General features: G+C 41.7%; 4 protein-coding genes across 5 annotated transcripts; 2 read left to right on the top strand and 2 right to left on the bottom strand.

Annotated features, from left to right (window-relative positions):
- Positions 1–17101: 17101 nt before the first annotated feature.
- On the top strand, positions 17102–21728 carry LOC127326905 (uncharacterized). Of its 2 annotated transcripts, none has more exons than XM_051353674.2 (3): positions 17102–18313; positions 19585–21243; positions 21330–21728. In XM_051353674.2, exons 2-3 carry the CDS (start codon positions 19666–19668, stop codon positions 21486–21488), a joined length of 1737 nt encoding a protein of 578 aa, XP_051209634.1. In that variant the 5' UTR covers positions 17102–18313; positions 19585–19665; the 3' UTR covers positions 21489–21728. The 2 variants fall into 2 exon arrangements, with proteins under 2 accessions (XP_051209634.1, XP_051209635.1); XM_051353675.2 differs by lacking the exon at positions 17102–18313 and adding an exon at positions 18710–19212.
- Positions 21729–22638: 910 nt separating this feature from the next.
- LOC139830316 (uncharacterized) lies at positions 22639–23460 on the bottom strand. Its single transcript, XM_071818325.1, has 2 exons — positions 23438–23460; positions 22639–23366 (listed from the first exon to the last, which is right to left on the bottom strand). The coding sequence occupies exon 2, from the start codon at positions 23362–23364 to the stop codon at positions 22639–22641; it is 726 nt and encodes a 241-aa protein (XP_071674426.1). The 5' UTR covers positions 23365–23366; positions 23438–23460.
- Positions 23461–37477: 14017 nt separating this feature from the next.
- LOC127326870 (protein FAR1-RELATED SEQUENCE 5-like) lies at positions 37478–38929 on the top strand. The gene is made up of 2 exons (XM_051353649.1): positions 37478–38771; positions 38871–38929. The coding sequence occupies exons 1-2, from the start codon at positions 37478–37480 to the stop codon at positions 38927–38929; spliced, it is 1353 nt and encodes a 450-aa protein (XP_051209609.1).
- Positions 38930–54626: 15697 nt separating this feature from the next.
- LOC127326914 (large ribosomal subunit protein uL14) lies at positions 54627–57013 on the bottom strand. The gene is made up of 3 exons (XM_051353700.2): positions 56872–57013; positions 56483–56767; positions 54627–54971 (listed from the first exon to the last, which is right to left on the bottom strand). The coding sequence occupies exons 1-3, from the start codon at positions 56882–56884 to the stop codon at positions 54847–54849; spliced, it is 423 nt and encodes a 140-aa protein (XP_051209660.1). The 5' UTR covers positions 56885–57013; the 3' UTR covers positions 54627–54846.
- Positions 57014–72089: the final 15076 nt, after the last annotated feature.

The following is a 72089-nucleotide window of genomic DNA, read 5'->3' on the forward strand; positions in this document are numbered from 1 at the left end:
AACACGACGGATTATTGCAAATGTTGTGGCACAAGTGTACGACCTCTGCAGAGTGTAGATCTATTCGAATAGCCGCGTCCACGGTTATGGACGGTTGGAAAGGCCATACTGTTCCGTCATCAGACCATTTTCAAAATGTGACATGTGAAGGGTGACTTGTGACTTGAACTTGAAAAGGGTGAATGGTGAATTTGACTTGAATCACAACTGAGTTGTGGGAATGACACTAATGTTCCCACTTGAGTTAGTTAGCGAATGAAGAGGCTTTTTACTAAATGTTTTGTGAACTAAAATTGGCTTTATGCAAATGAAACTAGAGCTTAGCATCCCCTTCTATAGTTGATAGTGTTTACCTTAGTATTAGTTTGCGAGTACTTTAAAGTACTCATGGCTTTGTCCCTGGCTATTCAAATGGCCAGGACTATGAAGAGGAGTACGAGAACCGGAAGAAGGACAGCGGGACGTCTACGACAACTAGGATCACTCTGACGTCAACGGTTACTGTGAAATAGATGGACTACTACTACGCTACTTCGCTTCCGCTATGTGTTTTGTAATTGATCAATAGATCATCTACTATTGTAATGAGACTGGATCATGTGATCCCTTGTTGTAAGACAATTATGCGTTGTAATGAATGATGTGTTGTGATATTAATCTATTATGTCTCGCAAAAACGATATTCCTGGGATTGCGATGAATGGCATAATAGGCATCTGGACTTAAAAATCCGGGTGTTGACAAGTTGGTATCAGAGCCATTGTTGACCTTAGGAGACCCTAGTTAGAATGGACGTACAGCAGAAACTTAGTTTCAAAACCAAAGAAGTGAATATTTGTGAAAAACTTATTCTCCCTCTTAACCTTGAAATCTTTTTCAAAATGAGAAATTCATGCTCTACTTTTTCTTGGTAGCACTACATAAAATTTTGCACCCTTGATCACTTCTTTAACTTACTTATCCTACTTGCTCACAGATGAAGTACCAATGGGAGTCCTATAAGCTTGGATCCGGAGACGACAAAAGTTTCGAAAAGGAGTTGAAGCAACTGGTGGACTATCTAGGACACCCGTATCCCGAGTTCTTCGGAATACCCCTCCAAGCTCAGTTAGGAGAACCACCTCGGTGGGACGTTTCTACTGATCTACGAAGGAAGCTTGATGACCAAGTATGGGAAACCATATGGTTTTACGTAACGGGAAACACTTGGAAGGAAGGACTAGACAAAGCTATGCAAGAAGCAATTTCCCGTCTGTGTGGACAAAATGAGGACAAGATCAAGAACACTCGCTTCATCTACTACCCAAGACATGACTCCATGGGAAGACCGATGACCATGCCCCCACCACAACCAAAGATGAACCCCTCTGAAGCACCTCAGGACTTCAGGCAGTACAAAACCCGCAGGGATTTGGACAACGCCCTCGCCTCTCGCCAAGCACCTCACCCGTGAAGAAGAAGAATTCACCCTGAAGAGTAGTATCACCCCAGCACTTAAGTAGGTGTGAGTTGTATCAGGATCCCCCTTGTATCGTAGAACGATGAATGGTTCTTCAAACCAACGGTGTGTTAGATTTGTAATATGTGATGCTTGGTATGAATGAAAAAGTGTTGTTGGTTTTTACCCCCACAACACTACTCAAATTTTCAAATTGTGAACTTTTAAAATTTTTAACAAAACAAACCATAGAAATTTCCCTCTTATCTTATCATCTACCTCAATGTTCAGATGGCCCCACCAACCCGCAACACCACCCAGGATGCCATGATGCAACTGCTGCAGACAATGATGGCAGACCGAGAAGTCGAGAGAGCTGAACGCCAAGCCAACATTACCGCACTGCAACAGATAGCTCAGAACAACCAAGGCCATGGAAACCACGATCAGCCGGGGTCAAAGCTGAAGAACTTTCAGCACACCAACCCTCCGATGTTCAACAAAACTGAAGAACCCCTAGACGCTGATGACTGGCTCCAGACAATGGAGAACAACCTCGAAGTTGCGCAAGTTGAAGCCGCTGAAAAAGTACTGTTTGCCACGCACTACTTAGCAGGACCAGCCAGAGCTTGGTGGACCAGCACCCGTGCCATGAATGCAGGACAAATGATGACTTGGGAAGACTTCAAGCTGAAGTTTAGCAAATACCATGTGCCCCAAGGACTGATTAAGAAGATGAGAGACGAGTTCCGTGAACTCAAGCAAGGAAGAATGTCCGTGGTGGAATACCGCGACAGGTTTCTTACTCTGTCAAGGTACGCCCCGGATGAGACCGACACCAATGAGAAGCGGAAGGAAAGATTTCTGAACGGACTGCACGACGAGATGCAGACTGTGTTAGTGAACGTTCCGTTCGCTGACTTAGAAGCCCTCGTGGACTCAGCCATACAGATGGAAGGAAAGCTGCATCAGGCCAGCGAGAACCGCAAGCGCAGAATGATGAACCAGAGTGGACCCCACCATAACCAGAAGTATCGCAACAACTCCTCTGGAGGATTCACCCCAAGATACAACAAGCCCCCTGCCCAGAATTATCGCCCCAACTACACCAACCACAACGGAGGACCCCCGAAGCCCGGAGGGAACAACAACAACAACAACAACCGCCCCAACAACAGCAACAACAATGGAAACAACAACAACCCCAATACTGCCCCAAGGACTGGAAGCAATGCTACCCCCGTCAACCCCAAAGACAAGTCCACCGTCAACTGCTATGAATGTGGAGTTGTGGGTCACTTCTCCAAGGAGTGCCCCAAGAAGCTTGCCAGGATTGCCGCCAATACCGCTGCACCTGCTCAGCAACAGCGTCGCTTTGCCGGAAGAAGGAACCAGAACAACAACAACGGCCGTCTCTACCACATGATCGCCATGAAGCTCGGGAAGCACCCAGAGACCATGCCAAGTATGTCCTCCTACTAAGAAAATACTCAATCTCTCTTAGGAACCTAACTTTTCTTAAAATCTCGGGACGAGATTTGTTTAAGGGGGAAGGGTTTGTAACAACCCAAAAATTTCAAAACAAACAAAATGAATTTCCCTAGTTCCAAATTTTGGAACCAACAAAAACTTTTGTTAAAATAAGATTGATACATATAGATCTTGTTCAAATCTTGTGTCTTGCCATGATGAGTGTTATTATGCTTATGTGCTAAACCCTAAAACCCCAAAGTGATCAAGTGAAGATCACCAACCCAATAAAACAAAGGAGAAAGAAATCAAATAAGAAAAAAAACCTTAAACCCTAACCTTCTCCAAAAATCCTTTGGATCCTTTTTGAGAAACCAAAATAAAATAAAAGACCTATGGGAACATATAAACCCCAATAGGAAATTCTTGAACCCTACCTTTATTAATTTTGCTAAATGGTGGTGAACCTTTGTGAACCCCACTAAACCCTAGACCTCACCCCTCTTTTCACCACTACTAGATAAAATGAAATAAAAAGAAATTAAATAAGAAAAAGGTATATGTGCCTATGGCTATATTTATAAAACTTTACCCTAAGCCTTTCTACTTTGCTTAGAGGTTTGGAAAAAAACCTTCACACACCTTACCTAGTACTTATCAAACCAAACCCAAGTGGTTTCCAAAGAATTTAAAAAGAAACTAAAAATGCCATAGAGGCATATGAGAGAAAAATGCAAATTTGTGAATTTGAGAAGTTTGACCCTAGGACTTGTTGTGAATGGTTGGATCACTTCCAAATACCATTTCAATACTCAACAACATCAATTGGGCCAAGAACACTCAAATCAAAAATCAGTACAACATATGCATAGAGGCATATGAGAACCATAGCCCTTTTCACCAAATCTTGACCTATGCTTTTCTACCTTGACCAAATGGTGTGAAACCTTCTCCAAACCTAATATAACACCAAATTGACCCTAACCCATGTCCAAGTGAAGCAAGGTGAACCCTTTTCAAAAATAATAAAACTTAACACCTCACCTCTTATGTGTTATGGCCAATTTGGCATTTCTTTGATCAAGACCTTTTTGAATGGATTCAATGGTTTGGAAATGTTTCTAAACTCATAAGAATCACGTTAGAGTCAACAAAAGTCAAAACAAATGGAGAGAAATCAATTGGTGAGAAAATCCCATCTTCACTCAATTACACATAGAGCCAAATTTGCAAATCTTCAACCAAGGCCACCATGGCTTGATCTATTGGTTGTAAAACTCTTATATATGATAAACAAACACAATTGCATCAAAGAAACAAGAATCAAATCAAAGGAATTCTCAAATCCAATTCACATATGATAATGGTCATATGTCACTTCTATTTTATCTTCACCACTTTGCACCCTTTTATCTTCTGATTTCTCAACCAAACTTAGTCAACTATGACCATGTCATCCAAGACCATGTCAAGGTCAACAACTTCCATGTTGACCATCCCTGCAGAGGTTGACTAGGTTGACCAGAATAGAGGAGACAAGTGAAGACATTGAAATAAAGAGAAGATCATCCCACTTTTGCCATTTTGCAATTCTTCACCAAATTGAACCCCACCACCACCTTTCCACTTCTATGAATATATGATTGAGATCCACCAAGAGAATTTCCAAAATTTGACAAAAACTTTCTTGCGGGCATTACCTCGAACACCTTGCGGGCAGGGTGTGGAATGTTGCCCATACCTCCATTTTACCTTGGACCAAGTCCAAGCACGAGCCCTCTCTCGCACCCCTGGACCTCCCTCTCACTTCACTACATCTTTTCACCACTTGCCTGCCCTTGCCTTGGTCACCATGACCCAAGAACCCAACCATGCCGGCCTCTTGTCACCTCACCATGCTCACCCCTCTCCTCTCCCATCCAGGCCACATCAACATGTCCCCTAGCTTCCCCTGACCCTCCTGATGTTGACCCTGCACGCCCCTGACCAAGACGCCGTCGGCATTGACCGGCCCGAGCCGTGCCCAGACGCGCCCGGCAACGTCCACGCGCGCCGGGACGCGCACGCTGGCCACCCTGGACGCGACAGGACGCCGCTGTGCCCCGTCGTGCTGACCTCCTCCCGTCCTCTCCCTCTCTCTTACGCACTCACCCGGTCACCTGCTCCCTCACGGACAACCCCACTGGCCCGCGCACGCCCTGTAGCCGACGCCATGATCGACGACCACCCGCCACTGCCGCCAGAGTGCGAGGACGATGACGATCGCCTCAGACCGCCATTTTCTGCGCCGTCAAGTCCCACACACTCACCAGGACGTCGCCTACACGCTGCGTCATCGCCGGTGCCCAGTAACCCACCGTAACGCCATCGTCATCGACGACCGGCTCCGCAACCCTCGGCCACTCCCGCAGCTATAAAAGGAGACCTGCCCGTGCTCACTCTCCACACCAATCTTGCTCTCCTCCCTCTTCTTAAGCTCCTCGCTCACTCCCCTTGCTCGATTAGCCGCCGACGCCGTCCAATTGCCATGTCGGAGCCGCGGAGGTGCTGAGCGACTCGCCGTCGATTGCGTCCTCCTCAAGCTCTCCCTCGACCACCGTTCGACTCGCCGTCCTCGACAACGTCTTCTCCGCGCCTCGCCGACCCTCGCCGCGCCGCCGGTGAGCCTCCCACCCCCCACCGTCGCCGCGCCAGTGAGCTCTCTCGTCGCCGTCGACGATGAACTCCAGCCGTGCGATTCGCTTCTAATCCTACGGTGTAGACAGACTCGTACCGCTTCGGCTGGTTAAGTGGCGCTGACAGTGGAGCCCACTGTCAGGCGGCCCGCTCGCATCGCCAGCGTAGCTGGGCCGGCCCATTAAATTTCCCGCCCTCGTTTGAAATTCAAACTAGTTTATTTCTTTTTCATTTATTTTACAATCTGATGCTAGATTCAAAATTTAATAGATCCAAATCTACTGAGCCAATTTCAACAAATTTTATATATTTGGAAAGCTCATCAAAAACTCTATCCAATGCCACTGGATTCAAATCAAAATATGTTGTAGAATTTGAATAGTAAAAATAACAAATCAGTAACTTTTCAAACTTCAAATAAATCTTAAAAATCAACCATAAACTATTTTGAGGTGGTTCCACCTCTCAAAAATCACATTTGATGTTGTCTAATTTATTATGTAATAAAATACTATAGTTGTTTCATATGATCTTGGGCTAAACTCAAATAATGGCTATCTGGCCATTTCTAGCTCATTTAAACTTTTTCAAAAATAGTATTTAAATAGTATGAGGTGTAGCACCTCATGTAAATCATCCTCTCAAGTTGTATGAAGTAGTGTGATAACCCTGGTTGCTTGGCCTCACATTTGTTCACTTAATATTAAATGTTTGCCTTAGTAGCTTTTTTAAATTGTTCCAACAAATTATTTAAAACTTATGGGAGTGTTCCTCTCATTTAAATATTGTCTTGAACAATTCAAATTGAGGTTGAGACTCTGGTCATTTAGGTCTCACCTGAATTGTTGATGATATTAACTCTTTACCTTGTTAGGATTAAAAGGTATGAGGTGTTCACCTCATTTAAATCCTTTTTCTCAAATGATAAGTATGAAGAGGTTGACTTTGGTCAACCTAGGTCATATATTGTCCATGAGAGAAATTAAATCTTAATAAGATGATGAGAGGAAATTATTTCTCTAAATAATTAAAAGTAACACCTTAATTAATATGAGAGGAAATTATTTTCCTAAATAAGAAAACAACACTTTTACCCACTTAATAGTAATAAGTGATGTTAGTTTACTTGTGTAAATTATATGAGGTGTTTTACTTCATTTAAATCTTGTCCCAAGTACTTTCATATGAAGTTTGAACCCCGGGTCAAAAACTCTCACATGAAATACTTGGAGATTTAAATCATAATAGTCACTATTAAATGGTATGAGGTATCCCTACCTCATTTAAATCATTTTCTCAAGTGATGATGATGAATGGTTGACCTAGGTCAACATAAATTCATGTGTGATGATTTGAGAAATTAAATCTTAAAGAAGATTCAATGAGAGGAAATTATTCTTCCTCAAAACAATACCACCAATGCACCAAATTGTATTAATTATGTAAATAGAATAGTTTGTGTGAATATATGTGATGTTGGGAAGAGCCAATGAATTGTTTGGTGATTGTATCCTCGTATTCGTATTTTAGACGCTAGTACCGAGGAGTATCAAGAGGAGGAGGAAGTCTACTTCCAGGAAGAGGAAGACCACTTTGATCAGTACACCACTCAAGGCAAGCTAGTATTCTTGCATGCTATTACCAATGCAAGCTATGTTATTTTGAAAGCTATTACCAATGCAAGCTAACACCCTTGCAAGCTAATAGTCTTGCAAAGTGCAAAAGCTCTACTAGAGCAAGGCACACTCACCACTACTTTTTACTTTATGCTTATGATCCTATTTCCCGGTTTATTCTTACAAGCTTTGGTTTTTGATTATTTATAACTTGCTTTTATAGTTAACTTTGGTCTAGAAATAGAGTACTACAAGAGTATCAAAATTAGCCTAGCAAGCTCCAAGATATTTAGCATCCCTCAGGACTAGTTGCTAGCGCTCAATATCAAAATTGACTACTCTAGATGGGAACTTGTGAAATGAAAAGACTTTGAAAACCTTGGAATGATGAGTCATTCTATTGAAAGATTTTGAAGATGAATATGACTGGTGAATGACTTGGTGAATTTTACAAAAACTGATGGTTGGGTTTGGATGCGATACCATTCCAATTTTGCAAGTACCCCCACAATACCTGATATGGGTAGGGCTTAACTAGAAGTTTATGTATCTTAGTATGGGTTCCCTCTAAACAAGCGTCATCGGGGTTATCTTGGAGGCTGCCTCTACAAAAGTGAAGTGATGTGATATGACGTGAAATGAGGTGAATGTCCGGCCCAAGCCCTGTGCGGTTCCCAGTGACAGGTTTGTCTTCACCGGGAGGCCAAGCTCATGGGGAGAGATGCCTATACTAGGATATGTAAGTGAAAGGTTATGGTTGGTAGTCCGCACACGGAGTGTGGTAAATCAGGGCCGATTAACACGACGGATTATTGCAAATGTTGTGGCACAAGTGTACGACCTCTGCAGAGTGTAGATCTATTCGAATAGCCGCGTCCACGGTTATGGACGGTTGGAAAGGCCATACTGTTCCGTCATCAGACCATTTTCAAAATGTGACATGTGAAGGGTGACTTGTGACTTGAACTTGAAAAGGGTGAATGGTGAATTTGACTTGAATCACAACTGAGTTGTGGGAATGACACTAATGTTCCCACTTGAGTTAGTTAGCGAATGAAGAGGCTTTTTACTAAATGTTTTGTGAACTAAAATTGGCTTTATGCAAATGAAACTAGAGCTTAGCATCCCCTTCTATAGTTGATAGTGTTTACCTTAGTATTAGTTTGCGAGTACTTTAAAGTACTCATGGCTTTGTCCCTGGCTATTCAAATGGCCAGACTATGAAGAGGAGTACCAGAACCCGGAAGAAGGACAGCAGGACGTCTACGACAACTAGGATCACTCCTGACGTCAACAGTTGCCTGTGAAATAGATGGACTACTACTACGCTACTTCGCTTCCGCTATGTGTTTTGTAATTGATCAATAGATCATCTACTATTGTAATGAGACTGGATCATGTGATCCCTTGTTGTAAGACAATTATGCGTTGTAATGAATGATGTGTTGTGATATTAATCTATTATGTCTCGCAAAAACGATATTCCTGGGATTGCGATGAATGGCATAATAGGCATCTGGACTTAAAAATCCGGGTGTTGACACTACCCCTGGACTATGGGTCCATAGCAGTAGCTAGATGGTTGTCTTCTCCCCATTGTGCTTAATTGTCGGATCTTGTGAGCTGCCTAACATGATCAAGATCATCTATCTGTAATTCTATATGTTGCGTTTGTTGGGATCCGATGAATAGAGAATACTATGTTATGTTGATTATCAATTTATGTCTATGTGTTGTTTATGATCTTGCATGCTCTCCGTTACTAGTAGATGCTCTGGCCAAGTAGATGCTTGTAACTCCAAGAGGGAGTATTTATGCTCGATAGTGGGTTCATGTCTCCGTGAATCTGGGGAAGTGACAGAAATCTCTAAGATTATGGATGTGCTGTTGCCACTAGGGATAAAACATTGGTGCTATGTTCGAGGATGTAGTCACTGATTACATTACGCGCAATACTTAATGCAATTGTCTGTTGTTAGCAACTTAATACTGGAGGGGGTTCGGATGATAACCTGAAGGTGGACTTTTTAGGCATAGATGCATGCTGGATAGCGGTCTATGTACTTTGTCGTAATGCCCAATTAAATCTCACAATACTCATCATAATATGTATGTGCATGGTCATGCCCTCTCTATTTGTCAATTGCCCAACTGTAATTTGTTCACCCAACATGCTGTTTATCTTATGGGAGAGACACCTCTAGTGAACTGTGGACCCCGGTCCAATTCTCTATACTGAAATACAATCTCTGCAATCTTGTTCTCTTGTTTTCTGCAAACAATCATCATCCACACTATACATCTAATCCTTTGTTACAGCAAGCCGGTGAGATTGACAACCTCGCTGTTTCGTTGGGGCAAAGTACTTGGTTTGTGTTGTGCAGGTTCCACGTTGGCGCCGGAATCTCTGGTGTTGCGCCGCACTACATCCCGCCGCCATCAACCTTCAACGTGCTTCTTGACTCCTACTGGTTCGATTAAACCTTGGTTTCTTACTGAGGGAAACTTGCCGCTGTGCGCATCACACCTTCCTCTTGGGGTTCCCAACGGACGTGTCAACTACACGCATCAAGCAAATTTTTGGCGCCGTTGCCGGGGAGATCAAGACACGCTGCAAGGGGAGTCTCCACTTCCCAATCTCTTTACTTTGTTTTTGTCTTGCTTAGTTTTATTTACTATTTTGTTTGCTGCACTAAATCAAAATACAAAAAAAAATTAGTTGCTAGTTTTACTTTACTTGCTATCTTGTTTGCTATATCAAAAACACAAAAAAAAATTAGTTACTTGCATTTACTTTATCTAGTTTGCTTTATTTACTGTTGCTAAAATGAGTAATCCTGAAGTTGAAGTTCGTACGTTTAAGCAACGAGGGGGAGAATGTTTAAGAGATGCTTGGTATAGAATTAGTGATGCTCATAATAGGTGCATTAAGAAACACTCCACCACTATCCTACTCAGGAATTTTTATGTTGGTATCTCTAGCTGGAATAGGTATGTTCTTGATAGTCTCGCGAAAGGTAACTTCCTAAGTACTCCTGCATTAGAAGCTAGCTGCATTATTGAGAGTCTATTTGGAATACCCCTTGTCGATGAAGTTAAAACTGAAATCTCTCTTGAAGATGTTATGAAAAAACTGGAAACCATAGAGAAAAACTTTCCAAGTATTGAAGCTAAATTGGAAATGTTACTTGATAAAACTGATGAACTTGATAAATCCTTAGGAGGAATTGATGAAAGAATTAGTGTCCTAGGAACTTGTGTTGTCCATGATGATCAAAGCAATAGGATTGACGAACTTGAAAAAGCTATGGGAACCTTGGGTTCAACATTTTCTTCTCTTAAATATAAGGAGAAAGCTTATGTGGGTAAGGAGCAAAAGTTTATGTATGTCTCTAAAGTGCCTAAACCAAAGAAGTATTATTATAGGCCTAAAATTGACAAAGCCCTTAGTACCACTACGGATGGGGGAGCTCGTGATAACGATGCTCCATCTCTTGATAACACTTGATACACACTTTCTGCGCCTAGCTGAAAGGCGTTAAAGAAAAGCGCTTATGGGAGACAACCCATGTTTTTACTACAGTATTTTTGTTTTTATTTTGTTTCTTGGAAGTTGTTTACTACTATAGCAACCTCTCCTTATCTTAGTTTAGTGTTTTGTTGTGCCAAGTAAAGTCGTTGATAGTAAAGTTCATACTAGATTTGGATTACTGCGCAGAAACAGATTTCTTTGCTGTCACGAATCTGGGCTGTTTTCTCTGTAGGTAGCTCAGAAAATTATGCCAATTTACGTGAGTGATCCTCAGATATGTACGCAACTTTCATTCAATTTGAGCATTTTCATTTGAGCAAGTCTGGTGCCCAATAAAATTCGTCAATACGAACTGTTCTGTTTTTGACAGATTCTGCCTTTTATTTCGCATTCCCAGTTTTGTTATGTTCGATGGATATTTCGATTCCATTGACTTTCAGTAGCTTTGTGCAATGTCCAGAAGTGTTAAGAATGATTATGTCACCTCTGAACATGTATATTTTGATTGTGCACTAACCCTCTAATGAGTTGTTCTAAGTTTGGTGTGGAGGAAGTTTTCAAGGATCAAGAGAGGGAGATGATACAACATGATCAAGGAGAGTGAAAGCTCTAAGCTTGGGGATGCCCCGGTGGTTCACCCCTGCATATTCTAAGAAGACTCAAGCGTCTAAGCTTGGGGATGCCTTGGGCATCCCCTTCTTCATCGACAACATTATCAGGTTCCTCCCCTGAAACTATATTTTTATTCCATCACATCTTATGTGCTTTTCTTGGAGCGTCGGTTTGTTTTTGTTTTGTTTGAATAAAATGGATCCTAGCATTCATTGTATGGGAGAGAGACACGCTCCGCTGTAGCATATGGACAAGTATGTCCTTAGGCTTTACTCATAGTATTCATGGCGAAGTTTCTTCTTCGTTAAATTGTTATATGGTTGGAATTGGAAAATGCTACATGTAGTAATTCTAAAATGTCTTGGATAATGTGATACTTGGCAATTGTTGTGCTCATGTTTAAGCTCTTGCATCATATGCTTTGCACCCATTAATGAAGAAATACATATAGCATGCTAAAATTTGGTTTGCATATTTGGTCTCTCTAAAGTCTAGATAATTTCTAGTATTGAGTTTGAACAACAAGGAAGACGGTGTAGAGTCTTATAATGTTTACAATATGTCTTTTATGTGAGTTTTGCTGCGCCGTTCATCCTTGTGGTTGTTTCAAATAGCCTTGCTAGCCTAAACCTTGTATCGAGAGGGAATACTTCTCATGCATCCAAAATCATTGAGCCAACCACTATGCCATTTGTGTCCACCATACCTACCTACTACATGGTATTTCTCCGCCATTCCAAAGTATATTGCTTGAGTGCTACCTTTAAAATTCCATCATTCACCTTTACAATATATAGCTCATGGGACAAATAGCTTAAAAACTATTGTGGTATTGAATATGTACTTATGCACTTTATCTCTTATTAAGTTGCTCGTTGTGCGATAACCATGTTCACTGGGGACGCCATCAATTACTCTTTGTTGAATATCATGTGAGTTGCTATGCATGTTCGTCTTGTCTGAAGTAAGAGCGATCTACCACCTTATGGTTAGAGCATGCATATTGTTAGAGAAGAACATTGGGCCGCTAACTAAAGCCATGATCCATGGTGGAAGTTTCAGTTTTGGACAATATCCTCAATCACAAATGAGAAAATTAATTGTTGTCACATGCTTATGCATTAAAGAGGAGTCCATTATCTGTTGTCCATGTTGTCCCGGTATGGATGTCTAAGTTGAGAATAATCAAAAGCGAGAAATCCAAAATGCGAGCTTTCTCCTTAGACCTTTGTACAGGTGGCATGGAGGTACCCCATTGTGACACTTGGTTAAAACATGTGTATTGCGATGATCCGGTAGTCCAAGCTAATTAGGACAAGGTGCGGGCACTATTAGTATACTATGCATGAGGCTTGCAACTTGTAAGATATATTTTACATAACTCATATGCTTTATTACTACCGTTGACAAAATTGTTTCATGTTTTCAAAATAAAAGCTCTAGCAGAAATATAGCAATCGATGCTTTCCTCTTTGAAGGACCATTCTTTTTTACTTTTATTGTTGAGTCAGTTCACCTATTTCTCTCCACCTCAAGAAGCAAACACTTGTGTGAACTGTGCATTGATTCCTACATACTTGCATATTGCACTTATTATATTACTCTATGTTGACAATTATCCATGAGATATACATGTTATAAGTTGAAAGCAACCGCTGAAACTTAATCTTCCTTTGTGTTGTTTCAATACCTTTACTTTGATTTATTGCTTTATGAGTTAACTCTTATGCAAGACTTATTGATGCTTGTCTTGAAGTACTATTCATGAAAAGTCTTTGCTATATGATTCACTTGTTTACTCATGTCATTACCATTGTTTTGATCGCTGCATTCATTACATATGTTTACAAATAGTATGATCAAGGTTATGATGGCATGTCACTCCAGAAATTATCTTTGTTATCGTTTTACCTGCTCGGGACGAGCAGAACTAAGCTTGGGGATGCTGATACGTCTCCGACGTATCGATAATTTCTTGTGTTCCATGCCACATTATTGATGATATCTACATGTTTTATGCACACTTTATGTCATATTCGTGCATTTTCTGGAACTAACCTATTAACAAGATGCCGAAGAGCCAGTTGTTGTTTTCTCATTTTTGGTTTCAGAAATCCTAGTAACGAAATATTCTCGGAATTGGACGAAATCAACGCCTGTGGTCCTATTTTGCCACGAAGCTTCCGAGAAGACCGAAGAGGAGACGAAGTGGGGCCACGAGGCGGCCAAACCCTAGGCGGCGCGGCCTGGCCCTTGGCTGCGCCGACTGTGGTGTGGGGCCCTCGTGTGGCCCCCGACCTGCCCTTCCGCCTACTTAAAGCCTCCGTCGCGAAACCCCCGGTGCGAGAGCCACGATACGGAAAACCTTCCAGAGACGCCGCCGCCGCTAATCCCATCTCGGGGGATTCAGGAGATCGCCTCCGGCACCCTGCCGGAGAGGGGAATCATCTCCCGGAGGACTCTACGCTGCCATGGTCGCCTCCGGAGTGATGTGTGAGTAGTCTACCCCTGGACTATGGGTCCATAGCAGTAGCTAGATGGTTATCTTCTCCCCATTGTGCTTAATTGTCGGATCTTGTGAGCTGCCTAACATGATCAAGATCATCTATCTGTAATTCTATATGTTGCGTTTGTTGGGATCCGATGAATAGAGAATACTATGTTATGTTGATTATCAATTTATGTCTATGTGTTGTTTATGATCTTGCATGCTCTCCGTTACTAGTAGATGCTCTGGCCAAGTAGATGCTTGTAACTCCAAGAGGGAGTATTTATGCTCGACAGTGGGTTCATGTCTCCGTGAATCTGGGAAGTGACAGAAATCTCTAAGATTATGGATGTCTTGTTGCCACTAGGGATAAAACATTGGTGCTATGTTCGAGGATGTAGTCACCGATTACATTACGCGCAATACTTAATGCAATTGTCTCGTTGTTAGCAACTTAATACGGGAGGGGTTGAGATGATAACCTGAAGGTGGACTTTTTAGGCATAGATGCATGCTGGATAGCGGTCTATGTACTTTGTCGTAATGCCCAATTAAATCTCACAATACTCATCATAATATGTATGTGCATGGTCATGCCCTCTCTATTTGTCAATTGCCCAACTGTAATTTGTTCACCCAACATGCTGTTTATCTTATGGGAGAGACACCTCTAGTGAACTGTGGACCCCGGTCCAATTCTCTATACTGAAATACAATCTACTACAATACTTTGTTCTCTTGTTTTCGCAAACAATCATCATCCACACTATACATCTAATCCTTTGTTACAGCAAGCCGGTGAGATTGACAACCTCGCTGTTTCGTTGGGGCAAAGTACTTGGTTTGTGTTGTGCAGGTTCCACGTTGGCGCCGGAATCTCTGGTGTTGCGCCGCACTACATCCCGCCGCCATCAACCTTCAACGTGCTTCTTGACTCCTACTGGTTCGATTAAACCTTGGTTTCTTACTGAGGGAAACTTGCCGCTGTGCGCATCACACCTTCCTCTTGGGGTTCCCAACGGACGTGTCAACTACACGCATCAGCTATCTTTGGACAAGGGGGCCTCTCCACGCCTCGGAAGCTGCTCCGGGGGAAATCAACTTCCTCCAGGCCTTAGTGCTGAGGGGGAAGATCTACAATCTCGGCATGGTGAACCAAGTGGCGTAGTCCCGGGCGTCCTCGCCGGCGACCGTGGCCCGAGATTTAGTTATCGACGCGGTGGAGAAGAAGGACCTGATTGCTTTTTTCTTTATCTTTCTGGGATCCTTCTTGTAAATTTACAAGGCTCTTGCGCTAATGTTACTCAAGCCAAGGTCCTTTTTGTAATTGTTCCCACCGACTAATAGAGCTTCTCGGTCCTTCGGGGCCTTATCTGTTAAGAAAACCACAATCAAAGACACACCATGTTCCTGTAGGATTCAACTTGCCATGACATTCCAATCCTACACCTTTCCTATTCCTACACTCTCCATATTCCTTTGAATCAAAGGAGCCCTAGGATTGCAAGTAGCGAACAAGCAAATCAATTGCATTTCTCCTTTAAACAGTTTTTCTTCACGCAGCAACCGCACCGATACAGGAGGGAATTCGAAACCAAGAAAATATTATGGCAACAACACAAACATGTTCAAAATGAAAAAAAATGAAATCAATGGCGAAGCGGCGAAACGAGAATGACACGCAACCTTTGCACCCTCCGTCTTTGGCACACCATGCTCCAAGCATTCTGAAGCACCCCGTACCAAGCAGCACCTTCAAGAAGGGCAACTCCGTTGATAGGGCATTCACCAGACCGGTCCTAGGGTTCCCCCCTCGGTACGTAGAGTACAGGAATTTCCAGACGCCCTTCAAGAAGGAATGGTGCCACTCGAAGACAGCACCGCGTTAGGGTTAGACAAGCTCACAAATATTTCCCCCCGTCCCCGTACACAAAAAACCATCGCAACCACGATCTTGTAGTCGCCATCATTAGTCGCTTAATGGCACTGGCTTGCGGCCTGAACAACGGAGCACGCGACATCGTTAGGGCGACGAACAATAACCACGCGGGAGGAACCCACTTCCACCACTGAGATACAGTCATTGACCTGACAATGCAGCGGGAGCACACCAGGCCCCGCCGGGCACGGCCGGGCCCATAATAGATTGTCATGTGAAGCTCTGGTCACCATGACGCAATAGGCAGGACGCAGAGCCGCCGTCCCGAGACCCTGCCTAGTCGCCGCCTCCACCTCCAGGGAGCCCAGCCACTTCAGCTCATTGGTCCACTTGAGCCCATCTTGGCCAGCCCAAGCCCATTTGGGGTTGAGGCGCCTAGACCAGGGACCAGCCGCCGCCCACCGCAATCGAAGCTCACCATCGCGAGTCGGCATCCCGCCAGAACCACCCGATCGCCCCGGACCAAGGCCGCCCGAGGTGCACCGCCGCCGGGAAGGGGAGGGCCCCGACCCCTCTTCATGACGCGGGAAAGAAGGGTCGACGATGCCGCTGCCGAGGTCACCCGGGCTTCGCCCAGCGACCCCTGCAGGCGGAGATGATGGGGGAGGGTGTGTGGAGGAAGAGGGCGACGACGAGGGAAGGCCATTTTCTGGTCAACATGTTTTTCCTTGCCGAAGAGGTAACTACCTCACACGAAAAAGGAAAGAAAGGGTGCGGAGAGAGAGAAGTAGGCAAGATATATGGTCATTGGTACTTAGCTGACCTCATCACATGCGAAAAATAGTTGTTGCTTCCGGGTGTAAAATAATTAGCTGTAGCTCCATAAATCCAAATTTAGCTGGTTGTACTGAGGCAACCATAACTTACTGCTTCCTTTAATCGTGCCCCAAGTATACTCATTTAAACCGTATAGGTTTGGTCAAAAGTACATCCACAATGTAAAGTAAGATTTGTAAGACACATGGACCATTGAATTTTCATAATATTACTATAAACTTGATCAAATTTTACTCTGTTTGTCATTTGGGAAAAAAAAAACCTTGTTCTATGAGGAGGTAGTCGTAAAGAATTAGAAATCAAAAATGGAGGTAAGAATATCACGAGAGAAAGGACTGTGTTCAGTCAACAGGATTTTCCAAGGATCCAGCACGAAAAGCGGGACCCCACTCTCTGGTTTCGCCTGCTAGCCGTCGCTCGTGACGCCGTCTCCTTGTCCCTGTCCTGTTCCTGTCCACCACTGCACTGCACTGCACTGCACCGAGCCGGAGTCCCAGGCGCAACGTTCGGCCACGAGCACGATGGTGGAGCCCCGACCGGAGTGGGGAATAAAACGATAGATAGATCCCCGTGGAAAACCTTGGCAAACTCCATGGAATTTAGAACCCTGTCCTCTAGATAGAGAATCAGCCACCCCAAGCACACGCGCGCGCCTCAAGAACCCAACAACCCAGAAGAAGAAGAAATCGAGGCCAGAGCGCCAGAAATTTCTCAATTCTTGGGTGCTGCGATCGATCCCCTCTGCTACGTAATCCTACTCCTCCCTACCATCAGTGCTTAGTTTAGTCTTCGCCTCCACAGTCCACAGGTTCACATGTGCTCTGCGCGTTAACGGCAGCAGCTAGCCAAAATCTCCTTCCCCACCGTGGCTGGCAGTTCATCCTCTACTCCGGGCCCCGGCTGCCGTTCCTCCTCTTCCTCCGGCCGTTTCGCCTTTTCCACCGAGCTCGCAATCAACTCTTCTCCCCAGTTCCGCAGCTTTTCTTGCACAACCTTTCTTCCGCTGCTTCCATCACACTCATCAGTAACTCCTTGCTCTTCTTGACGCGCCATTAAAACTGGAGGGGAGTTACGCCGCGCGCCGCGTTGTTACCCCATTGATTGATTCCTATCCCGTACTCGGCACAGCCGTTTCCATCCTTTCGCCTCCTCCCACCGGGAGCTGGAAACCGTCCGCGTTACAGAGAAGAAGAAGAAGCCATGTGCGCCACCACAGAGCAATTGACAGGGAGATCGGCGTGAGGAGTAAAAGGGAACAGCTATCTCCTCGACGCCTCCCCCTCTGCGCCCCTCCGTTCCGGTAAACAGGTCCCGTCGCCATCTTCCTCTTAATTCCTCCTGGCCTCTCTCTCCATCTCTCTGGTTGCCAGTTCAGGAAGACAGGAACGTTGCGGATGCATAAAAGCCGGCTCCTCTTGTCTCATCTTCTCCATCCTAGCAGCTGGTAGCCTTCTGCCTTGGCTTTGATTCTTTCTCTCTCGTTTGGCCCATCTGATAGCCTTGGTGTAGGTCCGAAGTCCTCCTCACCTAATCTTGTTTCTACCCCCGGTTGGTAGCCCGCCTGTTGCTCCAGCTGATCTCCTACATAAAACCTCCAGGCTTTCTTGCTGCCTTCAGAACCTGTTCTGACCAGTCCATCTCACTGCTCTTTCCAAGCCTCCTTTTGATCTCTCTCTCTCTCCGTGTGCTCGGAGGGTAGGAGGCAGGGGGCTTGCTTCAGGGGAGGAGGCTCTGGATGCTGCGCCCGCGGTGATCGATCTCTGAGGTGAGAAATCTGAATATCTGATGCATGTTACAGTTCTACTACTTCTTGTGATCAAATGATGATTCGCATCTTCAGTGAAAGAAACTCTGTTTTCTAGCTTTAATCTGACTACGAAAACGTGCCTGTATTTTTCTCATCCTGCTTTTGCGTTCCTGTCATCACAGCTTCTGTTGCTGCTGTAAAGGGTGTTGTTTCTCTTTGCTTGCGGAAAACATGGATAGCTTCAGCTTTCTAGTTCCCTTTGTGTTATGGCGCATGCATGGGCTTCATTTCATTCCTTTAACTGCCGTGTCAAAAGGCTCTTTAAGCCGGTGATGAATGCAATTAAGGTCTTCTTCTTTTTCGGTTGGGCCATAGGTGTGGTGCTTTTGTGTAGGCTGCTGCTTTCGTTTTTATGCCTAACTAGCGGCTCCTCTTTTTCCTCCGGTTGACTCCTCTTGGTGAGCAAATTGGAGAGGATAAGAGCTTGTTCTGATCATAAGTTTGTACTACTTGCTTGTACACCTGGTTTCCAAGTACTGCATTTACTTTCCTAATTCATACAAGCTTATGTGGTAGCAGTGTATTCTAAGCAAGGGAGTACACTTAGCAGTACAGTTAGTACCAGCATGTTCTATTGCTTCTACGGAGAAGGAAAGACTTCAGAATTTTGAAAGTACTATTTTCGTGGGTAGAGTGTACGCCATGATCTTACGGAGGAAGCATTGATTCTGGTCCTATTGCTGCCGCTGAGACAGTACTTGCGGGGAATTTATAATCTTGGTCGCTGGTCAAGTTGTTTATATTGGGAGGAGAAGAAGAGAGGATTAGAGCTTGTTCTGATCAGCTCATACCTGGATGGTTGGTTCATACTGATTTCAGAGCCGTTGGTGTGTGTCAGCAATCGTGCAACGCTATAGGTACAGGTTTCTCTAGTAGCCTTATTTTAGACACATAGGATGTTCTGCAAGGCATTTCCATCACAGAGACTTCTCTTCCCTCTCTCTTTCGGATAAGTCAACTGTAGAATATATTCGTGTTTAGTCCATGATCTCCGCGCGTAACGTTTTATATTCATGGTACAGGCGACGATGTTATTTTAGGATAAATTTATATGGCTGCTACTTAGGGAAAGTCATTGCTTCTCTTATCAATACTTTCTTATGATATTCGGGAACTGCTTGTCTGTCAAAAGAGATAACGTTGCAAGATTTCACTGTACTGATTTTTTTTGTCAACCGCAATTCGATTTCCACTGAACTGAACATACATGCGATGTTTCTGCTGTGCAGGTCAGGTGATCAAGGTGTGTTTCGCTAAAAAAAAGGGTGTGTTTTGCAGCATTCACTAGCTCTTCAGTTCTTGGGTGAAAGATGGCACTTGTCTACTTGGAAAGGAGAAATGGATTACACGACGACAGCGTCGCTCCAGAGTTCAGTGGAAGGTCTGAAAACAACCATAAACACCTGACCGTTGCTGCACCTGAGGTTCAGTCTGATTTGGATCTGGTAAACTACAGGCGGCCATTGCAAGCAGATGAGAAGAAAAGCAGGAGCTGCCAGTCATGTCACAGTTCACAGTGTTCTTGTCCGGAGTTGTGCACGACGCTTCCTGCCAAGATGATGGTTTTGGAGTTTCTAATAAGAAGCCTGAGGCACCCAACAAGAACCCACAATGTGAGTGATCTTGACGACTTGATTAGCGACGGGACTGGCACCGGGGATGTAACTCTTTGTCCTTCAGAGAAGATGATGCTGGACTCTTTACATGCACTGGTGAATGCGAAGACGAGACCTAAGAGCCCGTCCTTCTTCCTTCCTGGAGCTAAAATGAGGAAGACGCGGTCACGATCCCATAACATAACACAGTCAGAGATACTGAAGCTGATATCACCAGAGACATGGGAGATGTCATCCCCCGCAGCATCGCCCTTGAAGAAAAGCACAGCTGAGCTTCGGGTGCACGAGAAAATGGTGCCATCTTACTCGGATGCAGCATGTATGATCTCAGATCAGACTGCTCTGCCTTCACACTCAAACCCACCATCATCATCTCTTAGTGCAGGTCTCCTGCAGTGCATATGGAAAGATGGACTCCCTCACTTTGAACTGTCACTGGACGATCCTATGGCAGTGTACACTGCAAGCCTTATCAGGTCACCGGGCAATGACAAAGCCGTCGACTACGTTTACTTGTTCCGCTCAGGGGAGCAAGGGAAAAGGGATTGGATGGGGAACTCGAGCAATGTGTCGAAACTTGTCGGCAAGATGAAGGTCTCAAGTTCTCTACTCTTGAGCTTGGACAGTTCAACTTCTGTAGAAACTGAGTTTATCTTGTATGGTTCCCCTGATGACTACCTGAGGCAGGTGCATAGCACCTACAGTGCCACAAAAGGCAAGGGGCTAGTCAAGAGAGTGGCAGAGATCATGAGATCGCCCAATGCTTCCGCTAGTCCAAAACATGTCTGGGCAAGGTCTGGCAAATCTCCCCTGCAACAGTTCGACGATTTGCGCAGCGATATGATCGAAGGCGAACCTGGCAGTGCTGGGGAGTCAGGATTGGTCAGCCTGACCGCCGATGATCTGCCGACCAATCAGGAGATAGCGGCGATCGTGGTGAGGGAACAGCGGCGTGGACGCCGAGAAGAACCTGCAGTTGGTGGCTGGGGCCTGAAGTTCCTTGAGAAGGCTGGAATTGCTCATCCAGAGGAGAGTAACGACACCAGCATTCAGAATAAGAATGCAAGGTGCATAAGTGTCATTGTTCCGCGAGGCTACCACGGTGGCGTGGCTTCAAGGAACGGTGGCCCGTCGGGGCTCGTGGAGAGGTGGAGGTTTGGTGGTAGCTGCGACTGCGGCGGATGGGATTACGGTTGCCCCATCAGAGTGCTGAACAACGACGGTGGCTCTTCATCACCACAGGACAGCAAATCAGTAGAGTTGTCACTAACGGTAAGGACAATTACTGTATTTGACAGTTCTAACTAGAATTGGCCAATGATTTGTATTTTGATCATCTCTCTCTGATCTATGTTCAGGGCGTGAGGAGTAAGGAGCCAGTGTTGAGGCTGGTGAACGTCACAGAGGGTTTGTACATCATCTACTTCGACCCGAGCCTTGTCTCACCGTTGCAGTGCTTCTCGGCTGGGGTAGCTGTAGTCCACAGCCGGGCGCCCCAGCTGTACCCGAAACTGTGAAGCATTGCCAAGATTTGAAGAAGTTATGTATTCCCTCCGACCCATAAATCTGCGACAAGTAGTATGGGTTGGAGGGAGTAAAAAAATAGATAGGTGAGGTGACAGGAAAAATGCCCCGCTCGAGCTGCTAACTTCCATTTAATCTGATGAAATGAGGCCGGGCAGAAGGGTGGAGCTATGGAAGAAGTCATGTAAAAAATGCTTTATAGATTGTTTAATCTAATTGCTGCCTAACGATGATATTCTGGGTCTGAAAAGGCTTATAGCTGCTTGTAGCAAGAGCTTAGAGCATCTCCAGCCGCGTCCCCCAAAGCGTCCCCCAAACCGCGCCGAATTGAGCGTTTGGGGGACGTGTTTTGTTCGTGCCGCGTTTGGGGGACGTCGCTCCCCAGCCGCGTCCCCCAAACGCCGCCCCCAAACATTTAAAATAATTTTTTTAACACATAAACTATTTATATCAAATGTAGCATATGAATAAAAATGTTTGCGAGGATTGTTTTCAAATTAAATTACAACAAACAATAAAACAAGTAATCAAATATAAATAGGGCTAGATGCTACATCAAGGTGCCACGGTATTTCCTTTGATCCTCCACAAATGCTCAACGAGATCAGCTTGAAGTTGCTCATGCACATTGCTGTCACGGATCTCTGCGTGCATGGCGAGAAAATCAGCAAAATCTGCAGGCAACTCATGATCAACCTCCGCGAGAGGGCCTTGACACTCATAGGGACCAACATGTGACCTAACATGATTCTTGCGGTCATCCTCGATGATCATGTTGTGCATGATCACACAAGCCTGCATCACCTCCCACATTTGGTCGTGAGACCAGCTTAGAGCAGGGTACCGGACAATGGCAAATTGTGCTTGAAGCACACCAAATGCCCGCTCGACATCCTTCCTGCAAGCCTCCTGTCGTGTAGCAAAGTGAGAATTCTTCAGACCTGATGGATTCGAGATTGTTTTGACAAAAGTGACCCATTTTGGATATATACCATCGACTAGATAATAGCCTTTGGTATATTGGTGGCCATTGATCTCATAGTTGCATGGTGGAGCATGCCCTTCCACTAGTCTGCTGAACACCGGAGACCGCTGCAACACGTTGATGTCATTGTGTGATCCCGCCATGCCAAAAAAAGAATGTCAAATCCACAGGTCATAATCTGCCACAGCTTCAAGCACCACACTGCAATATCCATGACGCCCTTTGTATATACCTTGCCAAGCAAACGGGCAGTTCTTCCATGCCCAGTGCATGCAATCGATGCTTCCAAGCATTTCAGGAAATCCTCTGGCAGCATTTTGTGCCATGATCCTTGCAGTCTCTTCCTCAGTTGGCCCTCTCAAGTAGTATTTGCCAAACTTTCCCACCACAGCTCGGCAAAACTTGTACATGCACTCAATGGCAGTAGACTCACTCATGCGAAGGTAGTCGTCCTGTGTATCGGCAGGTGCTCCGTATGCAAGCATCCTCATGGCGGCGGTGCACTTCTGAATGGACGAGAACCCGAGAACGCCTACAGCGTCGACCTTGAGCTTGAAGTAGGGGTCGAACTCTCGAACGCCGTGGAGGATATTCATGAACAGGCCCTTGCTCATCCTGTACCGGCGCCGAAAATTGTCGGCATGTGTTGCCCCGTCGGCGAAGTAGTCGTTGTGCAGCATGGCATGCCCCTCCATCCTCTGCCGGGGCTTCGACTTCCTTCTTCCCGGCCTTGATCCTCCGCGGCGCGGCCTCTTCCTCTTCTCCGCCTCAGCGTCAAGCATGTCCTGGAGGGACGCGATGATCAGCAAATGCTCCCGCAGGTCGTCGTCGAACGCTTGCTCGTCCTCCAGCAGCAGGGCAACCATCTCATCGTCGCTGTCCATGGCTAAAGCAAAATCAATGGTTAAAATTGCGCCGAGGCAGACGACGCAACAAACAGCGGCCAATCACGCCTACCTGGCAAGTCGTCGAGCACCTTCTGTGCGCAGAGGTGGGGCGGATTTGACGGCGCGTTCTGGGACGCGCTGGCGACGCGGCGGCGGCGGCACGACCGGCGGGAGCCCCAGCCGCGACAACGGTGCCGACTCTCAGCAGAGATCAGACGCCCAAACGGCCGGGAAATCCAGTGGCGGCGGTGGGGTGGGAGGCGCGGGAAGGAAGGAGCGTCGAGAAAAGAGGCGCGAACCAACGGTTTATGCAAATAGTCGCCGACATGTGGGAGCCCGCCTCGCTTTTCGTTGTGTCCGGCGTCCCCGGAGCGTCCCCTGTGGGACGGGGACGGGCTCGGGGCGCCGGACACCGTATCGGGCCGCGTCGGACAAAAATGGGCTTTGGGGGACGCGACTGGAACGTTTTTTTTGTCCGGCGCGCCCCAAATCCCTTTGGGGGACGCTTTGGGGACGCAACTGGAGATTCTCTTAGGGCCTGTAGATACTTATGTGTACCTTTTGTCCACATCCAAGGCACTTTCTACACCTTCATCGTCTGAAACTGCTCTTCTTGCGTGTCTTAAGCATCTAGTGGTAATAGTTTGCTGCTCCAGAAACCAGTCTTGTACCATGCATCTAGTGTTATGGTTCATTGTATGCCTGGGAATCCAATCGGCTTCCAGGTTTGTTAAGTTCAGTTCAAGTCCGAATCATTTCAGTAGCAGGCATGGTGATTTAAGCTTCAGTAGCAGCTCATCTCTGCCATCCAACTCTGAGACTGCAGTATCACCCTCCACCAGCTCAGTGTTGTAAGGCCATCTCCATGGGCGGATCTAGAGTGTTAGCCATGGGGGGCAGATGCCCCCACCCAATTTTTTTGCCCATTTGAAATAGTAAGCTTAAAACAACAATCATTTGTCCCCACTTAGCATGAGATTTTTCCCTTATTAGCACATTTTCGCCCCTCTTGATTTTGATCCTGGGTCCGCCCCATCTCTAATGGATCAACGGATAACCGACCACTTTTCGGTTTAGTTGGGTCCAAATCCGACGGCTCGCGGACACCAAATTAGCCTCGGTCCGTTTGCGGAGCGGCCCCAACGGAGTCAAAACCGCAAAAATAAAATAGAACGCCAGATACAATTAACATAATTTACATATAATTGGGCCCGAAAGCCCAAGGTTTATCACCCTATGCCATGAAAACAAATAATATAAAATAATAATAAAATTACGGATCGCAACATATATCTGTGTATATCCTAAGTTACAATATTGATTTATTATACATCACAACAGAAGAGAAAAAGATGTGTTGGTACGGAACCAGCTGTATACCTGGGGATGGTGTGGAAAAGGCAAGGTTGCCAGTCTCAACACCCTACTCTGGCCGGGAAGGCACATCTCACCAAGATTTGTCTCCTCAACTGAATCCTTTGCGTCGTCGCAGCAGCAACTCCTACCCATAAACCCCATCATCAACACTAAAACTACAAAACTGCTTGTTCTCAATACAGACAGGGTGTTGCAAACAGATTCGGACATAGTTATGTGAGAATTGAAGAAATGGAAGTGCAATTCTCAGTCATGGTTTGTGCAATGAAGTTTGCTAGTGGACTGCTGAGAAAGCTATCTGCCACCAAGTGATCAAGGGAATGTAAGCTTCTCTCTAATAACGCTTAGAAACTTAGTGTAGAATCTTACTTCCTGACTTAGTCTACTGGTGCTAATTTAGGTTGATCGTTAAACAGGGGCTGCTTTCAGGAGGGAGGAAACAACCAAAATCTCGTTAAGGTATGTCTGAGAAGTAAGAAGCCAATAAGGAAAAACGTAAGTTCCACAGCTAAATCCAGTGTACAAATGATAATCTTTACTATTAAATGGGAGTTGGTCGTTTGCCACTCAACGCACTTAGGTGTTCGTCATTAAAAGCATCCGAACCGTTCGCCCTTTCAAACATCTATCCCACCGTCCACCAAAACAAAATCGAGATACAATCTACTCTTTCCTTTTAACACAAGGTCCCTTAAAAAAATCAGTCACGAGCATTTATTAATTATCAATCACACATCAATGCTGATATCAATCATTGTAATCAAGCACCAAAAATTACCACACGACCCCAAAAATCTGGGTAACTAATCCTACCACATCCACATGCTACAAAAAAATGTGGCTTTTCTTTGTAATAACTCTTTTCTCCTCGCGTGTGATTTCAGCGCTGACTTGTGGATTTTCCCTGTGTCATTGATTTTTTTTGCACTGGGATCCGATTCAATCTTCTTTACTATTATATTCGAGTTGGTCGTAAGTCATACAACGTCTTTGGTGAAGAAAATTGGGAGTATCTGGTCCGTCCGATCTTTCCATTGTCTATCCTACCGTCCGCTGGAAACAAAATCAGGATGCCATTGGCTCTTCCCATCACGTCCATCAATTTAAGGAAACAAATATGTCCACGACCATCAATTCAAGGAAACAAATATGTCTAGAAGGAAACAAATATGTCCAGCAATCAAGAAAACAATCACGCACAATATCTGTAAACAATCACGCCCAATCTCACGCCCAATACGATATCTTCTTGTCGAGTTTGTCACTCCCGAAATATGGAAAGCAATCACGTGATTACCCCGCCTCCCATTCAACTCCCTCACCCTGAAAAGCCTCAGGTAGTCCCGTTTTTCCCTTGAGGCACCGCACGGTGATGTCCTCCAAGAAGACGCTCTGCCCCCACCCACCTCACTACCTCAGTGATACGTCTCCGACGTATCGATAATTTCTTATGTTCCATGCCACATTATTGATGTTATCTACATGTTTTATGCACACTTTATGTCATATTCGTGCATTTTCTGGAACTAACCTATTAACAAGATGCCGAAGTGCCAGTTGCTGTTTTCTGCTGTTTTTGGTTTCAGAAATCCTAGTAACGAAATATTCTCGGAATTGGACGAAATCAACGCCCAGGGTCCTATTTTGCCACGAAGCTTCCAGAAGACCGAAAAGGAGACGAAGTGGGGCCACGAGGCGGCCAGACTACAGGGCGGCGCGGCCTAGGTCTTGGCCGCGCGGCCCTGTCATCTGGGCCCCTCGTGTGGCCCCCTGACCTGCCCTTCCGCCTACTTATAGCCTCCGTTGCGAAAACCCCAGTACCGAGAGCCACGATACGGAAAACCTTCCAGAGACGCCGCCGCCGCCGATCCCATCTCGGGGGATCCAGGAGATCGCCTCCGGCACCCTGCCGGAGAGGGGAATCATCTCCCGGAGGACTCTACGCCGCCATGGTCGCCTCCGGAGTGATGTGTGAGTAGTCTACCCCTGGACTATGGGTCCATAGCAGTAGCTAGATGGTTGTCTTCTCCCCATTGTGCTATCATTGTCGGATCTTGTGAGCTGCCTAACATGATCAAGATCATCTATCTGTAATTCTATATGTTGCGTTTGTTGGGATCCGATGAATAGAGAATACTTGTTATGTTGATTATCAAAGTTATATCTATGTGTTGTTTATGATCTTGCATGCTCTCCGTTACTAGTAGATGCTCTGGCCAAGTAGATGCTTGTAACTCCAAGAGGGAGTATTTATGCTCGATAGTGGGTTCATGCCTGCATTGACACCTGGGACAAAGGATGTGAAAGTTCTAAGGTTGTGTTGTGCTGTTGCCACTAGGGATAAAACATTGATGCTATGTCTAAGGATGTAGTTGTTGATTACATTACGCACCATACTTAATGCAATTGTCTGTTGCTTTGCAACTTAATACTGGAGGGGGTTCGGATGATAACCTGAAGGTGGACTTTTTAGGCATAGATGCAGTTGGATAGCGGTCTATGTACTTTGTCGTAATGCCCAATTAAATCTCACTATACTCATCATGATATGTATGTGCATGGTCATGCCCTCTTTATTTGTCAATTGCCCAACTGTAATTTGTTCACCCAACATGCTGTTTATCTTATGGGAGAGACACCTCTAGTGAACTGTGGACCCCGGTCCAATTCTCTTTACTGAAATACAATCTATTGCAATACTTGTTCTACTGTTTTCTGCAAACAATCATCTTCCACACAATACGGTTAATCCTTTGTTACAGCAAGCCGGTGAGATTGACAACCTCACTGTTTCGTTGGGGCAAAGTACTTTGGTTGTGTTGTGCAGGTTCCACGTTGGCGCCGGAATCCCTGGTGTTGCGCCGCACTACATCCCGCCGCCATCAACCTTCAACGTGCTTCTTGGCTCCTACTGGTTCGATAACCTTGGTTTCATACCGAGGGAAACTTGCCGCTGTACGCATCACACCTTCCTCTTGGGGTTCCCAACGGACGCGTGTTGAACGCGTATCAAGCAGCTTTTTCTGGCGCCGTTGCCGGGGAGATCAAGACACGCTGCAAGGGGAGTCTCCACTTCTCAATCTCTTTACTTTGTTTTTGTCTTGCTTAGTTTTATTTACTACTTTGTTTGCTGCACTAAATCAAAATACAAAAAAATTAGTTGCTAGTTTTACTTTATTTGCTATCTTGTTTGCTATATCAAAAACACAAAAAAATTAGTTTACTTGCATTTACTTTATCTAGTTTGCTTTATTTACTGTCTTGCACTCTATATTAAAAATACAAAAAAAAAATTAGTTACTTTTGTTACCATGTCTAGCTCTGAACCTGTTACTTCTTCGCCTGAAGAATTAGTCTTCACTTTCAAACAAGGGGATGAGGAGAGTTTTAAGGATGCTTGGTCTAGAATTTTTACTTCTTATCGTAAAACTGAACCTCAAATGACTCTAAGTTTGCTCCTTAGTAATTTTTATTTTGGTCTTATGGTTCGCTATAGATATGCTTTGGATACTTTAGTGGGAGGAGATTTCCTTCATTGCAATGGGGATCAAGCTTTTAATGCCATAAAGAAGTTGGTTGCATCACATGATTCAGCTAATAACTTTGATTCAGCCCTCACTAGCATATATAGTAGATTAAACAATCTCGAGATAAGTACATCTCGCTTGGATGATAACTATTGCCATGTTCGTAATCGTCTTGAACAAGTTTTAGTGAACTCTAAACTTTCATTGTGGGATCCTACTGTTAAAATTGTTATCGGTGATCGAACTCTCCATGCCTACTGTGATATTATGTATGAATTTTGCCTTATGCCTGAAAGCATTTATAAATCTTTGAAACTTTGGGGAGTCGATGAAGGAGGAGAAGAAATAACTCTCATTGATAACTCTATTATAATTCCTAAGGGGATAGCCGCGGGTGTGCATACAACCATTCTTGGAAGAACAATATCCATTGATTATCTTGTTGTTGAATGTGTAGAGACAGGAAAAATCACACTCGGAAGATCCCTGCTGAAACTATTGGGAGCAGTCATTGATGTGGGAGAAGGCACTCTGAAATTCACCTCTATACCGGGGGGAAATCATATATTTCCTAAACCAAAGGGAAAGAAAAACAATAAGAAAGGTAAGGGTAAAACCCAAGGTAAGGTTGACACACCATCTCTTGATAATACTTGATACACACTTTCTGCGCCTAGCTGAAAGGCGTTAAAGAAAAGCGCTTATGGGAGACAACCCATGTTTTTACCTACAGTACTTTGTTTTTATTTTGTGTCTTGGAAGTTGTTTACTACTGTAGCAACCTCTCCTTATCTTAGTTTAGTGTTTTGTTGTGCCAAGTAAAGCCGTTGATAGAAAAGTAAGTACTAGATTTGGATTACTGCGCAGTTCCAGATTTCTTTGCTGTCACGAATCTGGGTCTACCTCCCTGTAGGTAACTCAGAAAATTATGCCAATTTACGTGGGTGATCCTCAGATATGTACGCAACTTTCATTCAATTTGAGCATTTTCATTTGAGCAAGTCTGGTGCCATTTTAAAATTCGTCAATACGAACTGTTCTGTTTTGACAGATTCTGCCTTTTATTTCGCATTGCCTCTTTTGCTATGTTGGATGAATTTCTTTGATCCATTAATGTCCAGTAGCTTTATGCAATGTCCAGAAGTGTTAAGAATGATTGTGTCACCTCTGAATAAGTTAATTTTTATTGTGCACTAACCCTCTAATGAGTTGTTTCGAGTTTGGTGTGGAGGAAGTTTTCAAGGATCAAGAGAGGAGTATGATGCAACATGATCAAGGAGAGTGAAAGCTCTAAGCTTGGGGATGCCACGGTGGTTCACCCCTGCATATTCTAAGAAGACTCAAGCGTCTAAGCTTGGGGATGCCCAAGGCATCCCCTTCTTCATCGACAACATTATCAGGTTCCTCCCCTGAAACTATATTTTTATTCCATCACATCTTATGTGCTTTTCTTGGAGCATCGGTTTGTTTTTGTTTTTTGTTTTGTTTGAATAAAATGGATCCTAGCATTCACTTTATGGGAGAGAGACACGCTCCGCTGTAGCATATGGACAAGTATGTCCTTAGTTTCTACTCATAGTATTCATGGCGAAGTTTCTCCTTCGTTAAATTGTTATATGGTTGGAATTGGAAAATGATACATGTAGTAATTGCTATTAATGTCTTGGGTAATGTGATACTTGGCAATTGTTGTGCTCATGATTAAGCTCTTGCATCATATGCTTTGCACCCATTAATGAAGAAATACATAGAGCATGCTATGATTTGGTTTGCATATTTGGTTTCTCTAAGATCTAGATAATTTCTAGTATTGAGTTTGAACAACAAGGAAGACGGTGTAGAGTCTTATAATGTTTTCAATATGTCTTTTATGTGAGTTTTGCTGCACCGGTTCATCCTTGTGTTTGTTTCAAATAAGCCTTGCTAGCCTAAACCTTGTATCGAGAGGGAATACTTCTCATGCATCCAAAATACTTGAGCCAACCACTATGCCATTTGTGTCCACCATACCTACCTACTACATGGTATTTTCCGCCATTCCAAAGTAAATTGCTTGAGTGCTACCTTTAAACAATTCAAAATTTATCACCTCTGATTTGTGTCAATGTTTTATAGCTCATGAGGAAGTATGTGGTGTTTATCTTTCAATCTTGTTGGGCAACTTTCACCAATGGACTAGTGGCTTCATCCGCTTATCCAATAATTTTGCAAAAAGAGCTGGCAATGGGATTCCCAGTCCCAAATTAATTAACAAAAATAGACACTCCTCCATGGTATGTGATTGTTGGACGGCACCCGAAGGATTCGGTTAGCCATGGCTTGTGTAAGCAAAGGTTGGGAGGAGTGTCATCATAATAAAACTAAAATAAAAAGGCACTCCTTCATGGTATGAGATTGTTGGCAGGCACCCGAGGATTCGGTTAGCCATGGTTTGTGAAAGAAAGGTTGGAAGGAGTGCCACCCAAAATAAAATAAAATGGGAGCCGCTCTTTGAAGGTTTGTCTGGCAAGGGGGTTAGAGTACCCGCTACCATTCGTTGACAACAACATACACCTCTCAAAACTTTATTTTTATGCTCTCTTTATGTTTTCAAAATAGAAGCTCTAGCACAAATATAGCAATCGATGCTTTTCCTCTATGGAGGACCATTCTTTTACTTTTATGTTGAGTCAGTTCACCTATTTCTCTCCACCTCAAGAAGCAAGCACTTGTGTGAACTGTGCATTGATTCCTACATATTTGCTTATTGCACTTATTATATTACTCTATGTTGACAAATATCCATGAGATATACATGTTACAAGTTGAAAGCAACCGCTGAAACTTAATCTTCTTTTGTGTTGCTTCAATGCCTTTACTTTGAATTATTGCTTTATGAGTTAACTCTTATGCAAGACTTAATTGATGCTTGTCTTGAAGTGCTATTCATGAAAAGTCTTTGCTTTATGATTCACTTGTTTACTCATGTCATATACATTGTTTTGATCGCTGCATTCACTACATATGCTTTACAAATAGTATGATCAAGATTATGATGGCATGTCACTCCAGAAATTATCTGTGTTATCGTTTTACTTGCTCGGGACGAGCAGAACTAAGCTTGGGGATGCTGATACGTCTCCGACGTATCGATAATTTCTTATGTTCCATGCCACATTATTGATGTTATCTACATGTTTTATGCACACTTTATGTCGTATTCGTGCATTTTCTGGAACTAACCTATTAACAAGATGCCGAAGTGCCGATTCTTTGTTTCTGCTGTTTTTGGTTTCAGAAATCCTAGTAACGAAATATTCTCGGAATTGGACGAAATCAACGCCCAGGGTCCTATTTTGCCACGAAGCTTCCAGAAGACCGAAAAGGAGACGAAGTGGGGCCACGAGGCGGCCAGACTACAGGGCGGCGCGGCCTAGGTCTTGGCCGCGCGGCCCTGTCATCTGGGCCCCTCGTGTGGCCCCCTGACCTGCCCTTCCGCCTACTTATAGCCTCCGTTGCGAAAACCCCAGTACCGAGAGCCACGATACGGAAAACCTTCCAGAGACGCCGCCGCCGCCGATCCCATCTCGGGGGATCCAGGAGATCGCCTCCGGCACCCTGCCGGAGAGGGGAATCATCTCCCGGAGGACTCTACGCCGCCATGGTCGCCTCCGGAGTGATGTGTGAGTAGTCTACCCCTGGACTATGGGTCCATAGCAGTAGCTAGATGGTTGTCTTCTCCCCATTGTGCTATCATTGTCGGATCTTGTGAGCTGCCTAACATGATCAAGATCATCTATCTGTAATTCTATATGTTGCGTTTGTTGGGATCCGATGAATAGAGAATACTTGTTATGTTAATTATCAAAGTTATATCTATGTGTTGTTTATGATCTTGCATGCTCTCCGTTACTAGTAGATGCTCTGGCCAAGTAGATGCTTGTAACTCCAAGAGGGAGTATTTATGCTCGATAGTGGGTTCATGTCTGCATTGACACCTGGGACAGTGACAGAAAGTTCTAAGGTTGTGTTGTGCTGTTGCCACTAGGGATAAAACATTGATGCTATGTCTAAGGATGTAGTTGTTGATTACATTACGCACCATACTTAATGCAATTGTCTGTTGCTTTGCAACTTAATACTGGAGGGGGTTCGGATGATAACCTGAAGGTGGACTTTTTAGGCATAGATGCAGTTGGATGGCGGTCTATGTACTTTGTCGTAATGCCCAATTAAATCTCACTATACTCATCATGATATGTATGTGCATGGTCATGCCCTCTTTATTTGTCAATTGCCCAACTGTAATTTGTTCACCCAACATGCTGTTTATCTTATGGGAGAGACACCTCTAGTGAACTGTGGACCCCGGTCCAATTCTCTTTACTGAAATACAATCTACTGCAATACTTGTTCTACTGTTTTCTGCAAACAATCATCTTCCACACAATACGGTTAATCCTTTGTTACAGCAAGCCGGTGAGATTGATAACCTCACTGTTTCGTTGGGGCAAAGTACTTTGGTTGTGTTGTGCAGGTTCCACGTTGGCGCCGGAATCCCTGGTGTTGCGCCGCACTACATCCCGCCGCCATCAACCTTCAACGTGCTTCTTGGCTCCTACTGGTTCGATAACCTTGGTTTCATACTGAGGGAAACTTGCCGCTGTACGCATCACACCTTCCTCTTGGGGTTCCCAACGGACGCGTGTTGAACGCGTATCACTCAGCCGCCGGCCGCTCCATCTCAAGGTGCACCCCGCCCTCTATCTCGCTCCCAACCCAGCCGCTCCTCCATCTCGAGGTGCAGCCCGCTCTCCATCTTGCCCTAGCCCCAACCGCCCCTCCATCTCGAGGTCCACCCTCCTCCAACTCAGTTCGTTCTCCAGCGAGGTACAACCTGCTCAACTCAAACCCAAGCACGACCTTCTCCTCCAGCCCGACATGGTCTTAGATTATCGCCAGAACATTCCACGTGGTAGTCTATTTCAGGGCGTCTCTAATGTTCAGCTCGTGATGGATGATGATGGGCATGTCGAAATTAAGTGCAAGGTAATTACTAATTAGGGAGTGCCTGGGTCACAGTCGACTGAGAAACTCTTAAGTCTCAGTCGACGCCCGGAAACTCTGTCTCGTGTCTTCTGTCTCGTGTCACCTGATCGCTTTCTGCTGTGTCACCTGATTGCTTTCTGGGGCCATATTAAAACGTCGATCCCTGCTGTGCCTTTATGTGGGCTTTTGTCTGATTTTGACCAAGTCACAGCTGGACTCCTGCTGCTGTGCAATTATGTCGCTGGCTGGGCTCCTGTGGGCTGACCAAGTCACAGCTGAACCCCTTGCGCAAGAAAAAGAAAGGACAGGTAGAGATCAGATCGTAGCATCGTCTCCTTCCTCCCGTCGAGACCTTGCTGGCCATGGGGAGAAGAGATCCCAGTAAGGCTTAGCAAAATTCTTCCCCAAAAACCTCCAGGCCGAAAAGGATCTCAAGTAGATGGAGAATGGATCAGGATCTTACCCAGGTACGATCTGCTCTAAATCCATCAATTTTTCCTCCTCAATTTCTGCCGAAAAATTTCTCCCAGATCTGTACTGTAACTTGTGCGTCAGAAAAGATCATGTCCTCTTCTCAATTCTTGATTCCTGTGTTGAAAAAATTGATTCCAGTTGAGTAGCAGTTCAAGATTACAAAAAGTAGAAGTTACTATAGGTTGAATTCTTTGAACATCAACAGCATGTACAATGTACACAGGTAAGAATGCACTATAAACACAAAAAGGAAAACTTCCGATTTGCATGAACAGTCTACACAGGTGGTTTGCACTTAAAAAGTGAACACATAGTCAGTATTGAAGAATTTTCATTTTATATGATCATAGGGACTACACTTCTATTCCTGTTGCAGTTCAAAGAAATAGACATATGACAGATTCAGAGTTATCAGTAAGAATAACAATTGCATGGAAGATTATAACACAATTGCTTAAACATATATAATGCTATGATAAAACAGCTAGAACAAGGCAAAAACAGTGATATCGGCATGCACCACAATCCTGATTTTAGTCTACAGCTCTAACTTCTCTTGTGAGTGTTAGTGTAGTACAGTTAGCATAACATTTCTTATAACTACAAAGTGTACTTACTTAGCAGAGCAGCAGCTGCTAAAAAATCGACATGCTGCTGCATAAGAAGCTTGAGTAGCGGTAATTGGATGGCCATCAGGCCAGTGCTTGTGTGGGAAATGCCTGCAGTTTGAATAGGCAAGAATATATGCATCATATACAAAACACGAAAAAAATTACAGATTTTCACAAATTTTGAAGGAGCAAGTTCGGTTCTTACGATGACTTCGTAACTGTAGTTTGGTGTAATAATCTGATAATTATGGGTAATTAGCTATTGCTGAATTAACCTACTCCTAGAATATCTGTGACTAATTTAATCAGGTAGCTTTGATGTGATTATCTGATAGCTGTGACTAATTTAATCGGTAGCTCCCCTCGAATAACCTCGTTATTACAACTTATATATCTACTGCTAAGATAACAGATTATTACACCAAACTCCTAAAATAGCGGTAATTGGATGGCCATCAGGCCAGTGCTTGTGTGCGTAATGCCTGCAGTTTGAATAGGCAAGAATATATGCATCATATACAACACGAAAAAAAAATAACAGATTTCACAAATTTGTAGGAAATGCAAGAGCATTTAAAGAGGCAAGTATATATGCATCATATGGTTCATTCCTCAAAGGCAAAAGTCAGGTAATCCTTTGTTCACATATGGCAGAATTTGCAATTTTCTACAAGTATGCTGTACAAACAAATTGACAATTTAAAAATGATCTTAAAAATGTAGGTTTCATCTTACACACCTTTGCATGGGCAACCTCCAAATTTCGACCAATCATCAACATATTCAGAGCAGCTTCTCTTTAGCAATTCTATTATATCATCTTCATCTGGTCCACAGGTAACAAGATAAGTCAAACTTTTAGTTCTCTGACTGGTTTCAGTAACACTTTTACAATCTTGAATCTATTTTGTCTGAAACAATACAACATGTTTTGCTTTTTAATCAGGTTGAATTCTTTGAAGATCAACAGCATGTAGAGTGTACACAGGTAAATGCACTATAAACACAAAAAGGAAAACTTTCGATTTGCACGTACAGTCTACACAGGTGGTTTGCACTTAAATAGTGAACACATAGGCAGTATTGAAGAATTTTCATTTCACATGATCATAGGGACTACACTATAGTTAACTTAACTTCTATTCCTGTAGCTGGCATTTTGAATGACAAATGTTTGTCCTTTCTACAGGTTCCTCCGCCCTGTCACTTAGACCTACAGCCTGCAAGCATAGATATCCAAGAAAATGCAGTGAGTGTAGAATCTAAAATTATGTAGAAATGAAAGTAGTATATATCTGATTGTATATATCTGATATTAACATGAAAAATGCAGCTGAACCTATCACAATGCAGTGGCATGACATACTCTCAAATGATGCAGAGCATTGAATCGATGCAACTTAATCAGGTTAATGCACAAACAAAAAGTTTTATATATTCTGCCATTATTGAAAAAAATAATGCAAAAATTGATTGAACTGATGTTTTCATATTTTCAGCAAGGTGAAGGTAGTTTCATGGATTTGCTTACTGGACCAATGGGCACTGAGGTAATAAAATATTGATCAATTTTGACAAGACCTACAAAAACATTTCATGTTTAACATGTATTATATTTCTCTAATTGTCCTTTACTGTCAAATTCCAGAATCAAATGTTCATGATAACTGGCAGAAGTGAATATGTTCATAACAGTGATGAAGATTATGCTCATGGAGGTAATGCCTGCAGTTTGAATGACACATACTTGAGAAATGGCCAACCAGATGAGTATTCAGATGCTCAAGGGGATAGTGCATACAAATACAATGATACATGGGTTAATCCCCCGCAGTCAGGATAGAACTCGGACAACAGTGATGGTGCGGAACAAGAATGCTCCCAGCCTGACATTCCTGATAATCGAGAGGAACCGAATGTTGCTAGCACAGTTGATTTAGAAGGAGAAGAAAGTGATGGTGAAGTAAGGTTAGTGGAAGAAGATGTTGTACAAGGATTGTCTCAGGAAGATATTGAAATATATCTTGAGAATGAAAGTCTAAAGGCAGCTCAAACATGCAGTCAGGAGGTCCGCAGTCACCATGTACCACATATTGATCAGGTTTTTGATACACATGAGGCTGCTTTTGAGTTCTACAACACTTACTCAGATATAATTGGGTTTTCAGCTAAAATAGCAGGAAACTACCATTGCAGAAAGAATAATAAAGCTACTAGGTACACTTTCAAATGCAACCGCTCTGGGAAAGTTCTGGATGAAGAAACTAAAGCAGAAAGGAAGAGGAAAAGAGATCTGAAGAGGCAAGAAACTAGAAGGAAGAAAATGCAAGAGAAAGGAGAGACAGAACCTTTGAAACCTTCGCCACCGCCAGGCGTTCCACCTAAAGATCAACCTAAAAAGAGAAAAAGAAACAATTTGGAAATTACAGGTTGTCTTGCTGAAATGATTGTGACTCTCAAAGGAGATAAATGGATTATCACAAGTCTAAATATGGAACACAACCATGAGTTGAGCCCTCCAGAAGAATCTAGATTCTTGAGGTCACACAAACACATGACAAATGAAGAGAAGCTTTTCATAAGGACATTTAATTCAGTGAAGCTTCCGACTAGAAAGATTATGGCAATACTAACTTACTTGAGAGGTGGTTGTTCCAGAGCTGTTCCATATACCAAAAAATTTGTGAGCAACTTAAGAACTGCAATGAGGAAAGAAAGCAGGCTCAATGACATGATGCAATCTCTTGAATATTTTAAGAAGAAGCAAGCTGATGATCCAAGCTTTTACTTTGATTTCAAAGTGGACAAGAAAACAAATACAGTGGAGAACATTTTCTGGTGTGATGCTACATCTAGAAGAATGTATGACCTATATGGGGATTGTATCAGTTTTGACACAACATTCAAGACCAACAGATACAATATGCCGTTTGCCCCTTTGTAGGAGTAACGGGACATGGCGACAACTATCTTTTCGGATGTGCCGTCCTTCAGAATGAAAGTGCAGAGACATTTGAGTGGTTATTCGAAACTTTCTTGAAATGCATGGGAGGAAAGTGTCCGAAAACCATTATAACAGATCAAGATGCAGCTATGGCTAGAGCAATCCCTGAAGTATTCAAGAACGCCATACACAGAAATTGCCTTTTCCATATTGTAAAGAAAGCAGAAGAGAAGCATCCAAGAAGTTTTGGAAAAATACCTAATCTGCATAATGAATTCAAAGACACTATCCATTTCTCTTTGACAGTGGCTGAGTTTGAATCTTCATGGCAAGAAATGATACAAAAATATGAAGTCAGCAACCTTAAGTACTTGAAAACAATGTGGGCGAATAGGAAGAAGTTTGTACCTGTATACTTCAAGAATGACTTCTTCCCCTTCATCCACAGTACAGCTAGGAGTGAAGGCACTAATGCTGTTTTCAAAGACAATGTTGGATCAACATACAGTGTCAGTAGCTTTTTGAGTGAGTATGATAAGATAGCAGATAATATTGAACAAAATGAGATATATGAAGATTCCATCACTAGGACAACAACACCTACTTATTGGTGTGGAAATGACATGGAAGTGCATGCCGGTAAAATGTACAATAGGAAGATATTTTATAGGTTTCAGAAGCAGCTGAAATTTACTTCCTATCTACATGTACAAGAGGTTGAGACAAACAAGAAATTTGAAGTATACAAATCTGGCCTGGCTGCAACAAGAGATTACAGGACAAGGAGATATCTAGTTATTGTTGATTTAACAAGTGAAGATTTCAACTGCATTTGTTCCAAGTTCAACAAGGATGGAATTTTATGTTCTCATGTTCTCAAGGTTCTTATCCATTTAAACATTGTGCAAATTCCAGACAAATATTTCATAGCTAGATGGAAGCCGAGAGAGAAAAAAGATATAAGGGATTTGAGATACAATGTACCTTTGGAGATGACAGGAGATTGCATCCAACTGAGATTTAATGTGCTATCCAAGGTTTGTATGAATGTAGCATCTGATGGGTCAAAAAGTAATGAGAAGTACCTGTTTTTCACTCAAGAGGTTAAGAAGATAGCAGAGAAACTTGATGCAATGACACTGGCTGAAGACAAAGCAAAAAAACTAGATCCGAAAGATAAAAGTAACGAGCAAGTTGGAGATGTTGGTTATGCTGAAACTGAATATGGTTACTTAAATGACCCAAAGGTTGTAAAGTCTAAGGGAAGGCCAACTATTTCAGCAAAGCAAAAGGTAGATGGAAGGTACAGGACATTTGCAGAGCAGTTCTTGTCGAAGCAACAAATTACATGCAGCCACTGTGGGTCACATTACCATAATATTCAGACATGTGGAAATTTACACTTGGATTCATCATTGTTTGCAAACAACAAGCAGCCGAAAAGTAAGCCTAGAGGTATGAAGAAGCTGGTTTAATTGTGTCATATTTAATTTATATTTCAGGGAAGTCATCTTAACAAGTTTTGTATTAATTATATTTCAGGGAAGAAGAAGAATACAGATGAAAGTAGCAACAAGGCAAAGAAGACAAGAGAGAAGTGATACAAAAATAATAAAGACACAATGATGCAAGACTTACATGATATGGTCATCAAGGTTCCTCTGCAGCATGGTTGATTGTCTTGCTTCAGATTCAGAAAGTGAAAAAGGAACAGTTAGAAGAAGTGACATAAGTTGTAGTAAAAAAAGAGATTTGATGTATGCTTGAGTACTAATTTAAATTCTTAAGATTTACCTTTCTCTGTGATTTTCCCGAAATTGTGGTTGCTTTTAGGAAGTAAAATACAATGCTATTGTCTGCAAAAACTATTGTATGTCTATTCTGCTTCAATGGTCGTGTGCATTATGCTGAATGATATGTTCTTAAAGATAGCACATACAGAAGCAATGAAATTTTATGAACTGAAAAAAACTGATAGAATTCAGTGTGCTTGTTTTTTTTCAAAAATACAAATTCATTTAAAGAAAATATAAGCTATTCAAGGTTACCAAAAAAATGAAATAAAATGATGTGCCAAATACACATATATATGGTGTGCAAACAGGTGAGTCAATAGACGGATAAACATATATGAACTTACATAGATGATGTGTGCAACAGGTATTCATCAGTAGAAAGTAGATTCAGTACACAAACAAACTCTATATATATGAACATATATAAACACACATAGATGGAGATAATATCAATTTGGCCCTCGAGAAACTACAACACATAGTGGTTGTCCATAGAGCCTAACTATATCTTCAATTTGGCCCTCGAGAAACTATCAGTGAGCTTGACGCAAAATTCCCTATACAGCAAAACTTGGAACTACTACTGCCTTTCTCTTTCATATCAAGAACAGATAGCATATCTTGATTTGGTTGTCACCCCATCCTTGCATATGTTCCATGAACCTGGAAAAAAGAAAGAGAGAAAAATCTAGTCATTGAAATTTAATAAAAATAGTAGAAAAAACATTCAAGTACTTATCATGAACTAAGAATTATTTTGTGTCCAAAGACATATGCAACAGAACACAGTTCGTGGCTGTGGCTTAGATATTGTTGTCACATATTTATATTAAATCTCCAACTTATCATAGTTTGAAAAGAGACATAACAATTGTAAGCACAAAAATAAATACAGTCAGAAGCTGCTTCTTTTGTTGTTTTGACAAGTGTTCTTTAATTGCCCTTGCTGTCTTACCAGTTACAGAGAATGGCACTATCTACCCATGACTGAAAAAGTTACACAAATTTGCATAAAACAGATACAGGATGGACCTCACTCCATTCCTGAAAACCACTTTTAATTTGAGTGTGAACATTTGAAATGCTTGGGTTTATGGCTTTAGTGTGAGCTGTGCAGGCCAACAGGTCGGACAGAAGTTGGGAATGTTATGGGAAGATAATTAAGATCATATGCACTAGGTATTAATTTGCGAGGAAAAGGCAAGACATGAGGCACTGCTGAAAAGACTGTCATCATTAATTGTGCGTTAACTCTGATCATACTATAGCACAGGCAGCGTTAACCGAAAAAAAGATATTCACTGCTTTTTCTTCATACAGCAAGATAGATGAGTAGAAGCATTTCCTAATCTAATGGAAGCATATGTATATGGCTGTCAGATATTAATGGAACTCACATGATATGTGAGTTCCAGAAAACTACTACAAGTTGGAAGCATGTATATGGCTGTCAGATATTAATTTCATACTAGAAACCAGAAAGAAACAAAGTAGAAAAATGGCATAGAAGCAAAGGCAGAGCCTTTTAAAAAAGTACCAAATACCAAATTGAGATGCATATTGAATAAATATTTAATTCAGATCACTAGGAAAGAAACACAAAAAATATGAAAGACACAGAAAAAATCTTACATGTGGTTTGAATGTCCTGACAGCTTCTTGGATTTCATGCCTCTCGTTGTGTTCGCAGAACATCATCTCATTTGCCATCTGAATTCGAAAGTCTGGCATATCTTTGTATGAGAATTTGCCCATCAAACTTGTTCTTGGCTTAAAGATTTCAATACTTTTCATCAAATGTATTCCGCAGTCTTTCCTGATGTTGATATAAATAGAGAAGAGGCAGATTAGAGTCACATACAAAAATGCAGTAAATGAAAAGAGAAGTAGAAATTGAGTAAAACATACCCATTATTTTGTTTTGGTACAGGTGGGTATATAACTTCAAATTCTTGAAAGTTAATGTTTTTCAAGTGGCATTCACTCCAAGTTCTTTCAAAGTTCATAATCTGCCACATAACTCAAAGGTAAATGTATTTGCATATAACCATTAGATATAATCATTTATATTTACTGGAAAAAACAAGAAGAAGACATGAATAATAAAAGCACTGTATGTTTACCATTCTATTATCAACTTCTTGGTGTAAATCTGAATCTTTGTCATAAAGGGAGTCCATGAAGATGAACTTTTTGTCCCTTATGTCAACAGTGAATAAGAACGTGGTAGAGGGATGGGAAGTGCAACTGTTGAAAACAACGAGAGTTGTTAGGTTAAAATTTAAAGGGAAAAAATATTTATGAAGAAGATTAAATGTCAAGCTAAAAAAATGATGACAAGTTTGAAATAAAAATACCGAATCTGTCAAGTGTAGTTTCCTTGCTTTTCCAGCACCTTCAAAAGCTTTGATTGCTTGATCTTTCATATATAATCTTCTTGCTTCATTCTCCCATTTTTCGAGAAAATATTCCTATTCAAATTTATTATTGGAACATGACAGAAAATAGCAGTCATATTATTGGAGGCAGATTAAAGTTTGTTATGCAGTAACTATTAAATAAAGGACATCAAATTAAACATATATAGAGAAAAATAACTTACACTTGAGGTATGGAAGAATGTGTGTCTGTTTGAGTTCTTCGGGTGGTTAGACAAGAATAGAATACGACAATACAAGTTTATGACCCAAGCTTCAACTGTTCCTCCTGGTTTGAAAGAATTCCCAAATGTTTCTAGACTGACCTTACAGTTACCAATTTGTATAGCCATCTTACTGTTTTAGATAGTAAAAGAGAAACATATAAGCAAAATTGAAATGTTGAACAACTAAAAAATGAAAGAAAAAAAGACAGACAATGTATATTCATCTGTACTTACTGCTTGAATCCATCCATATTTGCGAGACGAACAATTGCCTGGTAGTACTGTTTTTGCTCTTGATCTTCTTCGTAACTAGATATGTTGATATCGTAAGGTGATGAAACATATCTGCTTGGCATCACTATACGCCTTGGTGGCAATATTGATGAGGAGCTGGCTTGGGATTTCTGGTTAGAGAATTTTCCGTTGTCATACATTGCATCAATAGCTTTAGATTCATTCCTCCGAACTGGGCTGAGCCGATGTTCTCCAATGTAAACATCGTCATAGCTGTCATGGGAGTTCTCATTTTGGTTCCCTCTGATTTCCTTGAGAAAAACAACCTCTGGTGATTCTTGTGAGCTCGGGTTTCCAAAAAATGACAGGATTAATCATAAGGGATGGTGACCATATAAAAGAGAAAAGATATGAAAGCAAATTTTTCATAAAAATTCAAGCTCAAAAAATATTAGATAAAAAGATGCATGTACCACAAACTTAAGATACATATGAATATATTAATTAAGAAAAACTGAGAATGGATGTTATATGCACACATACAATTGTTATTATATCATTCTCTGCATTCCTTGCTGGTGAATTGGGGCTGTGAACAGAATTTGTCTTCTGTGGAGATGTTCTTGTTTCAAAAGTAGTAACCATTCCAGAAGATGCATGAACAGGATGGAATGTGGATAGAAGTGGTTGCAACTGTTCTTCATTCATAGACAGAGATGGTCTTTGTGCTAATTTTCTCATATATTCATGTCTAAGCACCTAAAAAAACCAATCCATATTATATGAGTGTGATAGAGAGAAAAACAAAGTCATACTTGATTGAAATAAAACAAAATTATAAAAAAACATTCACCTGTCCTCTTGGACTTGCAAGCCAACTTTCCCTGAATGATAATGATGGTCTACCATCGTCAATCTATTATCCACAAAAAGAAAGTTAGAAACAGAGAGTTGAACATATGTGAAAAGAAAAAATGTGAAAAAGAGAACACACCATGCAAGTCAATTGCAAACTCATGTTTATTGAATAAAAATTGTGCAAAATAAGTTTCACTTGCACGTTTATTGAATAAATGTGCAACTCGTCACGCGTTGCACGTTTCTCAGAGAAAGGTGCGACCCATGTTGAGTTGCATATTTATTCAATAAAGGTGCAAAAGAAAATCCCAAGTAACTCAACAAAAGAAAATTCTATATTTTAAGTTGATCATTTCTTCGAGAAACGTGCAACTCGTGTTGAGTTGCAACCACCATTTGAGTTGCATGTTTCTCGAAGAAAAGCGCAATTGGACAAGATAAGACAAAAAAATATAGGATGACAACCCACGTTCCCTTCTCGATAAGGTGCAAAAGTAACCCCATGATTGGAGAAATATGCAAGTGGACATTACTTGCAAAACCCACAAACAACAAAGAAAATTCTATATTTTAAGTTGCTCATTTCTTCGAGAAACGTGCAACTCGTGTTGAGTTGCAGCCACTGCTTGAGTTGCACGTTTCTCGAAGAAAAGCGCAATTGGACAAGTTAAGACAAAAATATAGGATGACAACCCATGTTCCCTTCTCGATAAGGTGCAAAAGTAACCCCATGATTGGAGAAATATGCAAGTGGACATTACTTGCAAAACCCACAAACAACAAAGAAAATCCTATATTTTAAGTTGCTCATTTCTTCGAGAAACGTGCAACTCGTGTTGAGTTGCAACCACCGTTTGAGTTGCACGTTTCTCGAAGAAAAGCGCAATTGGACAAGATAAGACAAAAATATAGGATGACAACCCATGTTCCCTTCTCGAAAAGGTGCAAAAGTAACCCCATGATTGGAGAAATATGCAAGTGGACATTACTTGCAAAACCCACAAACAACAAAGAAAATCCTATATTTTAAGTTGCTCATTTCTTCGAGAAACGTGCAACTCGTGTTGAGTTGCAACCACCGTTTGAGTTGCACGTTTCTCGAAGAAAAGCGCAATTGGACAAGATAAGACAAAAATATAGGATGACAACCCATGTTCCCTTCTCGATAAGGTGCAAAAGTAACCCCATGATTGGAGAAACATGCAAGTGGACATTACTTGCAAAACCCACAAACAACAAAGAAAATCCTATATTTTAAGTTGCTCATTTCTTCGAGAAACGTGCAACTCGTGTTGAGTTGCAACCACCGTTTGAGTTGCACATTTCCTGAAGAAAAGCGCAAGTGGAGAAGATAAGACAAAAATATAGGATGACAACCCACGTTCCCTTCTCGAAAAGGTGCAGAAGTAACCCCATGATTGGAGAAACATGCAAGTGGACATTAGCTGCAAAACCACAAACAACAAAGAAAATTCTATATTTTAAGTTGCTCATTTCTTCGAGAAACGTGCAACTCGTGTTGAGTTGCAACCACCGTTTGAGTTGCACGTTTCTCAAAGAAAAGCGCAATTGGATGACAACCCACGTTCCCTTCTCGAAAAGGTGCAAAAGTAACCCCATGATTGGAGAAACATGCAAGTGGACATTACTTGCTAAACCATAAACAACAAAGAAAAAAATCGTATATTTTAAGTTGCTCATTTCTTCAAGAAACATGCAACTCGTGTTGAGTAGCAACCACCGTTTGAGTTGCACGTTTCTCGAAGAAAAGCGCAAGTGGACAACATAAGACAAAAATATTGAGTTGCACTTGCACCGGTTTAGTTACACGAATCTCGGTGAAGAGTTGCACCTATCTCAACAAAAGATGCAATCAAAAAAAGAAGATGCATCTCATTTATGAAATCTATACTCTAGAAAAGGATTAAAGAAAATGCCAAATTTCATGTTTCTCAAAAATAAAAGAAAAACTTGTAATTCGTGTGGACATTGCAAACCATAGGGCAAAAACCATGTTTAGTTGCACATTCCTTCGAGAAACTTGTAATTCGTGTGCACATGATAAGACAAAAAAAAATGTGCAAAAGCCTCTGTTAAGTTGCACGTTTCTTTGAGAAACATGTAACTCGTGTTGAGTTGCACATATCTTGCCGAAAGGTGCAACCCAAAAACTTAAAAAATGATACTACACATGTGTCGAAACTCGTTTTGAGTTGCATGTTTCTCAAAAAGAAAAGTGCAAAAGTAGATATGATAGGACAATCCATGTTGCATGTTTCTCGAAGAAATGTGCAACCCATGTTGAGTTGCACGATTCTTTGAGAAACGTGCAACCTGGGATGAGTTGTATGTATCTTGATTAACTAGTGTTTAGTTGCATGTTTCTTGATGAAGATATGCAATCCCTAACTTTGTTTCTTGATTAACCAGTGTTTAGTAGCGATGAGTTGCACGTATCTTGATGAAAGGTGCAACCCGAAAACAGAAAAGAGGCATCACAAGTGACATAAAGTTGCATTTTTCATCAAAATGCAATGTGCAAAACGGTTTTTAGTTGCAGGTATCTAAAAGAATTTAGGAAACAGACAGAAAGTTTCATGTTTATTGAAGAATTGTGCAACTTTGTTTTATTAAAACTAGGCAGTAATTAAACTTTGTAGCCAAACAAAAAATAGAAAGGAGGAAGATAGGATACCTCAAAATCATCAATGCCGATGTTTTCAAATCCATTGTAATCATTACTGGAGTAACTTTGGATTCTTGACTCAGAACTTAATTCTGGAGATCTTTTTGTTGAAGATAATATGTTGTTTATGTTTCTTCCTGGTGATGTCTGGTTTTCAGTATAATGTGTTCTTTGACCACATTGAATGGAACTGCTGTTGCGACCAGATGAATTGTCTATTATTGGGGCTGAATTTTCTTTTCCTTCTTAGAAAAATAAAATAAAATAGTTAGATAGAGATATTTTGAAGAAATGTGCTCAAATGCAGAGCAAGTACATAATATAAGAAAAAATGGGCAGAAAAAATCTATGTAACTTCATGCAACTTCTTACCCATGTTTTTCATTCCTCTAAACATTGCATGAAGTTTTCGTGGAGTGGTAAATTCTGAGTTGATAGGTTCTTCCGCTTCTTTCTTCTTGTTTGATAAGTCTTGATCAGTGTGAACTAGAAACAAAAATTTAATAGATAAAAAGTTATCAGGATAGTTCTAAAGATGATTTAAAAGAAAGAGATAGTTCTAAAGAGGATTTAAAAGCAAGATCCATGGGGTGAAAAAAGCAATGGTTTGGCAGATGAAAATACCTCTGGACGTGTGGGCATCACAATTCAAACCTAGGACATCTTTTTCATTGTTCAACAAGTGGTCTAAGCTAGCGCTATTAGCATATGATTGCTCGGCAAGAATTTTTCCTTTCGTTCCATCCTTGAGATAATAAAAAGATAAAAATCAACAAGAGATAGTAACATAAGAATTATTCTGCAAGAACTAAAAAAAGGGATGTTGTTCTTACCTTTCTGGTGTGATGAGGTAGCTCTCTATCTTTTATTTGTAGATTACACAATGCACTATTAACATCATGTATAGGTTCATCGAGAGTTTTGACATTATTATCAGGCTCTACAAGTCGTGCAATTATCTGTATTCATGTATTCAGAAATAGGAGAATATATTTTAAAAAAATGTCTTACTAAAAAAATCTCAAAAAATATGCATATATTGGTATACAGAATTAACAAACCTGATCTGTTGATGCAATCATTGGATCTTTTTGAAGTTGCTTGCTCTCTGGTAGTTGTTCTTGGTTAATCTTCGTGAGATTAGTTGGATGTGCTGAATTGTTAGATTGTTGGCTGCCAGAACATTTAATAGAATTTCCTGTGATGAAAAAGCAGAGAGAAAATAAAAGGATTAGACATAAAAAAGAAATTTAAAAATTCAACTGATATGCTAAGATTTAAAAAATAGAAAGAAAATAGGCTGAAATGAATATACAAAAACCAACCTTGGTTTTCTTCCGGGTTTCTGCTAGTATCATTTGAGGGCAATTTCAAAGTGTCACCAGACTCCATATTAGTCCCAACTGATATGTTTTCATCTTGTGAAGAACAATTCAATTTCTCAGTGCTTTGTGAACATATGCAGTTATTGTCTACTAGGCATTTCAGTACATTTATGACAAGATCTTGAACTTTTGAACAATTTGATTGTGTTTCATTTTGAGCAAAGTCGTGAAACAATGAGCAGATACTTTCTTTCACCTACTTGAAATAGACAACAGAAGAAATATAAGTAGATGAAAACAACCAATTAATGAAAAGTTTTTCAGAGAGAAGTACTGTATTCTAACTATTAGAAAAGAGCGGAAAAGGAGTAACCTTGTCATCCAAAGCGGACTGTTGAAAAGAATCAAGAGACAACCTAAGATGCTCAACAGAGAACCCACTGTGAGCAGCACTGTCCAACGTAGCATTTCCATAACATGTATCCTTAATATCATTGATCTTTTCGAAAAAAAAGAAAAAGGAAATGACATGTTAATTTTCTTACATATATAACACAAAAATACATTAAAATTGATAAAGCAATTCATATAGCAAACAGTAAAACTGAAGATCATCTAATACCTCATTGTTTAACTAATACATATTAAATTCATACTATATAAATATGGAGATAAAGGATAACTACACAAAGAGAATATAAAAAAGTCAATAAGCAATACTATTATACATGTACGAATATGAAATAGTTATTTGTAACTCTTCTGAATGTAAGGTAAATGGTTTGTGTATATTTAGTTACAAAGAAGCATCTCAGGAGATATGATTATTATTACTTACTTGCAGCTTGCCATAAAAGTTGTCCTCATCCATGTCCCACTTGATGTATTCTTTAATCATATCTCCTTTCCACACTGCTATTCTTGGAAGAGAAGATTGAATTTGGACAGATCCAAAGTCTAGGAAATCAAGATAACGCACCTGAGAAAAGGCAGGTTTTCTATATGTTAGACTTCAAGAAAAACATGAAATGTATGAATTAAGATAGATAGTACATGTATAAGATGTGAGAAAGTAACCGCGATATAGAAGTTGCATACAGCTAGAGTTGATGATGAGTTCTGGTATTTCTTGATATACCATAGATTCCACTCTTGTAAGAATTTTGCCCAGTTGTAACTCTTGATGTTTTCAACATTCATAAGGGCGCCCAGATAAGCTGTGCTTGGCTTTGTACTTGAGGTTGGACAGTAAAAAGATGAAAGGGCTACAATCATGAAGCACCTTATGAACTCAACCTTCTCTTGCCCCTTCTTTATCTTATCGCGAAAGAATTTGATAGTTGGCATTTCTGATAATCCAAATAACTGCAGAAATTCAGCTGTTGTGAACTTTGATTCATGAGGCACAGGAAGACCACTGGCTGGAACACCAAGGACATGACCAAAAGATTCAGAACTTATTGGAATAAATTTCTGCTGAAAAGCAAATCCTTCATTCTTTGTGTCAACATGATCTGCTAGCCATTGAACGAAGGACCATGGCACAGTACCACTAGTGAGATTAAGTATCGCTCCAAAATCTATGTCCCTTAGGTACTGCTTCTGGATTTCATCAAAATCTTGCATTAATTGAACCAGTGAACTGACATTGTATCTGCTTTTTGCGGACGAAACATCTTTGTCAACGACATGTCTTCCTTGTCTTCTATCCCGGACAATTTTCTAATATATAAATACAACGAAGAAAGTATGAGTTGCATCATACAGAAGATAAGCAAAAACATATACGCAGTTAGCAGTAAATCGATAAATATATTCTTCATAGCCTAGGCATAAAGTACATGCAAAAATTCAAGATATGATGCAGACTGTATTGGTTGTCTACATTGAGAAGATCAATTAGGGTAGAAGAGCAAATAGGTAAAAACAAAATTCACAAAATTAAAACACTGACCTAACTGAGTTGCATGTTGCAGATGATAAAAAACAGAATTGAAAAATAGAAGATACCAGGATGTTAGAAAAAAAATGAAGTATATATTGATAACTCACCGTCCTCTTCTGCTTTTGAATGTTGCTAGGTCTGCGCTTCCGTTTTAGACTTCTTTTTATCTGAACAAGATTATATTAACATGAATAACGTTGTTCTTTTCATCCCTGTACTTTGATCAATAGAAAGGTGCAGAAATCTTACAATTGAACTCACAGCCTCTAGTACAATTAATTCTTCTTCAGAGTCACATCCAACCTGAGTAGTCCACAAAAAGTATATAATAGTATCAATAAACAACAATTCCAGAAAAATTAATCGCATAAAGTAAAAAAATATAAAAGAATCACAGTTATATAAAGTTTATTACCTCATCGCTACTATCAGAGTTATGGTTTCTCTGCACAAGATTTGCGTCATTCTGATTGATCATTGAAATCCCTTTATCTTGGATTTCTTCCATTGTTCTAGTGCAAATCAAAAATACAAAACATGAATAAGGTTTTGTACATACTTTTCTGATCAGTATAAACATCATAACAACTACACTCTAGTAGATCACCAAGTCCCTGGGATCAACCAAGAAAATGGGTCGGCACAGTAGCCTGCATACTTAGTATGCTAACGTGATTTGAACAAAATATAAGAGCAGACACAGCTTCTGAAAAAATCTTCGACAGTACATAAGTCCCCCAATGACCAACCACCTTCACACAACAAACATGCCTTGGACAACAAACCTACACATACACCAAACGCACTTGAAATAAAATCTGGCCCACGCAAACTCTTTGTCCTGTATCGTTGTATCCACATCGAAACCCTGCAGCCCAACAGGCAGCTTGGACCATTTGACAACCATGCATGTAGACAACAGTACGACACATCTTCAGACTCTGGTAGATAAACCTGCCACTCTTCCCAAACTGAGAACGGCATTTTATCAACCAGGTGGACTACCTACTTGCAGTGTATACACGCCCAGCGCGATTGTTTTTCCACTCGACTGCAACTGAACATAAAACAATCACCGAACAAATTTGCCAAAACACAAATTGCGATTTGCAAAATGCAACAGAATACAGAAAATAACAAACACAATTGCCACGGCGGCTGGCACCACTAAGGATTTTGCTACACCTGTATCACGATTTTGCTACACCTTTAGGAAAAAATCATGTTGAATGATACTTCAAGACATGGAAGGGCGTGTGATACGGATACATTACAGGCGTAGAAAAATGCAAAAAGCATACAAAAGACCTTATACAGAAACAAACATACAAAAAGAAACAGGCATTCCTATAGATACAGAATAACAACATAAATATGAATACAGAGTATCAGCACACCCTGCAAACTAGTAGCACTGTCCATACAGGGATTTCTTCATGTTTACTACTCATCAGTTGCTCTTAATTACGCTGAACTATCAATCAGTTGGAGCTGGTTGTAAGAAATCCCACACACTCAAAAGCAACAAGGAAACTCATACAAAAACAAAACATAGAAACAGATACAGAGATTCATATAGATAGAGAGTAACTACATATATCAATCACTTGGAGCTACTAGTAACAAATCCGACACACTCAAAAAGCAAACAACGAATCACGTCTCCATAGCCCGCTTCTGCCTGCGCCACTGAATCAACAAGTATATGGGTGGACACAAACACACCGACACATGCTACAGACAAAGTCGCCCCCATCTCAAGACTCCGATGCTGCAAACTTGGCTCAAATCAACAAGTTATGGAGCATCAGCACGGTCCAATACATAGATTTGCATATGGGCGCTCGAATCGGAAAACCCTAACACGCGGAATCGACGAAGCTTGAACCAAAATCAGCAAACAGGATCCCCGATGCGGACCCGTCCCGCAGAAATAAGAGTAGCAGAAGATCTCGATTAGACAAGTACCTGATTCGCCGTAGCAGGATCCGCTACGTACGGCGCCGGCGATGGCGACGGCGACCTCGCCGACCGCCTTGAGAGCGCTTCTCCGTAGCGGCTCACCACTTCGCTTCTCCGTAGCGGAGTTTCTCCTGTGAAATGAAACGGCGAGAAAAGAAAAAAAAAACAGACAGAAAAGAAAGCCAGATAGACAGACACACAAAGAAAGCCCAAAAAAAGCCCACTGTGGCATAACGGGCAACCCAAAACGAAACAGAAAGAGACAGACAACGACTTTGAGTTGCACAAATCTTAAAGACAATCCAACGGCTGAAAAAATCGACTGAGACATAAGCTTTTCTCAGTCACCTGAGACATAGCAAATCCGTACTAATTAACCATCGTTGGTGATTTTCTCTTACATTTGTTCTTGCTTGGATTTGGTAATATGACGGCTCATGGTTAACTTGTTGTGCTTTCGCAGGCTAAGCTGCTTCACTCCAGGGACTGGAAAAAAATTGTAGGGATTGGGAAATTATTTGTCAGAATAATATGACAAGGAACTAATCTGTGAAGGCATTATCCCTGTAATCCGTAATGTTGGTCGTGAAGGTTGTGAGTGAATGAGTTCAGAATGGGTTGGGTAAATCACACCTTTGTAGACCCTTTTCCTTGATGGTTAGCAGGGTGCAGAAGGCAAGTTCATTATGTTGTTTACTATATTTCATTGGTGTATAGATGTTAGAACACTCAGGGCAAGTGGTCTGGTTCCATGAATGTAATTGCGATGTGCGATGGATCTGGTACTACTGAACATGTGGAAGCCAGGAAGGAAACATATATAATTGCAGCAGACTGCGCCATCGGACGCACCTCCATGTTTCCCCCACGTGGCTCCTGGACTGCATGGGCAGTACACCTCTCTTCCCTATCCGCGAGCTCGGTGACTGTGTTTGGGGGATGGTGTCCAGTCCACCGCTGGTCCTCTTGGCATCATGACTGAGATGGGCTCAAGGGATTCAGAATTTCCATGTACATGCATTATGATCTGGGCATCCGATATTTGGTGTTTTCCCAATCATGAACCCGTTTTGGTGCATGAGCCATGTGCAGGTATGAATCATGTTGTTGTCATCTTGATGCATCCATCCCATTTGGAACCCGATGGTTCGATAATTGGGCTTTACAGGTCCCCTTCCGCTTGTGCACAATAACAGCTGATGGGGATCCTCTCTATGTCCTAACCAATGACTTCATTTTGAGCAGCATCTAGGAATTGAATGTGCATGTGATGTGGTCAATCACCATGTGGAGCTCTTTTTTGTTTTGTCATGTACCGTATCCTTTCGCTTGGGCAAGTGGAGAAGGGTTCAGAGAGAGAATAATAGGAGACGATGTAGGATAGGCGAGAGTTTAGAATTTGTCTCTTTGTAAAAAGCTTTTTTTTCTCACTGCATATCGCTGGGTGTGTAAGTTCCATTGGTGAATTTTCTTACCAACATTAGCTTAGGTTTAGGACAATTATTTGTGCAAGATTTTTTTTTTATTTTCTCACTACAAATCGTTGGATATGTATATTCATGAAGTTTTTTTCTTTCTTTCAGGGGGTGCATGCAGATGAATTTTCCATCAACCGAGGACTGACTAATTTACGTACACCTTTGTTTTGCATGCACGTACTTCTTTGTTATGCACTAGCTTTTAATACTAGATTATAATTAATACTGCAAAAGTAGTGACAATAAGCATGGAGAAAAAGGGAATCAACTTTTTGAAATCTAATTCCCACAATTGAATGTTGTTTGCAAGAGCGGTGTAGGGATAAAAGCTTTAATGCACTTCAATTTTTGATTCATTTTCACGCTACTTACCACGACCTAATAATAAGTTCTTATGCCTCCGGTATCTCTGGGGCATGGATTTAAATCTGTGAAAACATGCATATGCTCCTTGGGTGTAGAAAAATCTATTAACATCCAAGAACAAAATTGGATTATTATCTTCTCTCAACCTTGATTCAATTAAAATGACATGTTGATAGATGTTTTTTAGTCCTATCATTATCAATAAATTTGAATGGTATAATTGGATGTAAAGAGTATTTGAACTCTGGTGATGTGTGCCTTCCTGTTAGGGCTCTATTACAGTTAAACAAGGGCAGGTGCTCGAGCAGCTAGACTAGGAGTTCGTGCATTCATGGGTTAGATCTTACAGAAAATCTGCAGGCAAACAAGATTACCCAATATAGTACTATAATGCATCGTTCTTGTTTGACTTTGTTCTCTTAAAAGCTCGACCATGTCATGTTGTACATTATCTGTGCAATCTTTAGTTATGTTTTCTTTACCTGACACAAACCACAAAATTATCATTTTCTTGTTCCCTGACTTCATTCAGAATAGCTCACAACGGTTTTCAGTATTGCACAAAATCATGACCAGTGGCGAAGCCAGACCAACCAAGTAGCCTGGGAAAGCAGGAAGGCTCATGGCCGATGGATTGTTGCCCGTGGAAACTCTAGATTAAACCGTCATTAGGTGTAATAATCCCAACGAACAATCATGAGCAAAGCCTGGGCAGGTGGCCAGGTTTGCCGGGCTGAAGCTCCGCCACTGATCATGACTCTTCAGCAGAAACAAATATAAAACGAGAGAAGATGTCAGGCACCAAATATGGAGGCATCTTGATGGTGCGTTGGAGATAAATATACCATTGGTCATTTCTTCTTTCTGTGTGTGATTTTTGTTTGTCATTTTCATTCTTGGTATATGATTTGTCCCCTAACGTCTGTTGTCATTACAAACCATTTTTTTAGTTGTACTATTTCATTGACACATCCATAAAGGTTTCCCACCTTAGTTTCTTCTGCTGCTGAACTATCAGGGTGTGTGGATGGTTGTAGTGACATTGTGGTATAAACATCTGTATTCTTTTGCAAAATTTAGGTTATTTTCTGAAACTTGAAGGAGCTATCCTCATTTGCATAAGTATAAAGATGAATGGTGATAAAAGCTAATTATTTCAAGTACCTGGACAATTGATTTTTTTACAAAAGGTTCTGTGATGATCAGTACAAATATTAGAATAATTAAAAATATTTGAACAGTCTTTTAGTTTGAACTATGTATGTATGCAGAGTTTGGTGGTTGGATGTTATATTCATAGAGATCAATCGTATCATCTCAGTGCAGTTTTGACGAGTGTTATATATACCAGCAGCCAAAGATGTGAGGAACCAGCATTGCGTGGAGAGGAATTGGGTGCATTGGAGCTCGAGAAAATGAGGATACATCATGGCCAAGCCTACAATCTGGGCATCGTCTTGCCACCTGCAGGGGTTGCGTGACATCAAGATACATTGCCTAGACGCAAACATTTATAGCAACTCATGTGTTGAGGTATGGGTGTACGGCATACTCACACCGTCCCACGAAACATGTCGAAGTTTGTCTAAATTCGGATGTATCTAGACAATATTTAGTGTCTAGATACATTTAAATTTAGACAAATTTCCGACATGTTTTATGTGATGGAGGGAGAAGTATATATTAATCAATTTCTATATTTATTTTTGGTGGTTGCTTAGCAACAGACACGTCACTTGAAAATGGATGAATTGATATTTGTGACTACATGGTGGGAATTGACCGGTGCGCCATGCTTGACATTCATGGTTGCAAAGTAAATAACTATGTGTAATTTATCTTTTCATATAATTTGTTTTATATATTTGGCGCCCTTAAATTCAAAAATAGACCGTAGCAACGCACAGGTATTTAACTAGTAATCATAAAACATACCAGTAAAAGCATAACGATGCAAGACTAGTTAAGTACTGCATCTACAAAAGCATCAGACCACACATATACTTGACACGACAAACAGTAATAGATAGAAAATTTTGGGTTCACTACAAATCTGAGTTGCAGAAACAGACACGAAGTCACAATTCCACTAGCAACAAGGGCAAGTAAAAACTGAGATGCCAAATCAACATGGAGAAACACAGAGCTCCATAATATCCATGGCAACGCAGTTGCAACTGACACTGACAACATATAGCAGTCTTAACAACTTCCAACAAAGCTTTCAGACGATGGCGTTTGCATTGCTGGCGATCCTGGGCCAAAGGTCAGCACACTCCTTCCCGACTGGTCCGGTGATAGCAGATCCTTTCATCTCACCCTTGGGATTGACGATCACTCCAGCATTATCTGCAAGCAGAAGCCACTGATCAGTTAAACAGACAATAAATCATAGGTTTAGCCAAAGAAACTGACATGAGACAGGCAAAGCTGACAATGACATAATAATAAAATGCAATTATGTTTGTCTCATGGCAAGTCCCAAAGTTTCAATGCAGCGACGCTGCTACCAAGGGCAATGGAATATGAGACCACCTTCAAATGGAGAAAAATCTCAAACATAAGAAGGATTACTATGTGATGTTTGATTAGGAATATGCAAACATAAAAGGTTCGCTCCACAAAAAACAGAAAGACTTGGATGCCCTTCCATCACACTAACTGGCTGAAAACAGAGTAATATCTAGCATATGAAGACAGAAACGATTAAGGCATAGAAACATATAATGCTAAAATAATGTTCATCTCATGGCAAGTCCCAAAGTTTCAATGCAGGAACCTGCTACCAAGGGCAATGGAATATGAGAAGGCCATATGATGGAAGAATTCCAGAGGAAATCCCTCAACATCAACCGGCTTACTTTGTGACGTTTGCTTAGGAATATACAAACATTGAAAGTTTGCTCCACAGAAAGCTAGAGGACTCGGATGTCCTCCCATCACATAAACTAATTGATAAAGAAGGAAACACAATGGTTTGATTGAACATGCAAAAATTAACAAGTTATAATACTAATTAGAAATGAAGAGTTATTTAATAAATCAGATGTCTGCCTCATGGCAAGTCCCAAAGTTTCACTGCAACAACGCTGCTACCAAGGGCGATGGAATATGAGGCTGCCTTCTAACGGAGTTATTCCTATGGGAAAAACTCAACGTCAAAAGGTTCAGTTTATGACGTTTGCTTAGGAATATACAAGCATGGAAAGCCTGCTCCAATGAAAGCTGAAGGACTCGGATGTCCTCCCGTCAAACAGAAAAATAAAACGTGCATGAAATTTTAGTTAATGATTGTTTCATGGCAAGTCCCAGTGTTTAACTGCAGCAACGCCGCTATCAAGAGTAATGGAATATGAAACCGCCTTCAGATGATGCAAATCCAAGAGAATCAGAACAATAAGAGGCTTATTATGTGACGTTTGCCTAGGAATATACAAACATTAAACGTTTGCTCCTTATCAGGCAGGAGGACTCGGATGTCCACCCGTCACACAAACTATGCATCAACAAACTAATATTCTGAAGCACAGCAAAACAATCAACCGAAGCATATTTCATAACTACAGCAGGAATCAAGACGTGCAGGTAAAATATGATGGTACCCAAGCAATTTCGAAACAAAATAGCTGCTGACAGTATACTGAGTAGTAACAGCGCATGCAATTTTCAACAGTAAATTAATTCTACAAGGCAAAACAGATTGGTCGCGGATGTATAACTTGGGAAAACAAATGGGATCACGATTCTACAAATATGGATAAACTGTAGCTGTAGACTTCAGTCAATATTGAACTAATCATCAAGATAACCATAGAAAGGTACTGAGCGGTAGTAATAGGGGAGAGATCTGGGATTATTACCTTCAAAGTACATGAAGACACCGTCCTTCCGGCGCCAGGGCTTGCGCTGGCGGATGATGACGGCAGGCATCACCTTCTTACGCAGATCGGGCTTCCCCTTCTTGACGGTGGCCATGACCATGTCGCCGACGCAGGCGGACGGGAGACGGTTGAGGCGACCCTTGATGCCCTTCACGGAGATGATGTAGAGGTTCTTCGCGCCGGTGTTGTCGGCGCAGTTCACCGTCGCCGCCACCGGCAGACCCAGCGACATCCGGAACTTGTTCCCCGCGGAACCTCCCCTCCCTGGATCGGATCAAACAAAAACACGGAGAACACCATTAGCGAGGTAGACGAGATTGCCACGCGAGGGGAGAATCGATCTGAAATGGGGGCGGATGAAGGTTTACCTCGCTTCGACATGGCGGCGGCTGGTGATGGACAGAGTGCTAGGGTTTCGCCTGGCTCGGTACTTATAGGTGGGCGGGCTAGGGTTTTGGCTGCGTTGAGGACGAGAATGCCCCTCGTAAGTTAGGTCACCGCGGCAGAACGGGGAAGGGGAACATGGTCATTTTGCGGCCGTGTTACGTACGGGATTTTAGCGACGGCGTGACTGGATTTGGATGGGCCGTGCTGAGAACTTCTGGCCCAAAAGGTTGCACGGTACAGGCTGTCTAAAATGTGGCTTTGTGTATTGCAGATCAAGTTTCCGTAAAACTTAGCTATAAAAAGAAGTTAAATGGGCTTTGATCAGAAAAGGTTTAAAATGGGGAATTTTGGAGGAATCTGGCTGGCAGAATTCAAAATGTTATCCTAACATTAGGAGAACGTGAATTAGAAAGGTTGAATATTTGAATCATGATCTTAGTGTGACATGATGCTTGTTCAGAGAAATCAATCGATGTGGTACTTGGCTGAGATGATGTGTGTGTGCTATATATATTGTCCATGGTACGTGCATCAAGGTGTGAGCCTGACATCATGATGTTATACATTTTAGTGTGACATCACACACTCCGTGTCCAACTTGTTCGAGAAAACAATCCATGTGGAACTTGGGTGAGATGTGTCACATCATGGTTGTGTGTTTTATTGTCCACGGTATGGGCATCAAGGTTGGATATTCGAAATGTGATCTTAGTGTGACATGATGCACACCATGTCCAATTGTCTCCGTAGTTTTCCACTTGTAACATGGTATTTTCTCGAGATTTTATAACATGGCATTTCACTACATGTATACTTCTTTTTGCCTTGTCGCTAAACATGATTGTGTCTATTGCATGATTTCATGAATGAAATGATGATCTTTATATTATCCACAAAATAAGAATAATGTTCGAATCCATGCATGATTTGGTGCTATTTGGCGTGGAAATGTTAAGTTTTTTTTGAACATGATAGATATATTAACATGAAAGATCGCAGTACAAGATTACATGCCTATTACATAGCAAGAGCCAGTGGTGCTAATGTGCATAGAGCAAATTCTAGATGACCATGAAATGCATAAAAGATACCGAAGACTACAACTGGAGTCAAACAGCGGTCTTTTGTCTGACGACAACTCGGGCTGGAACTTGCTGCAAGTGCAGTATCCAAGGGCCTCCTTTGTGCTCCATACCAGTTGATGCCCCGCGTGTGACTCTCTCAACGGTCTTTCTGGCGTATGCACTTGAGGTTTGTAAGGATTGAGCTGAATATTTCGAATAACCTTCACCGAGCTCCTGATATTTGGTCACTTGCATTTTTCTTTCGATCTCATGCCACGTTTGAAACGTTGAGGAACCTGCTGGCTCATGGGACCCGCATGTCATCCTCTATGTGCTATAAAAGTTTATTTTCTTGGTTTTTTTCACCCTCTGATTTTTGGCTATTTCCTTTTTCTTTTGATCCCCTGCCGCCTTGGAAACGTTGAGTAAGCTGCTGCAAAATGGGACCCGCATGTCATCCTCTATGTACAATCAACTTTCTTTTCTTGGATTTTTTTGGGCACCTGATATTTGGTCACTTGCCTTTTTCTTTTGGTCTTGTGCCGCCTTGGAAACGTTGAGACCGCTGTTGCAAAATGGGTCCCGCATGTCATCCTCTATGTACAATAAAAGTTTCTTTTCTTGGATTTTTTTTGGCACCTGATATTTGGTCACTTGCCTTTTTCTTTCGATCTCGTGCCGCCTCTGAAACATTGATACATCTGCTGCTAAATGGGACCCGCATGTCATCCTCTATGTACAATAAAAGTTTCTCTTCTTGGATTATTTTTCACCTTCTGATATTTGGCTATTTGCTTTTTCTTTCGATCCCCTGCCTTGGAAACGTTGAGACCGCTGCTGCAAAATGGGACCCGCATGTCATCCTCTATGTACTATAAAAGTTTCTTTTCTTGGATTTTTTTTCACCCTCTGATTTTTGGCTATTTCCTTTTTCTTTTGATCCCCTGCCGCCTTTGAACGTTGAGGACCCTGCTGGTTAATGGGTCCCATATGTCAGCCTCTATGAACGATAAACCTTTCTTTTCTTGGAGTTATTTTGACCCCTAATTTCTGGTTATTTTGCCTTTTTTGGATCCCGTGTCGCCTTGGAAACGTTGAGGATGCTGCTGCCTCATGGGTCCCGCATGTCATCCTCTCAGAACGATAAATGTTTCTTTTTTCGATTTTTTTACCAACTGATTTTCTGTTTATTTTTTCTTCCGATCCACTGCCGCCTTTAAAACTTTGATGACGCTGCTGGTTCATGGGTCCAGATGTCAGCCTCCCCGTACAAGAAACATGTGATATCTTGATTATTTTGCAGATAATAAAAAGTGTATTTCGCTCTGAGCTATTGCAAACGGATAAATTAAATCTTTATTTTTACATTAACAAACTAATATGTTGAATCTCCTTGTTTTTGTTTAGTTTTTGCGACGCATAGAACTTTCCTGTTTTGGAGTGGGCTGAAATTGTACGAGTCAAAAGGCGTCCAGCAGGGATAGTTCGAAGGCCCAGATGGCCATGCAGCCCCAATTGATATCTTCCTTATCTTGGATTATTTTTTGATCAAAAGGCCCAGCAGGGATATATCCTTTTTCTTTTGGTCCTATGTGCCGCCTTGGAAACGTTGAGGACGCTGCTGCCTCATGGGACCCGCATGTCATCCTCTATGAACTATAGAAGTTTCTTTTCTTGGATTTTTTTCACCCTCTGATTTTTGGCTATTTCCTTTTTCTTTTGTTCCCCTGCCGCCTTGGGACCCGCATGTCATCCTCTATGTACAATCAACTTTCTTTTCTTGGAGTTTTTTTTACCCCCTAATTTCTGGCTATTTCTTTTTCTTTTGATCTCAAGCCGCATTTGAAACGTTGAGACCGCTGCAGTAAAATAGGACCCACATGTCATCCTCTATGTAAAATAAAAGTTTCTTTTCTTGAATTATTTTTCACCCTCTAATTTTTGACTATTTCCTTTTTCTTTCGATCCCCTGCTGCCTTGGAAACGTTGAGGATGTTGCTGCCTCATGGGCCCCACATGTCATTCACTATGAACAATAAAAGTTTCTTTTCTTCGATTTTTTTCACCCTCTGCTTTTTGGCTATTTCCTTTTTCTTTTGATTTCATGCCGCCTTGGAAATGTTGAGGATGCTGCTGCCTCATAGGACCCACATGTCATACTCTATGTACAATAAAAGTTTCTTTTCTTGGATTATTTTTGGCTCCTGATATTTGATCACTTGCCTTTTTCTTTCAATCTCATGTCGCCTCTCAAATGTTGAGTAAGATGCTGGCTCATGGGACCCGCATGTCATTAACTATGTACAATAAAAGTTTCATTTCTTGGATTATTTATGGCTCCTGATATTTGGTCATTTGCCTTTTTCTTTCGATTTCATGCCGTCTTTGAAACGTTCACACCGCTGCTACAACATGGGACCCATATGTCATCCTCTATGTACAATGAAAGTTTCCTTTCTTGGATTATTTTTGGCTCCTGATATTTGGTCACTTGCCTTTTTCTTTCGATCTCATGCCGTCTTTGAAACGTTCAGACCGCTGCTACAACATGGGACCCATATGTCATCCTCTATGTACAATAAAAGTTTGTTTTCTTGGATTATTTTTTGCTCCTGATATTTGGTCACTTTCCTTTTACTTTTGATCTCATGCCGCCTCTGAAACGTGGAGTAAGGTGCTGGCTCATGGGACCCGCATGTCATCCTCTATGTACAATAAAGTTTCTTTTCTTGGATTTTTTTACCCCCTGATTTTTGGTCACTTGCCTTTTTCTTTCGATCCTATGCCGGCTTTGAAATTGAGGAGGTTGCTGGCTCATGGGTCCCACAGGTCAGCCTCTATGAACAATAAACCTTTCCTTTGTTGGATTTATTTTTTACCCCCGGCTATTTGCCTTTTTCTTTTGATCCCCTACGGTCTTTGAAACGATGAGGACGATGCTGGCAGGTCGGTCCCACATGTCTTCTTCTATGAAGAATAAAAGTTTCCTTTGTTGGATTTACTTTTGACCCCTAATTTCTGGTTATTTGCCTTTTTTTCTTTTGATCCTCTACCGACTTTGAAATGATGAGGATGCTGCTGGCAGATCTGTCCCACATGTCAGCCTCTCTGAACTATAAATATTTCCTTTCTATGATTTATTTTTGACCCCTATTTTCGGGATACTTGCCTTTTTTTGGATCTCCTACCGCCTTTGAAATGTTGAGGATGTTGCTGGCTCATGGGTCCCACATGGCATCCTCTTTGGACGATAAACCTTCATTTCTTGTTAATGGCAGGTTTATCTGTATTATTTTTGCAGACTAATACAAGCTCTTTCGCTTCAAGATCTTTCAAGTTAATAGAATAAATCATGGAATTATTAGGATATGTTTTAAATTTCAAATCCACTTTATGAAAAAATTTAAAATACTGTGATCCATGTGGGTATGTAGCGATCAAGGATTTTCATATTGGCCATGAGCAGTTTCGAAAATTGCAACCGAATAATTCAAAATAAATAAAAACAACTTTTATGTAGAATCTCCGTGTTTTTGTTTTTTGCCATCATAGGATCTGTGGTTCATTAGAAAAGGGCCGAAATTACATGAGCAGAAAGGACCATTTGTAGTTATTGGCTTCGACAGCCGGAGCAAGTAAGCCTATAGCAAATACCATGTAGATGGCCGTTGGAACCCAAAAGTATTTGTTGCCTAGACATAGAATAAGTATTTGTTGCCTAGACTTAGATGCCAAACTCAGCCTTATTGACATGAACCTTGCTATGCACACGACAATTTCAGTCCGATCCGTGTACGAAACACAAGATCCAACCCTTCGTGTGAGGAAGCAGGTGGCAGCACACCTCCAGATGCTCAATCGTACACATATCATATAGGAGTTGTCGTATGTACATTAGTTCCGTATTGACATGTTTTTTTCATTGGTTAACATGTGGGGTCCACACAGTCACCTAGGTCGCACATCAACTTCCTTGCTCGTAGTTGATGCATGTTTAGTTGCCTGCAGCAAGAATCGCTGCCCCCAGGGATGTACTTTACCCTTTAGCGGCGAAAAAAATAGGAATGGTTGATACGTCTCCGACGTATCGATAATTTCTTATGTTCCATGCCACATTATTGATGTTATCTACATGTTTTATGCACACTTTATGTCATATTCGTGCATTTTCTGGAACTAACCTATTAACAAGATGCCGAAGTGCCGATTCTTTGTTTTCTGCTGTTTTTGGTTTCGTAAATCCTAGTAAGGAAATATTCTCGAATTGGACGAAATCAACGCCCAGGGGGCCTATTTTTCCACGAAGCTTCCGTAAGTCCGAAGACGAAACGAAGTGGGGCCACTGTGGTGCCCAAACCCTAGGCGGCGCGGCCCACCCCCGGGCCGCGCCGGCCTGTGGTCTGGGGCCCCTGTGCCGCCTCTTGACTTGCCCTTCCGCCTACTTAAAGCCTCCGTGACGAAACCCCCAGTACCGAGAGCCACGATACGGAAAACCTTCCAGAGACGCCGCCAACGCCGATCCCATCTCGGGGGATCCAGGAGATCACCTCCGGCACCCTGCTGGAGAGGGGAATCATCTCCCGGAGGACTCTACGCCGCCATGGTCGCCTCCGGTGTGATGTGTGAGTAGTCTACCCCTGGACTATGGGTCCATAGCAGTAGCTAGATGGTTGTCTTCTCCCCATTGTGCTATCATTGTCGGATCTTGTGAGCTGCCTAACATGATCAAGATCATCTATCTGTAATTCTATATGTTGCGTTTGTTGGGATCCGATGAATAGAGAATACTTGTTATGTTGATTATCAAAGTTATATCTACGTGTTGTTTATGATCTTGCATGCTTTCCGTTACTAGTAGATGCTCGGCCAAGTAGATGCTTGTAACTCCAAGAGGGAGTACTTATGCTCGATAGTGGGTTCATGCCTCGCATTGACACCGGGACAAGTGAGAAAGTTCTAAGGTTGTGTTGTGCTGTTGCCACTAGGGATAAAACATTGATGCTATGTCTAAGGATGTAGTTGTTGATTACATTACGCACCATACTTAATGCAATTGTCTGTTGCTTTGCAACTTAATACTGGAGGGGGTTCGGATGATAACCTGAATGTGGACTTTTTAGGCATAGATGCAGTTGGATGGCGGTCTATGTACTTTGTCGTAATGCCCAATTAAATCTCACTATACTCATCATGATATGTATGTGCATGGTCATGCCCTCTTTATTTGTCAATTGCCCAACTGTAATTTGTTCACCCAACATGCTGTTTGTCTTATGGGAGAGACACCTCTAGTGAACTGTGGACCCCGGTCCAATTCTCTTTCTTGAAATACAATCTACTGCAATACTATTCTACTGTTTTCTGCAAACAATCATCTTCCACACAATACGGTTAATCCTTTGTTACAGCAAGCCGGTGAGATTGACAACCTCACTGTTTCGTTGGGGCAAAGTACTTTGGTTGTGTTGTGCAGGTTCCACGTTGGCGCCGGAATCCCTGGTGTTGCGCCGCACTACATCCCGCCGCCATCAACCTTCAACGTGCTTCTTGGCTCCTCCTGGTTCGATAAACCTTGGTTTCTTTCTGAGGGAAAACTTGCTGCTGTGCGCATCATACCTTCCTCTTGGGGTTCCCAACGAACGTGTGAGTTACACGCCATCAAGCATATTTTCTGGCGCCGTTGCCGGGGAGATCAAGACACGCTGCAAGGGGAGTCTCCACTTCTCAATCTCTTTACTTTGTTTTTGTCTTGCTTAGTTTTATTTACTACTTTGTTTGCTGCAATAAATCAAAATACAAAAAAATTAGTTGCTAGTTTTACTTTATTTGCTATCTTGTTTGCTATATAAAAAATACAAAAAAAAAAATTAGTTACTTGCATTTACTTTACTTATTTCATCATGTTTCCTCCTAAGTTTGTTCTTAAAGATGTACCGGTAGGTCGAGGGTCTATCCTTGGGAAAGACAATATAGAAGATTTTTTCACTCATATTAGTACGGTCGAAGATTTTGAAGATAGACACTTGGTAGAACTTGCCCCCACTTATGAAATTGCTGTTGCTTCTTTAGTACACGCATTAGAAGCTAGAAAAGTTTTCACTAAATATAATATGCTAGGCTCTTATACCAACTTTGCTAGCACCCTTGAGAAGATGGAAAAGGATAGACAAAAGTACACTAATAAAGTTAATTATGAGGGGGACATTAAAACATCAATACCTTGCAAGCTCTTGGGAATGTGTGAGGCACTAGAAAAGAATTTTGATTGGATTGTTCCTGAAGATTTATTTGATGAGAGTAGCAAGCCCAAGACTAATGAAAAGGGAGCCTCTGAAACTCACATAGAAAAGATAATATGCATAGTTGAGAACAATTCACACCCCGCTGAGAACACTTCGTCTCTTGATAATACTTGATACACACTTTCTGCGCCTAGCTGAAAGGCGTTAAAGAAAAGCGCTTATGGGAGACAACCCATGTTTTTACCTACAGTACTTTGTTTTTATTTTGTGTCTTGGAAGTTGTTTACTACTGTAGCAACCTCTCCTTATCTTAGTTTTGTGTTTTGTTGTGCCAAGTAAAGTCTTTGATAGAAAAGTAAGTACTAGATTTGGATTACTGCGCAGTTCCAGATTTCTTTGCTGTCACGAATCTGGGTCTACCTCCCTGTAGGTAGCTCAGAAAATTAAGCCAATTTACGTGCATGATCCTCAGATATGTACGCAACTTTCATTCAATTTGAGCATTTTCATTTGAGCAAGTCTGGTGTCATTTTAAAATTCGTCAATACGAACTGTTCTGTTTTGACAGATTCTGCCTTTTATTTCGCATTGCCTCTTTTGCTATGTTGGATGAATTTCTTTGATCCACTAATGTCCAGTAGCATTATGCAATGTCCAGAAGTGTTAAGAATGATTGTGTCACCTCTGAATATGTCAATTTATATTGTGCACTAACCCTCTAATGAGTTGTTTCGAGTTTGGTGTGGAGGAAGTTTTCAAGGATCAAGAGAGGAGTATGATGCAACATGATCAAGGAGAGTGAAAGCTCTAAGCTTGGGGATGCCCCGGTGGTTCACCCCTGCATATATTAAGAAGACTCAAGCGTCTAAGCTTGGGGATGCCCAAGGCATCCCCTTCTTCATCGACAACATTATCGGGTTCCTCCCCGAAACTATATTTTTATTCCATCACATCTTATGTGCTTTGCTTGGAGCGTCGGTTTGTTTTTGTTTTTTGTTTTGTTTGAATAAAATGGATCCTAGCATTCACTTTATGGGAGAGAGACACGCTCCGCTGTAGCATATGGACAAGTATGTCCTTGGTTTCTACTCATAGTATTCATGGCGAAGTTTCTTCTTCGTTAAATTGTTATATGGTTGGAATTGGAAAATGATACATGTAGTAATTGCTATAAATGTCTTGGGTAATGTGATACTTGGCAATTGTTGTGCTCATGTTTAAGCTCTTGCATCATATGCTTTGCACTCATTAATGAAGAAATACATAGAGCATGCTAAAATTTGGTTTGCATATTTGGTTTCTCTAAGGTCTAGATAATTTCTAGTATTGAGTTTGAACAACAAGGAAGACGGTGTAGAGTCTTATAATGTTTTCAATATGTCTTTTATGTGAGTTTTGCTGCACCGGTTCATCCTTGTGTTTGTTTCAAATAAACCTTGCTAGCCTAAACCTTGTATCGAGAGGGAATACTTCTCATGCATCCAAAATACTTGAGCCAACCACTATGCCATTTGTGTCCACCATACCTACCTACTACATGGTATTTTCCGCCATTCCAAAGTAAATTGCTTGAGTGCTACCTTTAAAATTCCATCATTCACCTTTGCAATACATAGCTCATGGGACAAATAGCTTAAAAACTATTGTGGTATTGAATATGTAATTATGCACTTTATCTCTTATTAAGTTGCTTGTTGTGCGATAACCATGTTCACTGGGGATGCCATCAACTATTCATTGTTGAATTTCATGTGAGTTGCTATGCATGTCCGTCTTGTCTGAAGTAAGAGAGATCTACCACCTTATGGTTAAGCATGCATATTGTTAGAGAAGAACATTGGGCCGCTAACTAAAGCCATGATCCATGGTGGAAGTTTCAGTTTTGGACATATATCCTCAAATCTCAAATGAGACAATTATTAATTGTTGTTACATGCTTATGCATAAAAGAGGAGTCCATTATCTGTTGTCTATGTTGTCCCGGTCTGGATGTCTAAGTTGAAGAATAATCAATAGCGAGAAATCCAATGCGAGCTTTCACCTGAGACCTTTGTACAAAGCATAGAGGTACCCCTTTGTGACACTTGGTTAAAACAAAGTGCATTGTGATGATCCGGTAGTCCAAGCTAATTAGGACAAGGTGCGGGCACTATTAGTACACTATGCATGAGGCTTGCAACTTATAAGATATAATTTACATGATGCATATGCTTTATTACTACCGTTGACAAAATTGTTTCATGTTTTCAAAATCAAAGCTCTAGCACAAATATAGCAATCGATGCTTTTCCTCTATGGAGGACCATTCTTTTACTTTCAATATTGAGTCAGTTCACCTATTTCTCTCCACCTCAAGAAGCAAACACTTGTGTGAACTGTGCATTGATTCCTACATATTTGCTTATTGCACTTATTATGTTACTCTATGTTGACAATATCCATGAGATATACATGTTACAAGTTGAAAGCAACCGCTGAAACTTAATCTTCTTTTGTGTTGCTTCAATGCTTTTACTTTGAATTATTGCTTTATGAGTTAACTCTTATGCAAGACTTATTGATGCTTGTCTTGAAGTGCTATTCATGAAAAGTCTTTGCTTTATGATTCACTTGTTTACTCATGTCATATACATTGTTTTGATCGCTGCATTCACTACATATGCTTTACAAATAGTATGATCAAGATTATGATGGCATGTCACTCCGTAAATTATCTGTGTTATCGTTTTACTCCGCTTCGGGACGAGCGTAACTAAGCTTGGGGATGCTGATACGTCTCCGACGTATCGATAATTTCTTATGTTCCATGCCACATTATTGATGTTATCTACATGTTTTATGCACACTTTATGTCATATTCGTGCATTTTCCGGAACTAACCTATTAACAAGATGACGAAGTGCCGTTGTCTTTGTTTCTGCTGTTTTGGTTTTAGAAATCCTAGTAAGGAAATATTCTCGGAATTGGACGAAATCAACGCCCGGGGGCCTATTTTTCCACGAAGCTTCAAGTCCGAAGACGAAACGAAGTGGGGCCACAGGTGCCCAAACCCTAGGGCGGCGCGGCCCACCTCTCGGCCGCGCCGGCCCGTGGTCCGGGGCCCCGTGCCGCCTCTTGACTTGCCCTTCCGCCTACTTAAAGCCTCCGTGACGAAACCCCCGCATCGAGAACCACGATACGGAAAACCTTCCAGAGACGCCGCCAACGCCGATCCCATCTCGGGGATCCAGAGATCGCCTCCGCACCCTGCCGAGAGGGGAATCATCTCCCGGAGGACTCTACGCCGCCATGGTCGCCTCCGGTGTGATGTGTGAGTAGTCTACCCCTGGACTATGGGTCCATAGCAGTAGCTAGATGGTTGTCTTCTCCCCATTGTGCTATCATTGTCGGATCTTGTGAGCTGCCTAACATGATCAAGATCATCTATCTGTAATTCTATATGTTGCGTTTGTTGGGATCCGATGAATAGAGAATACTTGTTATGTTGATTATCAAAGTTATATCTATGTGTTGTTTATGATCTTGCATGCTTTCCGTTACTAGTAGATGCTCTGGCCAAGTAGATGCTTGTAACTCCAAGAGGGAGTACTTATGCTCGATAGTGGGTTCATGCCCGCATTGACACCGGGACAAAGGATGAAAGTTCTAAGGTTGTGTTGTGCTGTTGCCACTAGGGATAAAACATTGATGCTATGTCTAAGGATGTAGTTGTTGATTACATTACGCACCATACTTAATGCAATTGTCTGTTGCTTTGCAACTTAATACTGGAGGGGGTTCGGATGATAACCTGAAGGTGGACTTTTTAGGCATAGATGCAGTTGGATGGCGGTCTATGTACTTTGTCGTAATGCCCAATTAAATCTCACTATACTCATCATGATATGTATGTGCATGGTCATGCCCTCTTTATTTGTCAATTGCCCAACTGTAATTTGTTCACCCAACATGCTGTTTGTCTTATGGGAGAGACACCTCTAGTGAACTGTGGACCCCGGTCCAATTCTCTTTACTGAAATACAATCATCGCAATACTTGTTCTACGTTTTTCGCAAACAATCATCTTCCACACAATACGTTTAATCCTTTGTTACAGCAAGCCGGTGAGATTGACAACCTCATCAAGCTTCGTTGGGGCAAAGTACTTTGGTTGTGTTGTGCAGGTTCCACGTTGGCGCCGGAATCCCTGGTGTTGCGCCGCACTACATCCCGCCGCCATCAACCTTCAACGTGCTTCTTGGCTCCTCCTGGTTCGATAAACCTTGGTTTCTTTCTGAGGGAAAACTTGCTGCTGTGCGCATCATACCTTCCTCTTGGGGTTCCCAACGAACGTGTGAGTTACACGCCATCAATGGTCCTCTCATGACTATGATCAACAAGAGGTGGCTATATTATAAAGGACGTACACACATTGTAATTATAGTGCTGAAATAAAGTCAATCCTAAAATAGCCATGCATGGGTTATAATATGAAGGCAACAAGAAATACAAAAGCAGGGCAGTGTTCAAATAAACTGATTCAAACTAGTACATAGTAAAAACAGTGTACTACTTCTCAACACTTCAAGCATAATAAAAAAGTGTGTCAGTGTTTTTTTAAAGGTAACACCGAACGGGCAATGTTTAAAGCAGGCTTAAACCACATAGCCGCTTGTCGGACACTACCCCAACTATCTCTGGGAAGGCTGATAACTCCCACAGTCTCACATTCATCTGGCTGGAGGTTGCAGCGCAAAATTTTAGGGTATTGATTATGAAGATACTTTCGGTATGTTGTGTAGACGCAGTTTTTCCTCATGAATGGAACCAATGTGCCATCAGGAACTTTGGATTCACGCTTCTTCAAGTTGGCAATGATCGGGTAATTGAGTCCGAGGAACAGAGAGTGGTCGCCGAGGCTGTTAACCTGCCTCCAATGAAAGTCCCCTGGACGTACAGTATATATGGGATCCTGCTCAAAGACGTAGGTGGCAACAGGAGGATACTGCCGTAGCTGAAGCCCATTAGCAGCATAGGGAATATTAGGAGGTACTTCAGCATTGGCAATCCCAATGTTGTTTACTGTAAGGATAATCATCAATCGCTTACCATAAGCAGATGGAGCGAGGAACCACGCGTACTGCTGATCATCCACCACCGGTGGCGGGATTACAAACGGGATCATCAGGTTTTCTGCAATATTAGAAATGGTGACGAATAGTGTGTTACTGGCAACCATATTCAAATAGCAGCATTGTTCATCGTTCATGCTCACAGTATAAATACGACTATGTAAGCTAAGGACATTGGTCATTCATTTATTCAAATCGAGTGTCCAATATATCAGTTATACTGCATCCATCCCACGAAACTAGTCTTAACTTCGCCAAAACTAGACACTAGTTAGTGTATACACAGTTACATACTACCTCTGTCCCACCGAAAGTGTCTGAGATTTGTCCAAATTCAGATGTATCTAGACAGTTGATACGTCTCAAACGTATCCATAATTTTTTATGTTCCATGCTACTTTTATGATGATACTCACATGTTTTATACACACTTTACATCATTTATATGCGTTTTCCGGCACTAACCTATTGACAAGATGCCGAAGAGCCAGTTGTTGTTTTCTGCAGTTTTTTGTTTCAGAAATCCTACAAAGGAAATATTCTCGGAATTGGACGAAATCAACGCTCAGGGTCTTATTTTTCCACGAAGCTTCCAGAAGACCGAAGAGTATACGAAGTGGGGCCACGAGGGCCCGTACCCATAGGGTGGCGCGGCCAGCATGGGGCCCGCGCCGGCCTATGGTGTGGGCCCCTCGCGCTGCCTCCAACCCTGTCCTTCCGCCTACTTATAGCTTTCGTCGCGAAAACCCTATTACCGAGAGCCACGATACGGAAAACCTTCCAGAGACGCCGCCGCCGCCAATCCCATCTCGGGGGATTCAGGAGATCGCCTCCGGCACCCTGCCGGAGAGGGGAATCATCTCCTGGAGGACTCTTCATCACCACGATCGCCTCCGGATTGATGTGTGAGTAGTTCACCCCTGGACTATGGGTCCATAGCAGTAGCTAGATGGTTGTCTTCTCCTCATTGTGCTATCATGTTAGATCTTGTGAGCTGTCTATCATGATCAAGATCATCTATTTGTAATGCTACATGTTGTGTTTGTTGGGATCCGATGAATATGGAATACTATGTCAAGTTGATTATCAATCTATTATATATGTGTTGTTTATGTTCTTGCATGCTCTCCGTTGCTAGTAGAGGCTCTGGCCAAGTTGATACTTGTAACTCCAAGAGGGAGTATTTATGCTCGATAGTGGGTTCATGCCTCCATTGAATCTGGGACAGTGATAGAAAGTTCTAAGGTTGTGGATGTGTTGTTGCCACTAGGGATAAAACATCAATGCTTTGTCTAAGGGTATTTGTGTTGATTACATTACGCACCATACTTAATGCAATTGTCTGTTGTTTGCAACTTAATACTGGAAGGGGTGCGGATGCTAACCTGAAGGTGGACTTTTTAGGCATAGATGCATGCTGGATAGCGGTCTATGTACTTTGTCGTAATGCCCTGATTAAATCTCATAGTAGTCATCGTGATATGTATGTGCATTGTTATGCCCTCTCTATTTGTCAATTGCCCAACTGTAATTTGTTCACCCAACTTGCTATTTATCTTATGGGAGAGACACCACTAGTGATCTGTGGACCCCGGTCCATTCTTTTACATCTGAAATACAGTCTACTGCAAACTTTGTTCTTTACTGTTCTTCGCAAACAAACATCATTTTCCACACCATACGTTTAATCCTTTGTTTGCAGCAAGCCGGTGAGATTGACAACCTCACTTTTAAGTTGGGGCAAAGTTTTGTGATTGTGTTGTGCAGGTTCCACGTTGGCGCCGGAATCCCTGGTGTTGCGCCGCACTACACTCCGTCACCAACAACCTTCACGTGTTCCTTGACTCCTACTGGTTCGATAACCTTGGTTTCATACTGAGGGAAAACTCGCTGCTGTACGCATCACACCTTTCTCTTGGGGTTCCCAACGGACGTGTGTTAAACTACCACGCCAACAGCAAGGATTTTTCTGGCGCCGTTGCCGGGGAGATCAAGACACGCTGCAAGGGGAGTCTCCCACATCCAATCTCTTTACTTTGTTTTTGTCTTGCTTTACTTTATTTACTGCTTTGTTTGTTCTCTATATCAAAAATACAAAAAAAATAGTTACTAGTTTTACTTTATTTACTGTCTTGTTTGTGTTCTCTATATTAAAAACACAAAAAATTAGTTACTTGCATTTACTTTATTTACCTTTTGTTTATTTCATCATGTTTCCTCCTAAATACACTCTGAAAGATATACCGGTAGGACAAGGGTCTATCATTGGAAGGGATAATATAGAAGCATTTTTCACCCATGTTAGTATGAATGAAGATTTTGAAGATACACCCTTGGTAAAAGTTGCTCCTACTTATGAAAGTGCTACTGCCTGTTTAATACGCATGTTGGAAACTAGATTTGTTAATCTCAATCCTATAATCCAACATATGTTTCTTACACTCTCTGATATGGAAAGGGGATAAAAGAGAGATTTTGTTTTAGATGTCCTTCTTAGAGAATTTGGTGATATAGCTAAAGAAGCTAGAAAAGTTTTTATTAAACATAAGAGGCTTGGTCTTTTCACCGACTTTGCAAGAACACTTGAAAAGATGGACATGGATAGAATAAAGTACACTAATAATGTTAATGATGGTGGGGAGATTAAAGTACCGATACCTAGTAAGCTCCTAGGAATGCATGAAGCTCTAGAAAATAACTATGCTTGGCTTGTTCCTGAAAATTTGTTTGATGAGGATAGTAAGCCTAGGAGCAAAAAAGGAGGAGTTACTTACATATACAA

The sequence above is a fragment of the Lolium perenne genome, chromosome 4, assembly GCF_019359855.2.
Source record: "Lolium perenne isolate Kyuss_39 chromosome 4, Kyuss_2.0, whole genome shotgun sequence".
Taxonomy (NCBI): domain Eukaryota; kingdom Viridiplantae; phylum Streptophyta; class Magnoliopsida; order Poales; family Poaceae; genus Lolium; species Lolium perenne.

Bases quoted from the DNA above. Each gene is read 5' to 3' on its own strand.
- LOC127326905 (XM_051353674.2), top strand. From the start codon at position 19,666: ATGGCACTTGTCTACTTGGAAAGGAGAAATGGATTACACGACGACAGC. The intron at 21,244-21,329 runs GTAAGGACAATT...ATCTATGTTCAG, and splicing joins CAGTAGAGTTGTCACTAACG to GGCGTGAGGAGTAAGGAGCC.
- LOC139830316 (XM_071818325.1), bottom strand. From the start codon at position 23,364: ATGGACAGCGACGATGAGATGGTTGCCCTGCTGCTGGAGGACGAGCAA.
- LOC127326870 (XM_051353649.1), top strand. From the start codon at position 37,478: ATGGCTAGAGCAATCCCTGAAGTATTCAAGAACGCCATACACAGAAAT. The intron at 38,772-38,870 runs GTAAGCCTAGAG...ATTATATTTCAG, and splicing joins AAACAACAAGCAGCCGAAAA to GGAAGAAGAAGAATACAGAT.
- LOC127326914 (XM_051353700.2), bottom strand. The intron at 54,972-56,482 runs GTAATAATCCCA...TTCTGCTTGCAG, and splicing joins TGTCTTCATGTACTTTGAAG to ATAATGCTGGAGTGATCGTC.